The following is a 50,917-nucleotide window of genomic DNA, read 5'->3' as shown; positions in this document are numbered from 1 at the left end:
GTAGATGTACTTAGATCATGTTTGTGTATTTTGGGTGCTGACAATTGTTCAATATATCTCATGCAATCAGTCTCCGTATATGATTTGAGAAGTAACACTTCTAGCTACTTGACACGCTTAATAAAATCGTGTTTCAGAATTTTACATAAAGAACAAACTTTGGTGCATTATTGATGAGCTTTTTGATTTAATTTGTGTCATCATATTAGATTAGATAATTATTTAATCATATTAGTTATAGGATATAACCATTCTGTAAATATTCTCTTAGGCTTTTGTATAATTCATTATAGGTTTGATTGTTTATAAGGAGCTGTAGAAATAGTTTACTCTCAACACTTTTAAATCAATTATCAAGTTAGATTCTATGTTAATTAATGAGGATGCGATCCTAATCCCAATGGAATAGAGAAATAGAAAAAAAAACATTTGATGGTTTATTTATAATGAAAATCAACTTCCTTCCCTTGTTGCATACACGGGCAATTAATTATGAAAAAAAAATCAATTATTTTGAGTAAAAAATGTTAATATTGTTGAAAAACTCGCTTATTGAGTGGGGAAATAAAAAAGATGTAGGAACTATCATTTTTTTTCGAATTTTCTCCTTCTCTTTCCCTTATTTTTACACAATTAATTAATGAGAAAGATTTTCAATCTCCTTTCAATTTTTCCTCTCACCCTTCCCTCTTTCCTCCGTTTTTAAGGTAAGAAATAGAACATATATAACTGTACACTTCTACTAATTTGAGTGTTTACCAATCATTTTCCATTCTAAAGTATGAAGGTTTTAAAAAAGGAACTATGATTTTGCAAAATATATATTTTGCTATTAATTAATCACTTTTGATAATTTGTTAGTATGACGTTACTTCAGTAAACAATCACTAATAGGGCCTTTGAAACTAACAGCATTTGGATTGTGGGGACTTCGGTCCACATCAGAAACCAGAGTCGAAAATTAGATTGTATTGTAAGCAAAAGTTGCTTTTAACCACGTGTTTGCGCTAATTAATTTTTTTTCATAGATCCAAAATCACTGAACCGCTCCAACCTCACAAAACAAAGCCTTGTTAGGAAAAAAGTTTCTATACCTAACTTGTAATTCCAATATGTCATATGTCTCCCCTACCCTGTGTTTTTGGCTTTTTGGGACAGAGCCAGAAACCTACCATTTACGTGGCTAGTTTGCACTTTTAAGAGCAAAAGAAGCTCTCTCTTTCATTAGATTGAAGGGGGGAAACGATTGAGTAAGATGTAAAAAGGTAATTTAGAAAATGTAATAAACTTCTTTCATTTAGTTTCTTAACTAAATCGCTTTATAAAAATAATTTAATTTATGTTATTTAACATTTTTCATCTTAAATATATATATGCTCGACATGGAGAGATTCTTATATGTTTCGGTAGTAAATAATAAAAAAATCTCTACACCGTATCAAAAAATGATTGCCAACCCTCTATATCATAAAAAATATAATTAAAACGAGAGACAATAATTACACAGTGAATTTTACTCCTTACCAAAGTTAAAGGTGGCTTTCCAAAAATGAATTCATCATAGTGATTAGTGAGAACGTGGGCGGTGGGTGAAGTAGAGAAATTAACAAATAACGAAAGCATGTCATGCCTAAAAGCTGCATGGCTAGGCATATATAACTTTTTCACTCTTCCAATTAGGAGTGCAAAATGTTCTTTCAAGTTTCATGACGGCAGAACCAGAGGCTTCATTTGAATCATTAATGAACCCTTTAAGACTCTAATACGCCCTTTAATCTATGTTAACTGTTAATTATCACCCTAAAAAGCGATCATCTAGTTAAACATGGCACCAAGTGGCCCAAAATTTTAATCCATTAAAAGTAGGAGTGTTTATGACCCACCCTGTTTCATTAATTTAGTCCAGCCAAAAAGAATTTTTGATAGGTCTAGAATTAAGAAATTAAATTCAATAAATTTTGAAGAAGAATTTAAGTTATATTTCAAGTCGTTCCAAGTTATATATTCTTCTAAAAATTATGATATTTTAAGCAACCATGTATTAATAATACAATTTTTTGACTTAATAAATTATGTTTTTGTCTAATATTGTATTTCAAGTTCATCGTTCCACAAATACTCCAACTAGAACTTCTAATACTACTAATGCAAGAGAGGCTTACTAATATTGGAAACTAATATCAACCTTTTCCAACTCTAATGATGCGGAACTTGAGACTTCAAAAACGGAAAAACCCAACACGGATGCCATATTATATATTACAGATTAACTGTTATATCTTGATGTCGCACTTATGTGGAACCATGCATGTGCAATATAGTTGCACCAAATGTCTAGGAAATCCTCATCAACAACTATGATCCCCCACACTTAATCTTGTCGAAAATTTGCTCATCTGTCAACTTTCATGTGCAACATCAAATTATAAGATGGGATTTTATACCTAAGTCAACATGATGTACACATTATTATGCAGTGAGTGGTAGTACGGAGTGACAAAAACGCATCAAAATGTCATCTGCCCATGGTTTTTGAATATATTCATATAGTTCACTGAATCTGATACCCTTGGCCCCATCAGGTTATAGAGAAATAAGAACAACCAACTCCGTGCCATGAGTGACAATTGGACGTTTCTTTCATCATTTTACAGTTCAGTTGAATCGCTTCAGGATTTGGAAAAGACTAAAGAGTAATATTGAGAGGCATATCTGTCTAACCTATAATCAATTACATTATAGATTGATCATTGATGGGCCTAGCTATCCCACTATATCTGCTTGTTTCTTTATGATGTTTTTCTCCTAAAAAATTAAACGCAATTCAGACACGCTCTCAAAGATATGTATATATACTTCTATTCGCAGCAAATTTTCTCATTCCATACTATAGGCTTTGTTCAACTCATATTATTGAAAAAAACTTACCTCATATAGCTATATAACTAGAGATAAAGTCAAGGTAGAATATATAAGTGAAGGGTACCCTATGAGTTAGTTTTTAGGGTTGAGTTAGGTTTAAATTTACATTATTCATTCTAAATTGATATCAGAGCTTATCCAAAATTCATTCAAAAGGTCACTCAACATATTATCCACGCATTAAGTCCAAAAATGAGTGAGAGAACATATTGGAAAAAAATTCAAGAGTCTCACACCAACTAGAGATAAAATCAAGATTAGTATATAAGTGAAGGACAAATAAAAGTATACACAAGTTAGAATTTATATAAGTCTTATTTAAGAATTTTTTAAATTTTTATTTGCCTTGTTAACAACTTGTAAAATCATATATAAGAAGTAGGGTTCAGGAAAAGAGTCAATTCTTCACAAATAGTGTGTTTAGAAAAGTAAAAGGTGTGTTTAGTCTTTAACTTATTTGATAAGTTTGATTAACAAAATTCGAATTATTTAGTAAACGAAATTATTTTAGTACCCTGTAACATTTTCTTTTGACCTATTACTATATATAATGCGTGAGGTTATAAACTTCTAGTTTATTTTTTTATTTCTCATTTTCATTTTTACTATCTTGTTAGAATTTCTTCTTTATCTTTCTTATATTTAAAAACCCTTAATACTCTCTTTTACTCTCACTCTCATTAAATATAATTTATTTATAATATAAAATGTCAAAGTTATAATATAATTAAATACTTAATAAAAATATTTAAAAGTACAAATAAACAAAAAATATTTCATAATTTTTAAGATGATAAATTATTTCAAGTAAATAAAAATATGAATAGTGATAAATATTTGAAAATATATATACTTACACTTATTAACTAGTTAGTTGAACAACTAATTTTATTAGAAAAAATTAACGGGTGTTAATATTACAGTCTACAAATTTTTAATATTATTATAATTTTTTAATGTATTTCTTAATAATTCTTTTATTTGATATAAATATATGTTAGTAAATATGTATACAAATATTTAACTAACTTATACAAAAACACTATGGATATTGATATCTATTTAAATAATTTTACATTCAGACATGTCTTATTTCATTATAATTTGTTCCAAAAAACATTTATTTTAATATTCTTTTATTTTTAAAAATTATTTTACTTACACACACATTGAAAGCACACATCACGACTTTTGACATTCGTAAAGGAAACATCTTTGCAAAAGTTATCAAAGTAATTAAGTTATTAGCGTAAGTGAAATCATATTTAATTTCATTAAATAAAATCTCAAAGTTTAAGAGTCTTTAGAAGTAATATAAAAATGTGATCGGGAAGAAATATTCCATGTCATCCTCATTGTTTGGTCTATTTGCCTTCATGCGCCATGAAAAACAGGGAACTAGAGGATGGTCAATCAAAGAAGTTTTTTGTTGAATGCTATTGCTACGTACGTACCCTTTGACCACGTAATAATTATGCACACTAGGTCGTTAGGTCCACCAATGCATTGATAAGATATATAACTACCGATGCAATCCTATCCCGCAAGGGCATTGGATAGAAAAATTTCAAGTAGATTGGGCCAGAGATGCAAAAGAAGGCCCTAGGATTCTTATGAGTCTTAGGGTAAATTTCGGGTCCATGGGTTAAGTACGAGCCCACTTATCTTTGTAAATATTATATTAATGTTTCATTATTTTTGGGCCTTGTATTTAGGGCTCCATAATGTAGGTAGGGTACCCTAGAAATATAGGATTTTTCAGCCCTTGTATTTTTGGGCACCTAGACTAGTTTTTGTATTAGGGGTAGTTTTGTAATTTCACATGCACTAAGTGGATATTTGATGTGTGTGGTTGGAAATAAATTTAATTGAATTGGTAGAAGCCCAATCCAATTAAATTTTAGAGGGGGAGGTGAGTATTTGCTTACTACACCCCATTACCAAATCATATAGTCAAATTTTGTGCATGTCCTTCATGCTTTTCATGCCTCATGACACCTAAGCACACTTAGTGGAGAATCTTGGAATTGATCTTGGATTAGTGGGCTGAACCATAACTAAAATTCATTAATCATAATTAGTGAAATTTTGGCTCCAAAGTTTGGCTCCACAAATTCAATTTCAAATTCAAGTGAAATTTGAATTTCCCTCCAATTTTGTGTGATACTTAGGCTATAAATAGAAGTCATGTGTGTGCATTTTTTTGGAACTTTGATCATTTGAATATTAAACTTCAGATTTCAAAGCTTATTTGGAGCACAAAATTTCATGCTCTTCTCTCCCTCTCCCTTCATTCATCTCCTCCTTCCTCCAAGCTCTTATCCATGGCCTCCTATGGTGGTGAGCTTCTTCTAGACTCATCTTCTCCTTGAAGTGGCGTCTCCTCTCTCTCTTCCTTCTCCATTCCGCTGCCATTCATCTTTCAAGAAGCAAAGGAATCCATTGATGAAGAAGATCCTAGGCCTACAAGCTCCAATAGAGCTTGCATCAACTACTAATATATTTTTACTATTATATGTGTGTAGGATTTAACCTTTTTCAAAATAAGAGCATAGACAATATGAAGGGATAAATAGTAAGAGTACATCAATTTTTACAATAAAAATAAGTTAAGCTTACAAGATATTAAATTTATTATTAATAAATATAATTTATTTTCTCATTTAAAAGAAACTAAATCATGTTTAATTAACTGTTTAAACTTTAAAGCTTATCAAGAGGATGTAATTTAGTTATTTTGCATGAATTGTTGCAAAACTCACATACTTGAGTTCAATTTTTATGAATAAAAAAAATGTTTAAAGCTAATTACACACTTCAACAACAATTATATTTATTGTAATGAGAATGGGACAAATTCAATGAATTATTGTAAATTCATTTTAGAATATTTTCTTAATAATCTTCTAACTTATTAAATTAAGAAATATTCATTGTTTTTATATTTATCAATTTAATAATATGGAATAAATTTAACGAATTATTGTACGAGACAAAAGCTTGCAACTTTTACCTTAGTGATTCATAATTATAATTATTAATGTGTTGATAAGAAAGGTAGGAATATAGGTAAAAATGCACTACAAGATAAAGCATGATGACCAAATTCATATCTAAAAATGGAAGTTTAAATCAAGAAAAAGAAAGGGAGAGGATGAACATTGATAGAAAGTGGGCAACTGAATCATGTGAAGGATTGGTTCTCGGGGTCAAGATGCATGACCATGTGAGCAACTTGACATAAACCTAAAGTTTTCTTCTTCTTCCATGACAACAAAGTCAGGATGAACAAAACCTTATTTATTAAGCTTTCAGGTGAAAGGGACAAATATATATTGAACTGTAAGATTTGGAAGGAAGAAAAGAAAAAGAAAAAATAAAGTGAACACAATCAATCAATGTGCAAGTACAAAAAATTTGATTCATCCACAAGATAACAGACATGGTGTGAGATCATATTATTCTTGAAAGCAAAAGAAGAGAAACAGAGGAAAACAATGAAATGCGAAACGATAGTCTTTATATCTTTTAAAAATATGAACCATCCTAAGCATTATTAGGTAGAATTTGGGCCACCATCCTAGGCCCAGAGCCCAAAGCAAGACTCCGGGCCTCGATGGTTGTTGTGCATCAGGTATGGTCTTCATCAGGATATTTGGATTCTGCACCTTCCCTTTTAAATTCTGCACCTCCCAATTTTCAAAAATCCCCAAACTACCCTGCAAGGCTGTATCCTGTCACTGGTGGCATTTTGCTTCCTCTTCCTGAGCATGCTTCTCCATGAGGTCATGCTTTTTCGTTCCTCTTTGTTATGTGTCATCACTCCCCATTCCTCACCACTTCGTCAAAACCTCATTGAAGTGCAAGAGAATCCATATTAGCCTCTCTTTGTATACCGAAACAATCATTTAGAAAATACATAGTATCCAAAATAGTTATTCCAGAATATATAAACACTTACAAAATAATTATTTCAAAATAAAAGAAATATTTCAAAACAACTATTTCAGAATAGGATTTTTTCTATTATGGAATAGATATTTCATAATTCATATACACTTCTAGAACAACTATTTATTGGTAGAAAAAAATTCTTTCTAAAAAAACTATTCTAAAATAGGATTTTTTTCTATTATGAAATAATTGTTCTGGAAGTATATATGTATTCTAGAATAATCATTCCACAATAGATAAAATTATTTATGGAAAAACTATTTCAAAATAGGATTTTTTTTTTCTGCAATAGTCATCCATAATAGAAAAAATCTTATTTTAAAATAGTTTTTCTAGAAAGAATTTTTATATTCTAGAATATACGTGCACTCTTAGAATAACTATTATGGAATAGTATTTCTCCTATTCTAAAATAAATGATGCAAGAAGCTTCAAACACGAGAAAATTCAAATTTGCCATTTCCTTTCTAGGGTATTTTTGTTCATTCAACTTCCTTCGAAAAATACAATATTCAAAATGGGAGGTGCAGTCTTCATTAGGTATGGTCTTCTTATCTTTCTTGACGACCAAAAATAAAAAGGTAACGACTTTGATATTCCCACCCCAATTTTTTCAACTTAACCCACCAAGTTTATTTAAAAAGCCAATTGACAAAATTGTCCTTGACAAGAAACATGTTTCGGGTGTTATTTGTACGCAACAAAAAGTAGCTTAACACAACGAAAACTTGTTATATTTAAAAGACAAAAACAAAAATTGTGAATGAAGTAAAGAAATAAAATTTTTAAAAACATTTACCCAACAAGAATAATTTTTCATTGTATTTCAGTTGAAATAAACAAAAGAAACTTATTTTTGTTGTGTAGTTAATTATATATAAATTAATTTTTTGAATCATGATACTAATTACATTTTAATTTAAATTGAATTAATTACGATACAAGTTATTCTTTTAATAGTACTCAAATTAATTATTTTAAATAAACATAAAATTTTATCATAGTTGATTTTAATAGAATTAAAAACTTATTCTCATTATTTCCATATTAAAAATTATTTTTTTTTACCAAAGTTTATTTACACTTTTAAAACTTTAAACAAGATACGACCTTCATCCCTATATAGTAGATACAAGACTTTTTTTTAAAAAATTATTTGTATTTTCAATAAAAAAATTAAGTTTTTCCCTACATGCATGATTTTTTGACAAAAATATTCTTAACTACTTTAAAGTTTTTATAGTCAATAAATAGTAAATGTTAGTATAAATTAGTAAGAAAGATTCACTATCACTCTTTTTTCTCGTGATGATCGGAGAAAATGATTAGAGAATTAATTAATTAGGTGAAAATTAATTAGATGGAAAGCATGAGATAATGAGATGACGAGTTAAAAGAAATTATAGAGTAATTTTAGAAAAATAATAAAAATTATTAAAAAATTTAATATTTACTAACTAAAAGTATCTATAATACATAATTACTAAAATAAGTTACTTATATTAAATTTATAGATCTTACAATAGATTAAAAAAACTTTACACAAACTTTACTTTAGTATTAAAGTTGCTAAAGTGAGTATTTAACATAATTTTTCTCTTTTTTTTATTCTTGACTTAAAAATCACTTTATTTATATAAGCAACTGTGTTCTTATAATTACGAAATAAATGCTCAAACAACAATTTTGTTATGCATTACATCTTATTTTTAAGCAACTCACATAAATAATTATCTTTTAGATGGTTTAAATTACCTAACTTTCTCAATGGATATAAATTAATTAAAAGAGACTTAGATTTTTTTAGGATAGAAATACTTTTTTGTTTTATCAGTAAAAGAGACTTATATATAGATATAGTATCTAATCTAATATAAATATAAAATAGAGATTCTCTGTCATTAGAGTTGTGAAAATTAATTATACATAAAAATTAAGGCGATATTTTAATAATATAAATTTTTTAATCTATAAAAATTCAACTTAGTTTAGGCTAATTTATACATATTATTCAATGAATTGAGTAAAATTCTTTTGATATACAAAATATTATTTATCATAAAAAAAAACATTTTAATTTCAAAGGCTTCTTCAAAACTTGTATTTCTTTTCTTCATTCATGATCACAGCTCAAACCAGGACACACACCAAAAAAACAAGATGCTGAGCAGCCGCATATGGCAGAGGAGAGCTTTGATCTCCGCCCGGACCTTATTTTCTGCCTCCGCTTCTCATTCCTCATCATCTTCCCCTGCGATCCCGTTTCGCTTCTCCAAAGCTAATGCTTCTTCTTCTTCACATCTGATTGTGAGTTGTGTCCTCTTTTATTTCGATGCATTTTTTGTTACTAACTATTAATTGATTTAAATTTCATATGTGTTGAAATTTCCGATTTGTTTCTAGTTCAATTTTGCACGTGTGAACATATATTGGTTTTCTACTCAACCCGCCCTTGAGCTTCCCGCAAGCAAGATTGTGGACGTGCCATTGGCACAAACGGGTGAAGGCATCGCAGAATGTGAGCTTCTCAAATGGTATGTCCAAGAGGTGAGTTCATTCATAACCAGCTTGTTTTTCTTCCCCTTCATTCTAATTTCTAAGCTTTTTAATTAAATTGTTGTGTCACACTGACAGGGGGATTATGTTGAAGACTTTCAACCACTTTGCGAAGTTCAAAGTGATAAAGCTACCATAGAAATTACTAGTCGTTACAAAGGAAAAATTTCTAGCTTTCTCTACGTTCCTGGTGATATTGTGAAGGTGAGTTATCAAACCTCATTCTGTTGGATATTTTTCAATAGACCATGCTTATGATTTTATAAATTGTTAGACTACATTGGAGAGAGAAGTGGCAGTGCCACATTATTGAGGCTTTGAAATTTGGGATAGTTATCCACACCCCAAAAAGTAGGAAAAGTTTCCCTGTTATATTAGTTATATAAGTGATGAAAAAGTTTATTATATATTGATGATCTAAATTTTACATTAATGATTTGGTTATGTTATATATGGGGTGGGTCTTCAAAGCAGCATAACTGAGGAAGATAGGAATCTATTGATGATCTGAATTTTACATTAATGATTTGGTTATGTTATATATGGGGCTGCAAATATATTCAAACTTCTGTTGGATAAAATTGCAGGTTGGAGAAACTCTATTAAAGATATTAGTTGACGAGTCTGCATTTCCTTCAGGGACTCCTTGTGATTCTGAAAATGCAAAGTCACCTGATTCTGATCAGACATTAGTAAATGAGTCTGTGCTTACTACTGTAGTTGACGATTCTGACAATGCCAAGTTGATAGATTCTGATCCTGGAAAAGGGAGACAAACTGGAGTTCTATCAACACCTGCTATAAGAAGTCTAGCAAAGCAACATGGTATAGATATAACTGAAGTCTGTGGAACTGGAAAAGATGGAAGGGTTTTGAAAGAAGACGTGCTCAATTTTGCTGTCAAGAAAGGAATCATTAAAAATCCATCTACTGTCTTGCATTCTGATTCTGGAGAACAGCTTCAGGGAGCTGAAGGATACAACTGCAATGTCGCAACTAAATTTTATAGGTCGTCTGAGGACAGGACACTTCCCCTTAGGTAAAGCTGGGTGCAAACATAAATTTAAACCCTTCCCTTTTTTCTTTTTCTTATGAGATGGAGATGGATGTCAATCTGTCAAATTCATAGTTATTTGCGACAAACTATTTATGTCAAATTGTGGAAAACTGTGAATCTGTGAACATCAGTGTTGCAATAGTATGAAGGTGTTTGTTTTCCTTTACTCTGTTCCAGAACTTAATTAGAAAGAATAAATCATTAGAGAAAGTTAATGATATTTTCTTTTCTTTTTGTAGGGGATTCCAAAGAGCAATGGTAAAGTCAATGTCCCTGGCTGCTAAAGTCCCACATTTTCATTATGTGGATGAGATAAATTGTGATGCCCTTGTGGAGCTTAAAACATCTTTTCAGAAAAATAATCCTTATCCAGATGTTAAGTACACTTTCCTTCCAATATTAATCAAATCACTATCAATGGCCCTCAGTAAGTACCCCTTTATGAACAGTTGCTTCAAAGAGGATGCATTGGAGGTTGTCCTCAAAGGTTTGTTTCTCAGACATAATCTGATGAATGATAGATATAATTTTGCTGCCCTTTGTAGCTTGATTGTGTTTAAATTTTTGTAGTGTGAATACAAGGTTTGTATTTTTTTAGTTAAAAGTGTGAGTTCAAGGAAAAAGCAACAGCTATTTAAAAAATGAAAAATATGGTGAGGTGAAGGAGGTTCCCTTCATTAGCCAATTGTCTCTTTGGTTTTATAGCACAGCCTCTTACATGTTCAAAATAACCTTCAAATGGTCTACTGAGTTTGTATGCATATTGGTTTCTGGCATATGATGTAAGTGTTTGAGAAGTTTTCCCTCATCTATTGTATCCGAGTTTGGGACAATGATCATCTTGATTGTTGTATTTTCAAGAATAATGCTTTCATAGTTTCCTTGCATAATATTTTTTAATATTATTTCATATTACTAGAAAGTAAAGTACTTGATGTTAAAACTTTTCCCAGCTTGTGTTGACTGATATCTGCTGGCTGTCAAATGTCAATTTAATGATTTATTCGAGGCAGTAGCTGTCATGCCAAATTTGACACAGGTTTATTTGTTGTAGGTTCACACAACGTTGGAATTGCCATGGCGACACCACATGGTTTAGTTGTGCCAAACATAAAAAATGTTCAGTCTCTTTCCATAATGGAGGTTAGTTTACAATCTTAATGGGAAAAGGCACGGTTGTGGCTGTAGCTATTTGTGCTGTATCCAGCCATTCTTGTGTTGGTTGAAGTGCATGCCCGTGGTTGCTGTTTAGTTTCAGGGTGGTGAAGAAAAAAATGGTTCATTATTTGAATTGCTTGAATAATACAATTTAATTCTTGATGTAAGTTTCTAGCTTGAACTTAATCGTTGGCTTTCTAAAGGCTGCTTCTCATTAGAGAAGAAATTAAGAGGCTATTTTCTCAGACTCCTTTGGTTTTAATAATAATTTCAGATTTGGGGATAAGACAAGGTTGTTGTTGTTTGGTGAAGACCTGTTTGCATAGTGCCCAGCATTTATATGGTGTTAAGTGCATAATGCGTATGATGATGAGAATCATGATATGTCTCACATTTCAATAAGACATTCTTGTGCCTGTTCTTATTAATCTATTTTTCCTTATATATGATTTATGTAGATAACCAAAGATCTGGCAAGGTTACAACAATTGGCTTCAGATAACAAGTTAACTTCTGAGGAAATATATGGTGGTACTATCACTTTGAGCAACATTGGAGCAATTGGTGGAAAGTTTGGTTCCCCACTTATCAATCTGCCTGAAGTCTCTATTATTGCCATTGGTAGAATTCAGATAGTTCCACGGTTTGCTGATAATGGAAATGTGTATCCTGCATCACTCATGAATGTAAGTTTTGCATATTTGCATTGCTAAAGTGTGTGAACAATGAAAACAAATACATTTTTATAGAGAAAACTACAATAATCTCCTACGATTCTTATTCATAGCGTAACATGTCCACTTTATATATTATTACTCTTTAGTTTGTCATTTTGGCTGAAGTGGAAAAAAATGAGACGATAGAGATTACCCTAATTTTGCTATTGAAAAGGATTTCATAGCTCTTCAGCTTTTGTAGTTCGATTGTCTTCATATTTATAGTTAGATAACTTAGATGTATAGGTTGAATTTGCATTGAACAAAGTAGTTCAAAGGTTGATGACAAAGAAAACACAGGTTTGAACTACGAATTCAATTTTTTTTGCAATAAGCTAACGTATATTTATTAGCCAAATGTTGTTATTATTTATCATGATTTTTGCATGGTTAGAAGATGAAATGAACAGCACTTTATGATTTGTTTTTGTGCTTCCAGGTTAATATTGGTGCAGATCACAGAGTCTTGGACGGAGCAACCGTTGCAAGATTTTGCAACGAGTGGAAGCAATTAATTGAAAATCCCGAGCTCCTCACGCTGCATTTGAAATGAAATTTTCGTTACATGAAGGGAGAATTATTGAAATTGTAATTTTAGATGGTTAATCTTTATATTCATTACAATGAGAAATATACGAACCAAAGCATTTAAAACTGATCCAAATGAAGATCTGAAAAATTTATAATAACCATTCTGATAAAGAAAGTTCCCTCGCTATTATCTTCTGGTAAAAGAACGCAATCTAATGAGCTGGCATAATTGCTGGGAAAAGAGATGCCATTAACACATTTTCTGATATGTTCTTTATTATTTAATATGAATCATAAATTCTCATAGGTCTTATTCTTTGAATGAATTTCATAATTTGTAATTTTGAATAAATTTTAATTAATAGTATTTTGTGTTTCAAAATAAATGTTAAAAAATGTATTACCTAACAGGGACGGATCTGTAAATCTATAGAATATATATTTAGCTACATAGGTTTGAAAAAAAAAATGTATTACTACCCCTTAATATTCAATCAATAAAAATCTAAAATCATTTTTATATTTGTCTGCATAAACAACTCAAATCACTTTCCCATCACCTTCTACTAACTAAGTCATTATCAATTCTTAAAAATGCAATTTTAAAAAAATTAAAATCATAAGTATAATATGGTATTTTTGAAAATTATTTATAATAAATTAATATGTATTATCAATATCATAAAATTACAATTGAACATGATTAAAAAATGTTGAATATATTTTTATCAAAATTGAGTGATTATATTAAGGAAATTTAACTTAATTAATTAAATAGTGTATGTAAGTTACTATAAATTTATGATATTAAAATTTGACTCTTCTCTTTGAATAAAAAAATAATTATTTGTATTAGGATAATAACATTTTAAATAAGAGTATAGAAGAAAAACATATTAAATATAATGTTAAAATTTGATTTGATTCAATTTAAAAAAATGAAAACTAAACTATAATAAAAAATACAATTTTTTATTTTCAATTTATTGTTTCAATTTTTTTTTATCGGTTTAACGGTTTTAAATTATCTCGTTTGATTTTTAACCCACTCAACTAATTTCAAAGACCTTTTTTTTTTTCAAAAACTAAAGTAGATCAATTAATTTTCTTCATTGTCTAAATTTTACTTTATTACAACAACAAAAAAAAAATAATTATATTATTTTACTTAAAATTAATCTTTTAAAATTAACATGAGTGAAATTATGTTTCTTTTTATGGGGAGTTAAAGTTATGTTTGAAATGAGATACTCTTGTAAAAAAAATGACATTGTTGAAATACAAAGTTAGGTCTATAAACAACAACAGCTTGGGTTCAGTAGAAAATTGAAAATTCCAATTCTTGGGTTTGAAAACAGAACAGCTAAACTAAATCGAAGCAAACAATAGTGAGTGAGATCGTGAAGAAATTAGTTTGGAAATGGCAGTGGCAGGTTGTCAGAAGCTTCTGGAACTGAGCACCAAGATCGTCGCTGTTGGCAGAAACTACGCTGCTCACGCCAAGGAATTAGGCAACGCCGTTCCCAAGGTTCCTTCCTTCTCTGATTCTGTCTGATAAGTTGTCATCTTAATTGAAGAATCTAAGCTTTTGAATTTTCAGGAGCCGGTGTTGTTTCTGAAACCGACGTCGTCTTACTTGAAAAACGGCGGAACCATCCAAATCCCACACAACGAGGGCTCTCTGCATCACGAGGTTGAGCTCGCTGTGGTCATCGCCAAGAAAGCACGTGACGTCTCCGAATCCTCTGCGATGGATTATGTCGCCGGTATTCACTATTCATTTATCTTATGCCTTATCCTGCTGTTAACCGTGAAAATCGTAAATAGATTTTTTAAATTATTTTTTATTTCTAAGAAGTTAATTTTCACTGATGATTCTATTAAGAGTGAGATATAAAATTCATTTTTGACTGTAAGTTCTTTTAGTCATGAATTACAGTTTTCAACTTTAGAAAATTACCCAAGTATTGATGAAAACAGTGATAATAATCTCAATGGTGACATCCATAGTAAAGGTTTTTATATAAACATTTTCTCTAACAATTCTTATAGCTACCGTTTTTGTTAATAGTGTTTTTTGATAGTAATAGTTTTTGATAAAAATTCTAATCATGCAATCTCTTATGAATTTGATAGTAACAAGCAAAGGGGATTGAATAAAAGTAGAGTTTAGAGAAGAAATGGAGATTGGAAAGAAAAAGGTGAAGAGAAATGCAGAAAAGTATACGAAACATTCAAAGTGGGATGAATACATACACTATGACTTTCGAACCGAGAGTCATTTTTGAGTGCAACATTGTTGGTGTTTGAGGATTTTAGTGATAGTGCTTCGATCCAATAAAAAATAGCTGTCAGGGGTCTTTATTATAGACTTCTAATATCAAAGGTCGAATTATATAATTTTGAATTGTTTACAATAACTTACTAACTTCCTACATCTAATGACTCCAGTTGTTTCGTTTTATCTTCTATGAAAAACTGCTACAACTGCTCCTTTTGAATTCAAATTGGAAATTCTTTCTGATGGTTTCTGAATGCACGTGCAGTGCAGAATTAACTGTCAAAACCAACTTTTATCGAAAAAAAGGCTTATGGGGATAACTATCAAATTTTCAACTCTCTCCTTTTCGACAAAATCCAGACGAAACTAATTTCGTCAAAATTATTAATTTAGACAACTTTATTTTTCGATAAGATCCTTTCCTCATAAGCACTTTTTATCGAAAGAATCTTTTTGTAAGTAAAATTTAATAAAATTTTCTATTATTCATCTTTGACAAACCTCTATCGAAAATATATTTCGATAAACTCCAATCAAAAATGTATTTCGACAAATTTTTATCAAAAATATATTTCGACAAACCTCTATTGAAAGCATATTTCGATAAGATTAATGTAATAGGTGGCTCCCATACTATTTTCAACATGATTCTTTCCGGAAGCTAGCCTTTTCTAAGTGTAGAAGTGTACACTTAGAAAATTTTACTTAACAGAGATGACACCTGCTCTATTCTGCTTTACACTCACTAATTGGATACATTTTTGTACATCAGGTTATGCACTGGCTCTGGATATGACTGCTAGGGACCTTCAAGCTGCTGCTAAGGTATTGTCATACTTAACTCTTACACTCATTTTTTTAAATTATTTGTTTGGGAATTCCCTTTTGCTTTTGCTATGTGTTATATTTTCATTATCTAATTACTGATGTTTTCTTCTTAGTCTGCAGGTCTTCCATGGAGTTTGGCAAAAGGCCAGGACACTTTCACCCCAATTAGTTCTATTGTAAGAAATTGTATGCTGTGATGCTTATTTATGCTGAAACTATTTTATATGTTATGTTAGCGAAATGAGTTCACTCGGTCCTTGATAGTGTTAAGGAGTCAAGAACTACAGAGAATGATAATACAAATGTCAGTCATTGAACACTTTTCCAAGATTTAATAAACATACACTAGCATTACCCTGACACAGATATGGAAGTAATAATATATTGCTTGTAAATTTGTGATGTGGGGCTTTTTGCAATAAAAGAAGAACTTGTACCAGCTTCCTATGCATATAGTACTGTAGTCTGTAATTCAGTTATACCCATTCTTCTAGTTGGAATTTAAAATTCTACAAGTAATGAATGAGTTGTGTTCACCTCTGAACATTATTTTGCTCATCTACTTTTATTATGAGCCATATTCTTCAACTGTACTTTTTTTATGCAGTTGCCAAAGACTGCAGTGCCAAATCCTGATGATCTAGAATTATGGTTAAAGGTTTGAGATACTGTATACTTCTCTCATCCTCACTTGGTTCTAATATAATTGATTGTGCATTGCTTCAATGATGCATTAGAAGCCTAAACTAATTGTTAGAAATGAACTTGCTTTGATGTAGGTAGATGAGGAAATACGGCAAAAGGGCTCAACCAAGGACATGATCTTTAAGATCCCATTTCTAATTAGCTACATTAGCTCTGTCATGACATTGTTTGAAGGGGATGTCATACTAACTGGTATTGCACTAATTCTCCATGTACTTCGTTATATTTATGTGTTAGTTTAAATGATGAAAAAAGATCTTTGGTAATCTTAGCATATTGTCTGTCGACTGTCGTCTAAACTATCATTTGGGCCAATGAGGATTGGTTCAGCTAATAGGATTGAGCATTGTTGATTAAAAGGTCTTGAGTTCATCTATAAGCCTTCCCTGAAACATATGGTATGCTGCCTTATCCTTGAAACGGGGCAGCCTCCCTCTTCTCCAAAACTATAGTATTTTCTAAGAGAAAAAAATCCTTTGGAATGATTTTCATTAAAATAAATAAATAACAATGAAAAGGTTGCCACTTGTGTTGGTGGTAACCTTGGATTGCTTTATTTGCCTCAAGGTCATGCTTATGGATAGGTCTCGAAGTGAGTCAAGCCAGCTTGTTCATGGGCCTAGTCACAGCTTGGATCATTGTTAATTCAACAAGTTGAAAATTTTGGCTTGTTTTTAGAAGATTTGAGCTTGAACCTCTACATATTTGACTCATTATTCATGACATGAGTTGGCTTGATATATGCACATGTACACATTTTTTAATGAACAATGTTTCAATATAATATGTATTAACATTTGTTTTAATTATTAAATTATTATTTAACTGAATATATTTTAAAAATGTAGATTTTGTTAATTAAAATTTTAATCCTATTGAAACTACAATGTTTAATTCTTCAATAACTTGAGAGTTTGAAGTTAAATTTGAGCTAAGAAAATAGGTTCTATTTCTTAATGAAGCCAAAGTTAGAACTAGGCTTAGAAATCGGCTCACTTCCAGCTCTGACCTCTGGTTCCTTTATAAATTTTATACAACGCATCAATTGCAAAATGTTAGAAGCATAAAACAGGGAAATCTTAGACCTATGCCCAGCTAACATACATTATGATGATGTGCAGGTACTCCCCCGGGTGTTGGCCCTGTCAAAGAGGGTCAAACAATTACTGCTGGCGTTACAGGCCTTGTGGACGTACAGTTTAATGTTGAAAAAAGAGCTAGGCCTGTTCTTTCTTGATAAAACCCTCCTCGAAGGTACTACAGTTCTACAGAAAATATCTTGCCAAAAGGAAACCAGGGGACACAATAAAAATTCAGTTATATGGACTTGAGAGTCTACGATATTTAACAGTTTATTTTTTTGTAATGGTCGTCGAATCCGTACTATAGATCTTTTGGAGTGCTATTTTAGACTTTTGTCATGAAAATGATTATGATGATGGGCGACTTTCTATTTATGGTGGATGTGCTTTTTTATACTGTGGACAATAAGGATTATAATGGAGCGCATATGGATTCCTTTTAAAAATTCTCAAGAGGCAACTTGAATGTGATGGTATCATGTCATGGCTAAAACTATAGTACTACTTAAGTTGCAATTTACTGTACATGACAAAATATTCAATTACAACGGTGGGAAAATCTGATATGGTAAAAAAAGAAACAAGTGAGCATTTAATTCTGTTATGGTAGCAACAGCTGAAACAGAGTTGGTGCATGACGAAAATCTTTCCATGTGTTATCATGGGAAGGTATAAACACGTCTTCAATTACCATGTCTCTGGTGTAAAAAAAGATTTTGGAAAATCCTACTGTTAATAGACTCGCCAGATTTATTTTTTCTTTAGTGATGGTATTGTACAACGATTTTTACACACCACTTACTTTTATCTATATAAAACACAAGCATACACACTTTGAGAAAACACAGTCAGCAAGGGTTGTCAACCCAGATCCACTATGAGAATACAGATCCAGCAAGAACTGAAGGACAGGGGTGCAATGAAATCAAGAACAAAGGGTGACAACATATCAGAATTTCTTAAAGAAATCGTAGATGTGCTTGCTGATCTCATCAGGCCTTTCTTGATGGAGAAAGTGACCAGCCCCTTCAAGTACAACTACTTCCTCCAGAAGCGGTACATCTCTTTGTGAATGTAATCCTTGGTGCCTGGTGCATTGTAGGTCAGGTCTAGATCACCCACTATAAACTTAACTGGAACTTTCACTTGAGCACCAGTCCACGGTGCTGTGAGCTCCCAATTCCTACAAATGCAAGTGAAAGCAATAGAGTAAATAAGTTTTTATTGGGAAAGGAAAAGATGAGTATAAACTATAAAATTGTTGCTTACACTAACATGTCCCTCAATAGTCAATAGACATTGATTGTGTGAAATATTTATTTGTTAGTTAACCGGTTAGCATTTTATAGTTAAGAGCTGAAGAAAAACATACAGGTCCAAATTTCTGTAGTAGTTCAATCCCCCTGTGAAGCCAGTCTTTTCATATTTACTGGCTTAGTAGTCACATTCTTCTTCAGATAGCCATGTGGGCAACGCTATGGGAGAATCAGTTGGTTGTGCAAACGCTTTACCCTTAGGTAGATAAAGTGGACCAGGGTTGCGGTATTTGAGGAATTCCTTCAGGACTATTGCAGTGCCAATCTGTGCAAACTCGGATTCTATTTCTCCAGGCTCCTGCAATAATGCAGTTGAGCAACATAACAACTTTGCAAACCATGTTTTTACTTTCCCCCAAGAGAAAAAGCCTCTTTTTTTTTCACTTCTAATTAAACCATGATTTGAGACCTATAAAATAATATTATAGCCATTATTTTTCCAAACATCCATATGTGTAGATGAAATTCAGTTTACATTCTTCAAACTAAAGTTTAAGGTAGACTTCCATTAAAAAAAAACAGGTTCAAGGGAGACATACTATAATATCCAATTCCAAACAAAAGCACCTATTAAGTAAAACCTAGATGAGTATTATAATATTGAATACAAAAGAACTTTATCATATATACAAAGCAAATGTTTAATTTTTATGCACCATTTAAAGATTTTTACATTGTCAAGTGTCAACAGAAAATCACTGCAAATTTTAAAATAGTTAATATCAAAGTATCAACAATATTAATATACTGTACCTCAATTATTGGATGCCAATGTAAAAATCATTTATACTTTACATGAATTTAAGTTAAATCCATAAAAACATAAAACAAACATACTTTAGGTATTAGCATAATTTACTCTACAGTATTTGTTACTAGTATTAGTCACAAAAAACGGGCAGAACAAAACCAGCATTTATAACAGAAAACAGACCCCAAAAAACTTGGAACAAACCTGAAATCTGCAGATATAGTGGTCATTTCCGTACACTGCCCTTAAAGTGTCAAGGGGCTTTCTCTTGGGGTTTCGGGGAGTGAAAACCACGCTCAAGTTAACAAGAGCCTTGATTCGTTCAGAGCGATAGAGGGAAAGAGACCATGCAGTCATGGCACCCCAGTCATGACCCACCACAAACACTTTCTCCTCGTCGCCGGCGACCACGTCGAGAAGCTCGGTGAGGTCGCCAACGACGTGGAGGCTGGTGTAGGCGGTGGGGGTGGCCGGCAAGTCAGTGTCGCCGTACCCACGAAGGTCCGGAGCCACGCAGCGGTAACCTAGGGAGGCTAGGGCTGCGATCTGGTGGCGCCAGGAGTACCATAGGTCGGGGAAGCCATGGATGAAGAGGATCAATGGGCCTTCACCCTTCTCAGCTATGTGCATGTTTATTCCATTCACGTTCACTCTTCGGTGCTCTATCCCTTCCATCTATAACTCTCTCTGATCGATGGAGTGTGTTATGTAATGTGTATATAGAATTAATGTGCATGAAATATTATGAATGAATATTTGCTTGTTTCTGTGCGTTGGAAAGGAAAGGGTGCAGCATAAAGGCAGAGAGTGTTACTGATTGATTGTTCCCATTCCTTAAGTGTCGCTTCTGCTTTGTGGTTGTGATTCATGCATTAGTCTCTAATCTCCCTGCTGTGTTCGCATACGTGAATCACGCTTACGCCTTTATTTGCCTCTATTCACATTTAACTTTTTCGTTTTTTACTTATGCATATGTTTGGAAATGATTTTTCTAACCTATACACCGATTATATATATGTTTTATAATTAGGAGGTGTAATCCTCCTCCTATGAACCAATCCAATTTTAGAATAAAAGGACATTTTTAGTTGTCATTTTATGTCCAAAATCAAATGTTAAATCTTGATTAAAGAACTTAAGGATCGAATTACTTATATCAATAAATGATTTATTAATTTATAAACTGTTTTTTCTTATTTCTAATTAATTTATTTTCCTCTCTTCTGCTTTATATTTCTTCTGTCAATTTCAGTCATGTCATCTCTCTCGTCGAAATAAGTACGAATATTTACGTTTGTTTAATGATCATCATAGCTTTTAGCCTTTTACCGCAAAGAATTTTAGACGACCATATAAAAAAATCTAAAATCTGAGTAAAAGCTTTTTATTTATTACTTTATGTTTGTTTTACAACTTTCATTCGCATATACGTGTTTTCGTATGTGTGTATATCACGTGTGACTACAGTTTGTACTTTATAAGGCGCAGGATGTACGATTCCATAATGCTCAATGTGTACGTATGATGTGTTGGGGATCATTCAAATTAGAACTTTAATTTGCACGTGGTCGTTCCTTGTGGTTCACTAGCTAGACAATAATTTTTGGTGTCAACGCATCATTGAGCAAGTTTTGAACATCTCACACACACAAAAATAAAAAGAACCCTTTGAGGAAAGGAAGAATAGGAATAAAGTAGAGGAGAGAAAGATACAGCTGAAATTGAGAGGGAAAAGAAAAAAAAAAGTGATAATAGGTAAAGTTCAGTAATTGCTTGGAAAAATAAACTAAAGTAGCAAGTGAAAATTGTAGTCTGACTTATTTATGTTGTCTAGAATTCTTTGTTGTAAAAATTATGGTGTATATCATTGAGTAAGCTTAAACATACCTAAATGCCATCGTTTGAGGGGAGATGGAAAAATTAGTGAAATTGAGAGAAAAAAAAATAGAGGAGTAAAATAAACTAATTTGGAGTGCGTGAATTTTTATTTTTTGCTTCGTGGGAGTGCGAGAAAATATAGGACTAGGAAATCCTATTTACTTAAATTAGACCTATAATACATTGGTTTAACCAATACACACTAGCAACATGGATTTTAGAAACCGAACCAACTCGACAAGTTTAATTGAGTCTCGTTTTGGGCATCTAAAAGGAATAGTGTAAAAAAATTGGTTAGCAACTGATTTGAACTAGTTTATTTAACTCGAATTAGTAAAAATGGGTAAGAGTCGAGGTAAGAAAAATTATTTAAATTACAATTTTCAAAAAATAAAACAGAATTTTCTTAGTATTTTTATAATGTGAATTTTAATATACATTTTAAATTAGGACGTGTATGAGATTTACATGTAGATTTCTGTTTTATTTAGCTTGTAAAATGTGTAGTATAATCTTTAACTTAATTTTTTTAGTTTATATTAGTTTACTATTTGATATATTATAAAATATTAGAGATATATAATTAATTATTACTAATTCGATCTCTAGTCTTAACTACAATTAAACCGACTATGCGTAGCGGTGCAAAGCAAGCTAATCCATACACCCACCTCTACATTGAACATTAGCAATATGGGCTTGTTGATGAGACATCATAAAACTATTATCTCAAATCTCAAATATGTAATCAATAAGCTGGTATATGACATCACATTCAATCCAATCACCAAGTGTGATCGATGCATGACCAGTCGATGCCAAGTCTACTAATCAAATGCATAAATCAAAACTGAGAATCATCTTGCATTTTTCATGTTCCTGAAACCGATAAAAGGGGAAAAAGTAAACAAAGCACCACAAAAAGATATAAGATTTATAACCAACATCGGTAACATAACTGAAAATGCATAATCAAACACAAATATAGACCAGCAGGAAGCATTGCCATTTACACTAGTAGTTATAACTTATAAATTCACCCCTGAAAATTCTTCCTGGATACTTCAATCAAATAATAATATGATTTTTTCTACACTGTCATTTTCATTAAAAATAAAAATTTACAGAGCTGAAATATCATTTATCAATTGCGGCAAATAGAAGTACATTGTGATTGACCAGCATTTAGAGAACTGTCAATGCCAAAACAACCTAGTTGCGGTGTGTTTATACTGTTATGGCCACAGTAGCCAAGTATAGCATGATCAAACCACAAAGCATCCTTAGAGATTAAAATCACTGTTTCCACTTTCTTTTTGAATTAATGTTGTGTTTTATGCTCGCTTAAACAAACAAAATCTCTATTTGCCCACACAAACTCATCTGCTTCCATCGATTGAGTTCTTTGTTTTTCATGACTTGATGCACATGCCATGGGGAAACTAATTTTCAAAGTTAGCAGCCCTATTTCTCACCAGACTGCAATGTAAAAGCTCAGGAACTTCAAGCTAGCCCATCATCGTTCCTTAACCCATTGCATACAATTTGATGCATTTTTATCTAGTTATTTGTATTGTCGCAAAATTACACACAGAACACCTGCTTGCTAGCCTCAGTTCTGCTGCCCGCCCATTTTCTAACCAAGCCCACCCCTTTTAGCAGGCTTCAGTTGGCACCTGAGTTGTAGGTCTTCCACACCCAGCCTTTGTTATTTTTCTAATTGTTATTAGTTAAGCCTTGTATTAATGATGATTGTGTCTATAAGATGTGACTTTTGAGAAGTAATGATGAATATATGAAGCTTTTTTAGTATTTTTTGAGTATTTTGTATTGGGAATTATATGATTTCTATCTGCTATCGTTATGTAGCAGCTTTTTACAGTCCACTAAACTGCTAGCATTATTGGGGTTTGCCACTCAACATCGCTACCCAAGATTAACCATTTCACTACTAGTTACAAGTTAATGAAGTTACGCAGTACCGTGCTCACAATTTCCTTGGAAATACTTGGTACTTGGCAGTAATGTGGAGTATACTTTTAATTTAAAAGCTTGAGGTATAAAATACCTGTGTATGATGATTTTACTTCTCAGAGATTCAAATAGTTTTGGTTGAAGGCTCAGTCTTGAGGTTTCATGGCAGGGAAGAGAAGAACCTCCCGTCACCAAAAAGACAGAAGATGGTAAGAAATTTCAAAAACAAAGTAATTATGCAGATATAGAAAAAGCAAAAACCTTAATATTCTGTGAATCAGTCAGTAACATGGTGAACCGATCAATGCCCAAACCCCAACCACCAGTAGGTGGTAAACCATACTCTAGAGCCGTACAAAATGTTTCATCTAAGGCCATTGCTTCATCATCGCCAGATTGCCGATCCTGACATGTGAAACAAATAACAAACAGTTGCAACTAATATTTCCTATTAAGAAAAAGCTCAACAATTAGAGCACAGTACATAGTACTGTTGTGTCAAATTCCATTACCTTGAGTTGTTCAGCAAATCTCTGTCGTTGTACTACAGGGTCATTCAATTCAGTATATGCATAGCAAAGCTGAAAAGTAACAGTGGTCAGAAGCATGATTCCATTTTATTTTATTTGAAATAATAATCACCTAAATGTGATGATCTTACTTCACGTTTATTAACAAACAATTGAAAACGTTCAGTCAGGCCTGGTTTGGATCTGTGCCACTTTGCTAGAGGACTCATGATCTCAGGTGGTTTATGATGAATGTAGGATTTACACAGGTTTCTTCCAAAAAGTGACCCACAAGCTGCAATATGAAAAGAATATAATTATATTTCCTGCAGACACCTCACAAGAAGCTCAACATAAGGAATAAAAATACATGAACAAAGTGTAATAATTAGTATTGTGCAAATGTAAAACTGAAATTGTCTATAATTAAGTAACAACTAGAGTAAAATATAAAGCCGGAAAAATAATAGTAAAACTGAAATTATGCCTATGTAATAGTTACCGCCAGAAGGACACCCATGTTGTACTATCTTACCCTTGGAAAATTTCTTGCTCTCCCTCAACAGAAGGACACCCATGATGTAAGTAAAAGCTAAAACCTTTGACGTTGTTTAAAAAAAAGTGGCTGGCTGATGGGTGGGGTGGGCTAGGACAGCCCATTAAATAGGTGCACTTCCTCTAACTTTAATTTTTCAATAAAATTTGGCAGATTGGACCTAGCCACAAGGCCATATTGCCTTTTGATTTTGTGGGCCTTTTGGCCATGGCCCATGTTAATGTTTCTTAGTGTGAAGAATACAACTAACATTTTTTGGGACCAGTATTTTTTGTGAAAAGTGTGTATGAGTGTGAGAGTTCTTAAGGATATATCTTCAAGGAGATTCAACTTTTTTATTCTGAATATCTGCTATTTACCGATCTGGGAAACTGCCTTACTGAAATTTCTATCATTAAATATTAATCAATTAACATACTTGAATATTTTATTTATTTATTCCATTTTCATTTATTTATGGCATATGATTGTTTTACTGTACAGTTTTTTCATATTCTTATATGGTTCTCTTGGTTGTTCTACATTTTGTATTAAGCTGAATCTTAGACAGCTTCATCTTTGCCACAACCATAACCTTAGCCTCCAGTTGACATGAGTATATTTCTTTGAAGGTTTCTGGGTTTAAGTTTGTCCAAAAAAACCGGGTCGGACTGAACCGGATTTATCAATCTAAAAATTTTGAAAACCAATTCAAAACCAGTTCAGCTCTTAGAACAGTTTTAAACTAGTTTGAAACTAGTTCAGAACCAGTTCAAAACTGGTTTTTTAAAACCAGTTTGAAAACCAGTTCGCAGATTTGGGTTAAAAACCAAACTGGTTTAAACCAGTTTGAAAACCACTTCGGTTCGATTTTTTTCCAAACCGGTTTTTGCACAGCCCTAACCAATACCATGTAATAGAAATATATGATCAGTTATAAAATATACGGAATGAAAACAAACCAATATGTATGCTCATCAATTATGTGCAGCAGAAACTAAAACTGAGCTACAAAGAAACAAAAGAAGAACAATTAGAAAAATTGAAGGTGATGGAACCGGGGGAATTTCTTCTAAAATACAAGATGTTATATAACATTTCAAACTTGAGCTTTTTCTTTATCCATAACCATTATATAAAGCTTTTGGAATATGTATAATCATAATTCAAAGTTACCTAGAAGCTAGAAATTGCCTCTGCCAAAATATTGAGATACATACAACATATGTTACAAACAATATTTAGCCCCAATTTCCCAGCAATTTATGAGCATATTTCTGAACACTTCCATTCAAGGCTCAAACCTGCTCATTCAATGTCAAGTAGTGATCAATGACTTCAGAGTATACTTTTGAGTCCAAAACATCTTAAGCTACATTGCCAAGTCACAACAAATTTTCATCAAAGTATTGCTGTACTTCTCACTTAGTATTATCATTTGTCATGCTACATACCTGCTTTAATACTTGGGAGTTGGGAGTCTTGAATCATATCATGACTTTTTCCCTTGTTTCAAAATCTTTTAGAAAGGATACAGAGTGCATATTACATTGCTAGAACCCTTCCTTTTGGAAACAGTAAGCGTGCAGCAGATTAGCATTTGATTGAGACTTTACCAATTGTCATTGCAAGAGCACTTCCCACCAAAGAAATGATGAAACCTGTTCGAATCTCTCATAATGATTGGTCGTGATATAGTAATAGATGCAAACTTCATAAACACATGGCAGTCATCACAGACTCGTATATTCTTTATGATCCGTATTGGTGCAACTCCATTGGGCTTTCTAATTAAGGCAAATGCAAGAGCAAGTTTCTCACTGTGGTAAGAAATGGATCTAAACTTTTCTTCCTCACCCACATTGTGTAGGACAATGTTTGTATCTGGATTATACCCAATTTGTTGCAATATTGAGATCAATCTGTTCAATTCACCATAGATTTTCCCCACTTCTGGATGATAGTGATCTTCTGAAACAAATCTGTGGACTTTGTTCCCAACCTCAACCCAACTGTAAGCAGCAAACTTCTTTGCATTCTTTTCCTTCATGAGAGATCTTACAACAGCTACATCTTTCCATCTCCCACAAGCAGCATACAAGTTGGAAAGCATGATATAAGGTCCAGCATTACGTGGATCCAACTCAAAGAGATGACTAGCTGCCAATTCTGCATTCTTTAGGTCACCTTTGGCACAAACAGATAGTAAGGTGGACCAGATACGGTAATTTGGTTCATGAGGCATACCTTGGATTAGATCCACTGCTTTATCAACACTACCTGACCGACCAAGGAGAGTGATCATACATGCATAGTGATCCAATGTGGGTGCGATTCCATGTTCACTGATTGAATCAAAATACTTCTGTCCTTCTTTTACCATATCAGCATTGATACAAGCAGATAAGACACCCACAAAAGTAATATTATCAGGTTTGAAATTTTCTTGTTGCATTCTTTCATACAGAGTCAAGGCCTCTAGAACTTGTCCATTTTGTGCATACCCCAGAATCATGGCATTCCAAGTGATCACATTCCGAATAGGCATAGTTTCAAAAATGACCCGAGCATCCAAAGTGACTCCACACTTGCAGTACATATCAACAAGAGCACTTGACACGAGCATGCTATTATCAATACCCATTACAACTACTTTTCCATGGACAACTTGACCATGATACAAGGAAGCTAGCTTGGCACAAGAGCTAACCATGCTAGAAATGGTGTAACTGTCAGGTTTAACATTTCTACGTAGCATGTCACCAAACAACATCCAAGCATCCTCCTCTCTACCATTTTGTGCATAACCAACTATCATTGTTGTCCAACAAATTTCATCCTTTTTTGGTAATTTGATAAATAAATTCCTTGCATCATCTACACGTCCACATCGAAAGTAAGCATTGAGAACATTTGAAACAGTAACTAGGTCAGGCTTCAAACCTGACAACTGCATTTCATTAAACAAATGAATGCACTCATTAGGATTCCCCATTTTTACATACCCAGAGATCATAAGATTCCATGAAACAACATTTTTATCAATCATTCCATCAAACAACAACCGTGCCTTATCTATATCACCACATTTGGCATACATATCAGTCATAGCATTCCTTACAAAAGTATTTTCCCCCAAATCAGCAACAACAATCCTCCCATGAATCTGTTTCCCATGCCTCAAATCCAAAAGCTGAGAACATGCTTGCAATGCATTCACATGGGAATACTGGGTAGGCTGAAACCCATCTTCCTGCATTCTCACAAGAACTTTCAATGCTTTGCCTGAATGCCCATTACTTGCAAAACATGCAATCAATGTGTTATATGAAACAGAATCGCGATAAGGCATTTGATCAAAGACAACATGCAAATTCTCAACCATACCCATCTTTGCATAAGCAGAAAGCAAGGTATTCCAAGAATAAACATCTCGCTTAGTCATGTTATCAAACACATTTTGAGCATCTGAGAGCTTGCCAAATTTGGCATACAAATGAAGGAGTTGGTTGTGGATGAAGGAATCTTTGGGTTGAAAAAGGTTAAGTTCCATGTGAGACTGCAGTCTCTTTGCTTGAATGAAGTCATTGGCCCGAGCACAATGAAGCACAAGACGAGTGTAATCATCAAAAGAAGCAAGTCCATGAGAGTACAACAGATCTATGGCTTGGTGAAGCTTTTGCTTGACCTTCATTTTTGGTTTGGTTAACTCAGCCTCTCCCACCACCACCACCACCACCAGTTGGGGTTCAATCAAACTTCATTCCATGCCTCACTCAGTTCTATGTTCTTGTCCTCATACCCAGCACTTTAACTTTAACCAAATAACATAATTCTTATGTCTATATGGGCAAAAAGCATATGCACTCCTACACTAGTCAACAAATAAAATCAACAATTAAATCATTAAACAATGTATATTATAGTTGTTGGAAATAATAGTAAATGTCCTGAGGAAATAGTATATTCATGTATCTCATGTTAAGATGCACTTAGTCCCCCATCCCCAGTTGTCTAAAGTTAACATAGCAATCAAGTTTTATATTTAAACGTGATATGCACATGAGCATTTATTTTTTATTTTTATAATATGAGCACAATTTTTTTTTATTAATCTAATTATTTTAAAAAGAAAGAAAATTCAATGCACAAACTTAAACCCAGAAACCTTCTAAGAAATATACTCATGTCAACTGGAGGCTAAGGTTATGGTTGTGGCAAAGATGAAGCTGTCTAAGATTCAGCTTAATACAAAATGTAGAACAACCAAGAGAACCATTTAAGAATATGAAAAAACTATACAGTAAAACAATCAAAACAAATGAAAATGGAAAAAATTACAAGTATGTTATTTTATTAATATTTAATGATAGAAATTTGAGTAAGGCAGTTTCCAGATCGGTAAATAGCAGATATTCAGAATAAAAAAGTTGAATCTCCTTGAAGATATCCTTAAGAACTCTCACACTCACACTTTTCACAAAAAATACTGGTCCCAAAAAATGTTAGTTGTATTCTTCACACCAAGAAACATTAACATGGGCCAGGGCCAAAAGGCAATATGGCCTTGTGGCTAGGTCCAATCAGCCAAATTTTATAGAAAAATTAAAGTTAGAGGAAGTGCACCTATTTAATGGGCTGTCCTAGCCCACCCCACCCATCAGCCAGCCACTTTTTTTAAAACAACATTCAAGTTCAGGTATTTACCAACTCTCCTATGAAACCGATTTGTTTTTGTTGGCAACCCAGCTATTTAGTATTAATTGCCAATTTTTCATGAAAATGCTTGCTAGCATTTTCATAGGATTGATAATATTAATACCACACAACCTAGCTAGTTGGTAATTAAGTTCAAAGGGAATGTCCATTAAATTGTTAATTGCTGGCTTAATTAGGTTGCTCTGACAATAGGGAAGGTTCCACATGACAGTGCTGCATAAAGTGCATGCATGCAACAATCCAGATATTCATAATTGACTGAATTGACATTGAGTTGAAAAACAAATGCTACTATGAGTATCCAGTGAAAGTGTTAGGGTTCTATGTTACTCTAATCTGGCTGATAATGCAAGGATCCAGTTTGCTTGCTGAACATGATCAGATAGATTATAGTGGCAAAATAAAGTTAGCATACCGAGAATGATTCGTTGTGCTTTTCTATAGTAAGTACTGTGTAGAGTCCTGAACCTTTCCTGCCCAGCTGCAACAGATTTGAACGTATATGGTTGCTGTCCTGACTCCTGATTGTTTTACAGTGTACACAAATGTCAGAATCAGATAACAAAGGGGAGATGGAAGTTTTAATAACAATAACACCAACTTCTTCCTTGAAGATTTATAATATAGATGATTTTTCATATGCATTTTTAACTGTATTACACTATTAACTTTAGTAAAAGTGCAGCAAAATTCTTCAAAGTTGGACTCTAGCATATGGTCAAATGATTTTCAAAAGTCGATTCTTCCATGCAGATCCTCATCCAGGAAATATCCTGATTTGTAAAGGATCAGAGGCAAGTCATCAACTATATTGGTTTTCTAATATCTCCTTAACTGTGATTTCATCTCTAGGTGAGTATCCTATAGTTATTGTAGAGTTGTTTTAATCAAGATGAATTACATATGGAAATGACCATAATAGTGGGTAGAATATTGAGAATTAGTTCTACACATCAGGGTCTTATTTGTTGTAATTTATTTTTTTTAACTCTCAACTATCATAATGTACTAACTTCCCTCAATTCAGGTTGCCTTGCTAGACTATGGACAGGTGAAGGATCTCCCAGATCAGTTGAGGCTTGCCTATGCTAATCTAGTTCTTGCGATTGGTAATGGTGACCCATTAAGAGCTGCAGAGAGCTATATGTACTGAAACATGCATTTAAGTCTTATCTGTATAATGCTATCTTGTTTGTTGAGAATAAGAACATAAATAGATATCTTTGCTAATACCAAGTTACAAACTGAACTAGTAGTGCTGCTGGGAATAGATAATGAAAGCAAGGATTAACTGATGCAGAATATAATATGACTTTGCTGAATGTATATGAAATATAGTAAACATTAATCACAAAATGCCCATATACCTTGGTATCCTTTCCTAAAGTTGATTTTTTTCTTATTTTATGTTTCACTAGTAAGTTTTTTTTATTGCAGAAGTCAGAGAAAATAGATAATAAAAAGACAAGATACATACATTCTTACAGATTAAAAAACATAATGGTTTATTCAGGTACAATACAAAAAAAAAGGATATATGCACTGGTTAGAAAATGAAGCATTTGTAATTTCAACAGAAACAATCATCCAACTTGTAATGCCTGATATTAAGAGGGGAAAATTATGAATGCAACAACAGCAAACCATCCCCTCAGGTCCATGAGGTGTTACTTCAAAGTTCAAATGTTTGGTTTCTTTCTTAAGGCTGTGTAATTGGGTTTAAGAGTAAGTTCTTGGAAGTCCTATAGCATGACAACATCATCATTGCTTGAAATAAGCTATCTTTTATTTAGGTATCCATACAAGACAAGCTGATAACCGATAATTATATTTGGCTGTATTACATTGTTAGTAGTAATGCAGCAAAACAGTCCTGAAACCTTTATTGAATGCATCTATCTGCAGAATAAAATGTTTTGAGAAATCTGGTATTGTGAAAGTAGATGTCTAGTCATGTCTTCCCTGGGACGAATTCATAAATTATTATACGGGTTGCTGATAGAAAATAAGTCTTAATTATAGACATTAAATAAAAGTGTAAGTCAGAAAAGTTAAATATATCATAGACTATTAGTTATATACATTGAGAACAAAATCAAAAAATAATTAAAATTAAAAGTACTTAATGGAATTTATTTATGATATAACAACTACAATATTGTTTTAAAAAATTAAATATAATAAAACAATGAAATACTATTCTAGAAGTGGTGGGGATTATACATATGCCGTTGAACAATTACTTTGTAAGCTACTGAACATTGACTGCTATAGTTTAGCAACCAATCTCTTGCACTTTCTCATTTAAAATATAGTTTTTTTTTGGGAAAGCAAAACTATAATATATTAATTAAATTAGTACCAGAGGTACTACAAAATACATAAATAGAGTCCTGTGAATCATGAGAAAAACCGCCCTACACAAACAGCACCCTACTAGGTGTCACACTAGCTAAAAGCTATAGACATTCCTGAAGACCAGCAGTGGAAAGGGGTCTTGAAGTCTTTTTCCCAGCCCCTCAGCCAAGTCCATAAAAGAAATAAGATGCTATCTGTCAACTTAGAGATGTCAAAGGATTGATTATGGAAAATCATATCATTCCTGAGTCTCCAAATTGAGTATGTAGCTGCTACCCACCATATTTTCCACCTCATTTAAAATATAGTTGTGGCCCCAGAGTTGTAGACAAAAAAGATATGGTGGAAGCTTTAGTGGCAGGAAATAATCTCTGTGCTTATGTGCAATCTTCAATAGAGGCAATAATCTTGTGTAGTTCTCAAACATCTTAGAGCAGGACACAAAGTGACACAGGTGAAACTTCTTTAAGAAGCTGTAGCTGAATCCAATATTTTATTACTTGAACAAGTTTGATAAGTGAGCTACTGGGATTTGTAAACAGAAGCATGCCCTCTACTTGTTTATCACTTTACATGCGTAAGCTCTAAAATGAATCTCATAAAGAACCAGCAACAATATTAGAGATCAAGAACCAGAATCAAGGTTGTAGAGAGAGCATCAATGGTGAGGAAGCAAAAGAAACAAAGAACAAGAGTTGTCATTTAGCAAATGAGGTGATCGAGAATACGAGAAACCTTAGTATGAGTATGGAGGAGGAACATGTGACAGATAGGAAAAGTTTGGTTTCAAGAATTCCAATCAACCTACTGCTGATTGGATCCTCCCAAAACAGATTTGACCCACAATGCAGGTGGGGGTCATAAGCTATGGAGGAGCTTAGGCTCTAATGCATAAGGTCAAGCCACCGCATCTGGAATCACTGGGCTCAATCTTCAATGAGGAGGTTGGGTCATGATGCTGGGACATGCAACCCAGCTTCCATCACCAGAATTGCAAATGATACTGATTTATGATCCTTGTATGGTGGCTGAGATAGAGGCAGAAATAGTTAGTCTCGCATATCCAAACCATTGATGTGTGGAGAATTTCAGGGATAGGAATAGGAGAATTTCTGCCCCTCAAGAGGAAAGGAAGAGTCTTCTTGGTATTTGTGCACATTCACTGATGAAATCCAGCCAAAGTTGCTCATTCTTGGTTTTGGTAACTGATATTATAAAGCATGTTTGCTGGTTCCAAGGCTATTCCATCTGAATTTAATGAATGACAGCACTGCACTTGTTCCCATACACCAAGTTTTCTGAATTACAGTAATCAACTTGGATCTCTCTCCAAATCTGCATTACATTCCTCATCTAATATTTTCCAATTTCCAACTATCTTGACTTGTGTGCATTCATGTTTAATACTACTTTGCTCCGAAATCAAGGTTCTGTTTCATGTACATGTGTTTGTGTTTGGCCTTTTCTGTCAGTACTTATTCACATAAGAATCTTAATCTACGACAATTTCTGCAAATTGTTTTGCCTTTTTGGACACGTCTAACGTTTGAGTTGTACAATTACATTACTTAAATAGATCATTGCCTGGTCACCAACCAATCGTACGTTTCACACATCTACTAAAGATGTCAGAGGTTTGGAATTAGATAACCACAAACTTACCAAGATATCTTGTGTATAAGAGGATGCTTATGGGCAATTTTTTAGATCACAGACATTCAAGTTGACCCATGTGTTGATATCCTTAAATGGCCAAAAAGAAGAGCTGGTTTAGTCTGCTGAAGAGGCTCTTTATATGGGGGACACATTCCACACAAGATAAGGTGAGTCTTTAACTCTTGAGCCTTTTCAAATTAAGTCTTTAACTTGGATTCTGTTTCTCATGACACAGAAAACTTTTTTATTCAGAAGGAGAAAAGAAGGAAATGGATATTTGGAAGGCTAAAGAGTAAGAGATTGCCTTCAATTAAAGCTCCACTACCCTCAAAAGGAACAACACTAAGTGAGGCAGAGAAAGAACAGAGCAAGCATGCTTTAACAGTGGCCATTGCCTCAGCAGCAGTTGCTGAAGCTGCTGTTACTGCTGCTCATGTTGCTGCTGAGGTTGTTTGCCTCACTGGGCAATGCAAGGAAAACTCAGAAGAATCTCAACCTGTTCAAACTGCATTTCGGGGTTACCTGGTGAGTTTGTCCAACCCATTCTCTTTGATTTGTGTCACCTTAAGACCGCTTTCCATAAACTTTACATTCACTGCTAAATTCCTCACTTGTGGATTTCTTACAGCATTTAGTGATTTCTAAAATTCAACTCAAAGCGAGTAAAAGAAATAACGAAAATTGGCAAAAAAAAAAAAAAAACAGAGAGAGAGAGAGCAAGTACTAATAGTAATAGAAATTAGTAAGTGGAAGAAAAAACCAAAGTCAACTTACTCTATTCTTTGTCATTGTTTTCTCTTGATCACTGACTGATATAAGACATTACAGGCAAGGAAGGCTTTGAGGCTCACCCAAAAAGGAGTGGCGGCTGATATAATGCTAGATACAACGATGAGAGGATATATATGGAGCATACAGGATGAAGACTTTTCTGCACTAAGCTTCGAAACGATGAAAAAAAGCCCTAGAAGAGGAGCTAAGGTGGAACTACTGATTTGTACAAGAGATGCTAGGTTTGTATAATCCAAAAAGGGATTTCTACTTACAACTAAGTAAATTTAGGGTTTAAACAAACAGAAACTCACAGTGTCAACAAATTGATATTATCATAAACACCACGCATGCATCAATGAAACCTATTTTATTGAGGACAACACGAACAACAAACTTGCGGCTGAAAACAATATTGGTACTTACCGCACAACGGTCGGAGTGAAGGTTAATGTTGTAGTAACATTTATTTTAAATATAACAAACTATATTGAATTTGACATTCTGGAATTCTGAATTAAATGTTATTGAAATTAAGGTTTTGTCAGGGATGCTAAAACTGAACCAAATTGTGTGAGAATTAAACAGAACTGGAAAAACGATTCTCTCAAGCTAAATTAAACTAAATAACATTCTAGGGCAACTAAATTGCTTTTTTAATTTGGTGAATTGCATTTAAAAGTTAAAACCAAACTATTTTTGTGGTTTGAACCCAACCATTTTGGTGGATCGAACTATTAAAAAATGGTTTTAAAATTTCAAACAGTGTTTATACCAATAAATTTTATCACAACTCATGGACCCTCGCAACTAGCTAAATCAGGCTAGCAGCACCATTCGTGTTGCACTTTATACCAGCGCATCTGCTTAATTGTTGGAGCTTTGCTAAAATTGTATTTAAAATCATTTTAGATTTTTTTTTCTTAATAATTAATCATACATTGTTCAAAATTGTTTTGTTTACAATTCAAACAATGACAATTTTATCAGTATGCTGTTGGTCTTGGTCAGAATGCAACTGACATCAATTTTTAAATAAATTTTCAATTCAAATTCTGTAAATAAAAAAATGCATTAAAAATGATAAACCAAAATTTTGAGAATGACCTATTAAAAAACTGACAATTTTTGAGGAAAATGTAAAAGAAAGAAGCAGTCAAAAGGCCAAGTAGTGATTGCCAGCAATGCACGAGTTTTGATAAAAGTGTGCAACAAACACCGAAAGGAAGATCCAGCCTCTCCTCCAATGGATCAGTGGGTGTATGAGGGGGACAGAAAGAGATCAAATGAACCAAGTTCATTGGCGAGGCTGAGTCTAATACCACTTTATTGTGTTTTTTATGAGTAGTAATATTGAGATTTGCTAGCTGTTGTGGCTGTACTGCGTCTGCTAGAAAACAAGGATCACACTTTCACAGTCTAAGGTTCCAAAGTTTCGACATCCACACTATGTGGCGGACCTACACGCAAGCAAGGGTCTACAAATGCAATTCTAACTTTTCTAACTTTCATAAAATTATAAATAAATGCCTTATTTTTTGTATTTTGTTCTTTCTACTTTTAACCCAAGTTTCTAATTCTCTTTATAATTTTTTTATTACAGAATTTGAAAGTTAAATTATATCTTCTTTGATATGTATGATATATTAAAATTTTATATTTTTATCTTTATGATAATAATAAATTATGATTTTATAAAATTATTGTATATATGAGCATACGAGATTACTAGGTTGTCTGTTTTGACTTTTGACACCCTTGAACTCAAATTCAAGACGTAGGCCACTCTTTTCTAACTTTAAACAATAGTATTTTGAAATAAAATGCCTATTATATAAGAATCATTAATATTTTCTTCATTTAGTAATCCCATTTACTGAAAAATATTAAATACTTTATAAAATTCTACGATACCAAATACTTTTATTTAGTACATGTTTTAATTTTTTTACTGTAATTCCTTAATAACAAATACCATACTGCAATTGTTAGCAAAAATCATCATATTTAAATAAAATTGGTGCATCCAAATCAAGTTTTTTAGGAAAATAAAGTATTCGTAACTCAAATTTAAACATGATAATTAATATTTAATTAACTGCGATAAGAAAACCACTAATTAAAAATCTATGAACAACTTAGAGTATGTTTGTAAAGCACAAAAAGAGTTGCTTAGAGCAACTTTAATGCATTACTCCGCATACATTTAAGTTCCTTAAGTAACGTTGCCTAATAAGTATTTTTTACTGCACACACATTAGTTACTTTTCTCTTTACTTAGCACGGTGCTATTTGTTTTTAAGATATTAAAAAAAATAAACAAATAATTATAAAAGTAAAAGTGACCGTTACATATAGTTTTTTGTGGAATTCATTGGAAGCACTCAAAGAGAGTTGCTCCATTTTGAGAATTAAATGCTCAAAGATACGTATTGGAAAGTGAGTAATGTGTACTTGTGGGTTCCATTTTAAGCATCCCAAGTGAGTTGCTGGCTTGGAGATGTTCTTATAGTAAGTTTTTACATTGAAAATTGTGAATATATCCGTTTAATAAGCTTTAAATGAGAATTCAAACATATAAAAAAAATTCGTTAAGCATTGCCTATATTTTCCAAGTCTCCTGGGAATTCAAACACATGAAGAAGTTTAGGTAAAAATTTCTTCTGTTTTGATAAGTACTGTAATCCACAGGCATTGCATATACTTTTCAATAAGGTATAAGGTATGAGCATGTTTTGGCAACGATTGCAAAAAATCTTGGGAAATTACATTTGCGAATGTAAAAGATTGAGCAAAATCATGTAAAGAAATATGACAATTGTTAATTAATAAACAGGGGAAGGATTGTGATATTCAGAGTCCAATGCATTAATTCAAATTTTAAACGTATAAACTGGGATATCATTAATTTGTGTTAAGTAAACAAGCATTGACCAATACCAATGCCTTAGTCACGACACAATTCAGCAGTTCCATCCTACAAGGAAATTTCTGCTAGCTGTATCTAACTGCAGTGCCAGTTTTAACACCACAGCCAATTGAAACAGTGGGAATTAACCACAATTTCCTTTTACTTAACGAGCTAGAGAAAAGGGCATATACGTCATTTCCACAAAACCGCGTCAACTGCACCAAGTAATCACAATCACAAGTAACAGCAACAACCATTGAAGATAAATAAACGTTACTTGCACAACCAACTAACTCCAGCAATAACAATCAGAGAAAAGAAACCTTCAATTCTCACACACACAACAATAACATGGAAATGGAATCGAAAGACTATGCCTTCAGCGGCAAGATAATGCTAATCGCCATTGTGGTTCTCTTCATCGTTATCGTCATAATGCTTTGCCTCCACGTCTACGTCCGCTGGCGACTCGTAAACGCTCGCCGCCGGCAACATCTCCGCCGCAGTAACCGCCCGCGGTTCGTGTTCTACATGGACCCCGCAGCCCGCATTGCCCTCACCAGGCGGGGGCTCCACCCCTCCGTGATCTCCACGCTCCCGGTGTTCACCTTCTCCGCCGCGAACAACCCAACGGAATGCGCGGTTTGTTTATCGGAGTTCGAGAACGGGGAAACGGGTCGGGTCTTGCCCAAATGCAATCACAGTTTCCATACTGAGTGCATCGATGTGTGGTTTCAGTCTCATGCCACGTGTCCGCTTTGCAGGGAAACCGTGGAGGCTATGCCCGAGCGAGAAACCCGATCCGAGGTGGCTGTTATTGTGTGCGAGACCGAACCGGTTCGAGAAGAGGTGAACCGGTCTGGACCGGTGGGTGCTTCTTCTTCTGCTGCTGCTACTTCGTTGCATATCGAGAACTTGGGGTGCGAGGATGGGTGTGAATCGGAGTCATCGTTTCGTTCGCCGGTGAGTCGTATATTGTCGTTCAAGAGGATTCTGAGTAGAGAGAAGAAAGGAAGCGTTGTAGGAGTGTGCAGCTCCATGACCGAGTTAGACGTAGAACAACGTGGAGAGTGTGACTCGGTGAGTTGATGGCAGCGACAACGTGAAATCGAAATTGGAATGAGTCTGAGATTGAGGAGGAATTTACGCTGCGGCAGAGTTTGCAGAGGTGACATGACACACAACACTGTCGAGTGTCGACGTAATATCTGATATGTACCATACCTTGTACAGTCAAAAGAGAATGACAGGTTAAAAGATTCTTTTATTTTATTTAATTTTAAAGTTTGTGTTTTTGCCATTTTCTTTAAATTTAATAGAAGAAAATGAATTTTTGTTTTTTTTTTTTTTCATTTTGTTCGTCTAAATATAACATTGATAATTTAACTACGACTCCTATTTTAGTCCGAGTAGTTTACAAATCAAATGCAATATGATAATTTTATGATTATAATTAAGGGTCGGGTTGGTCTTAGTTTCGATAAATTCATTTTCTTATTTGACTAAAATTTTGAATTGAATTAAATTGAGTTTGTATAATTTGATTGACAAATCAATATGATCACAATCAGAATAAGTGGGATAACAATTTAATTAATAAAATTGTGACCATCAAGCACGTGGAGGATATTTATGATTTAGACAAAAAAAATAATTTTTAATTTTTGTCTAAAGCTTTATAAATATATAATAATAAATTTTAATTAATTTTTACTTTTTTATTAACTTAAAAACTTGTTTAATTATCTTTTAGTGTTTGTACAAACACGGCTTGAAATAATATTTTTTAAAATATTAACTTTTAGTTTTTTATATTTTCTCATTTTTATATTTAATAAATTTATTTAATTTTTTAGTTATTCTTTTTAAATAAATTTTAATTTTATTATTTTATTATCAATAACTACTTTGATTGAATACTTATAATTTAATAAACTAATTTTTCAACTATTTAAATAACTACTTTGATTGAATACTTATAATTTAATAAACTAATTTTTCAACTTCTAACTTTCAACTACTAGTTAGCTTTATATAATAAATACTTTCAATGTTAGCACAATATTTTTTATTTATTTTAGATTAAAAAAATATTATATTAGTATAAAAAAAAATAAACAAAAATCCTGAAAGAAATAAAAACAACTATACAAAGAAAAAAAAAAACACAACTGATTTAGTCTAATGATTTACTAGACTATGTTAGCATAAATTTGTATGGTTTTATATTTAATAAACATATTACTAATGAATCATAAATTATCTTGTGGTCTATGATTGGTGATGGATAAGATTTTGAAATGAACGTCATGTGATTTATCATTTGTGAAGTGGAAAATATAAAAAAAAATCATGAAAAAAATAAAAATTATGAGTGATTTAATTTAATAATTTTATAAACTATATTACTATCAAACTCATTATATAAATATATTTTTGTTGTCTTTTCATATATTTGGCATTTGTGGAAGCATATATAGTGAGAGCGTAAGGGTGAGAAGAGTCATAATCTTAAATACGCAACCATACTCAAATGATTAAGATTGTTTTATTCAGTTTTAATCATAAAAACTATTTTAATTATATATGATTGGGAATTGGTAGTGCAAATTGCATTTTAATTAAATTCATCACATTAATTATTATTTGTACAAATATTTCGTACAATGTAATAATATTTTTCTTAAATTAAGTCAATTTTTAAATTATAGTAAACTGAATTATATTAATGAAACAAATTTAAATTACTAAAATATCATAATTAATTTAAGTAAATAAGTAAAAAATATATAAATGTCTCAATTTGAACAGAGAAAAAATAAATTTTAAAAACATTAATGCAAAATAATTGTTTTTTCTAAGTTGCGATTGAATTAGAGCTTATTTTTAATAATAATAATAATAATTTTTAAAAATACTAAATAATCATGCGTTTTTTTTTTTTTTAAAAGAAACCAACAAAAGAATATTCTCACTTTCTACACTATCATTACGATCAAAGACTTTCGTACCTAGCTCCAGCCTCCAATTAATCATTCTTCGTTCAATGATTGTTAATTTGTGCCTCCCACCATAGTCCATGGTGATGGTTCATGGTGGGTGTTTTCTCGGAGTTTAAGTTCAGTGACTTGACTTCAGAAAACTGGTCATTTGGTCGATTTTCCTTTGACGTACCGGATCTGACCAATCTTCGGATCTAATATTAAAAACTATATACTCTAGAGTGACAATTATTATATGAGTGGATGATTATTTATTGTTGTTGTGCATGATGTTTGGTCACATTATAACCTGAAGCCATGCACCGAGGAAGACAACGAAGACGTACATATAGTACAAGTACAAAAAAAAGCGTGTGGGGAACATATATGATATATTGCGTGAGGCTGGGTTTAATAACGTGGCTAGTGATTAGGTTTGATAACCGAACCAGACACGGGTAGGTTTAATTTGCTCACTTCCTCCCGACTCTCCAAGTTTTCTATGCTCTCTTCTCGATTTTTGCTGGGATCCAAAAATTAGATTGAATTTTCTTGTCCCACCCCGTTTTGAATCTTATCTTATTTTTTTATTTATAAAAATGAAGGAAATATAACAATTTTTTTTTTTTATAATTAGACTGAATCAATTATAGCTAAATTGAAATTTCAAAAAATTGTTTGATCACATATATTTTTGGATAGGTTAAAAAAATAATGATGATGATATCTTATTTATTAAGGTTAAAATTCAAGTGTTTAACAACAGTTTAAATAAAAATTATTTGATCTCATTTACTTTTTGAGCTCTAACATGAAATGAAGAAAAAATTATACACAATTATAAGAAAAATAATAATTTAAAATATTTGTTATATCAAAATAGTAATGAGGTGGGAGCGAAAGCATAGACCAGCATATCAGATCAGATTTCCAAATCCAACTCTCTCAATCGAAGAAAATCAGATCTTGTCCCCGATCTTGATCAACTTTTTTTTTTACATCAAATTTGTTGGCATGTGACTCTTGTCCTTCCGAGGGTGGTGGCTGAAGATGAATGAGATTGGGTATGTGTGGTGCGTTTGCTTGCTAGTTGTAAAGTTAGAACAGGAGAAAGCCTGTCGAGAAATAGAAGCTCTAAAAACGGAATCTGGATCTTCACTGCCTACAAGTTGGGTGGGACACACTTCGCACTATATCATAATCGGATCAATTTATAATCGTTGACACATTCAAATCTCCAGCTAATGATAAGTTGTTATTAACTTCGCTGTGGACGCAACCATTTCTTTTTTCTTAAAAAGAATTCTCCAGAAGCAAGCAAATTGAAGCACCTACATCCACTCTAAAATCTGAATTCATATTTGGGTTAAATTAGTTTTTACTTAATCTTTTTTTATTGAGTTTTTATTTAATCTTTATTAAATCTTTAAAACAGATATTTGCAATAAGATTTTATTATGAATTATTTGATATAAAATATGCTAATTTAAATTTCAATAAAATAAATTTGCAAGCAAACAACGTTGTTGACATATGGCAAAAAATTTAAGGACATCATAGATTTTTTTTTTTTTATATTCACCTTTTCTTATATAGTTTTTTAATTTCTTTTTTTAACTTTTTATCTTTCCTTTTTCTTATTATTCCGCACCTACAAGTGTCAGTCCATTTGATGGGGTCGATAATCCCATGACAATTGACAAACCAAAAAGATTCTTTTTCAAAAATAAAATAAAATTGTGATGCAGCAGAGGATAAACGGGTGCAGATTAAAATCTAGACATAATTCCAAGATCTTCTAAAGTAAATTGAAGAATCGGTCAAATTCTAAAGTTTTGATATATATAACAATCAAATTTAACCCAATAAAACAAATTCACCAAACAAATAAATTATGTCATAAAATATTTGAAGTATCATTAATCTATCATCATCTTCGTTGTCATAATCATTGTTATTGTCATTGTGTCACCATCATTGCCGACGTGATGATAGTGACAACGACGACGATTATAACTTAGAGATGGTGACAATTGATGACGGGTGAAAATAACAATCATATTAGTGATGTTCATACTGGTGACAAAAAAGACAACAAAGATCATGATGGTGGTGCAGCAATGATCATGATGATTGCAATGATAATTATAGTGATGATTTAATTAATATATTTTAGGAAGTGATAATTAAAATCTTTATAAACTTATTTGTCGTTTGATTAATTTTTTAGAAATTTGATGATATATTATATTTTAATTTAAAATTTTAAATATTTTAATCTCAATCATCTATTATTTTTAAAATCTTGATTTTATGATTATTATTAATTTTCACATAAAAATAAATACATCATTATTGGTTGTTCTGAATTGCATTGAAGGAAGCATACCTAGTTGAATCTACTTCAATCAATAATGTAACGCTCAAATATTCACTTGAAATAAATGTGTCATATTCACTACAGAAGATCCAATTATAAGGTGAATTGACTACAACTAGTATAAAGGATCACACATAAATCAAGAATAATTACACAACATGGAAATTTTTGAATGTGGCTTAAAGATGGTTTTGACTATAGCATTATGGAATGAGCAGTGCTACATGGTACGAATAACATTTGCACGAAGACGGTATGGAAACATGTGGTTAAATGCTATTGGCTGAATTCAAAATTAAAAACAGAGTTTAATCTATCTTTGATGGAAATTAAGGGATGAATGAATTGTGACAATTTTTTCGTACATGAACAAATTGGTAATATCCCAATCATTTTTGCCACCAACCTTCGTCGTGCCAAGAGAGATGATATGAGACACGTTAATCTAGTTCACATATAAATCTTGTACTATATAGTTCAGCTAACATACTAACACGCAATCTTGAAAGGAATATGTTAAGTCACTTAATTGACTTAACAAGTGCCAAGCTCTCTCTCGTCTAGAATTGTTAAGTACCTAATCATGCACGCGCTTCCCTCCCAAACCGCAAAGCGGGGGTACATTGAGAACCCCTTAAACCAGCTTCAAGAGAAGTCTATAATTTCATATTAGATCAACCATACATAAACAAAATATATTCATGCGAATCCCTTTATTAGTCTTGTTTCGAGATGTTTTGAAAAAAAAATCCCGTGTTCCCTTCAAAGACTTTGAGAAAAGCTAATTTAATAATTTAAAAATTCAAAAACAGTTAAAATAAAACTAAGTTCACAAAAAAATATATATATGAAGCTAAGTTACCTAACAGCTTGAAGTTTTTTTTTTTATTGCAAAACTTGAAGGTTTTATGATATATATATAGTATAATTTTGCGCGTTTATCCTGTATATTTTGGATGGAATTTATTATGATTTTAACCATTTAATCCTTAATTTTCATCCAAATTGTACATGTATGATAAAATAGTGATGAATTCTTGCAAAATCATGATTTCAAACAAAAAAAAAATACTTTTCTAAACATCTTAACTTAGGCACCTAGTCCATGGGATAGAAAATTCACAATAATTTGTTTCTGAATTTAAAAATCACCATTGCACCGTGCTGTGTAAAATAACAGGCGATCTTATCAGCTATCAACTATGTCAATTTATTGTTACCGGTCCGCGTGATTGAGTATGTAGGGGTGTTTATGGATATGGGTCATATGTGAATTCAAATTAACCTAAACTAATCCGAATAGTTTGAGTTAGGTCATTTATGTATTTGAGTCAAAAATCAAATCGAACTGATCAAAATTATTTATGTACGAGTTGGATCACGGTTTAAATTTATAGATCCGTTGATTCGACCCGTGAATCCATAATTAAAATATAAATTATATATATAAAGACAATGATTGGGATGATGAATTTAGAATGAAAATGAAAAAAAAATAGGGTGAGGTGCAAAAAAATGAGTTAAATAGGTATTTGGAGGATGATGTTGAAGATGACCATCCTAAGTTTGACATTTTCAATTGGTGGAAATTCAAAGCATCTAAATATTATATTTTTTCTTGCATGAATAGATATATATTTGTCATTCATGTATCATATATTGTATCATCTGAGTTTGTATTTAGTATAAGGGATAGAATTTTAGATTCATTTCGTAGTTTCTTGAGTCCCACTATTATTGATGCTCTCATTTGTGCCCAAAATTGACTTAAATATACTAAGAAAAATGTTAATGACTTGCAAGTTAAAATAGATGAAGTGAAAAGATTGAATCAGGTATGTAATCTCTTATTTCATTTTTCATATTTGTATAAAATATCAATTAATTTTTGTGCTAATGGGGTTGTGTTTAAATTTTTAGAGTTGTTTAATTTGATTTTAAATATTGTTAATACTTGGACTCCATGTATTGGAACTGCAAGTGTTAAAACTTATGTACATGGTTATTTGTTTCACATTTTTTTATATTTATTTTTTTCTGTCATATTTATAATATTAATGAATCATATTTTGTTCATTTGTTCCAGCGAGTCTGATTGCAGCAAAACTTATTGTGAGAAATTAATTTGTAGGAAATAGTTGTAATTGAGACCATTATAGTCATTGAAGAATATTTTATTTTAATTTGTATTAGTCTATTTTAGAATATTATGTTAATGGTATTAAATGAACCGATTTTACTATTTTCAGATATTTGATAATATTTGTGTTATTATATTGGATATATGGATGAATTATGATATAAAATAGTAATTCTAAGAAAAAAATCAAATTTAAATGAATAACACATTGGTCCGAGCTGAACCGAACCAAATCAATCCAATTTAATTGAGTTGGATCCTGAATTTAATCAAAATCAGTTTGAATCACCCATGAACACCCCTAAGTGTGTTTGGCTTATGATTTTGCACAAATTCAAAACTCCATTAAACGAAGAAATATGTGTTATCTAAATGAAAAACGAAACCAAACACATTATCCGTCATCAGAACATTATTTTGATAACATCGAATCGAATGATTAATAAATTGACATTTTTAGGCTTGATCCCATCTTCAATTGAAGTTTCCCAATCCCATGAATGAAAGCATGGGGTAAAGAAAAGTATTAGTAATAATTTTTTCACATGTGATCGATTAAAATTTATTGAAAATTATAAAATTAAGATTCATTAAATTAAAAGTAAAAATCACTAAAATTTATGTTTTTATTAAAATTTCAGCTGATAATAAAAAATGTGTTAAAAAAGTATCTTGCTGACATTTCTTTTCTTCTCGTAGATTAAGAAGGAACAAGCAGCAGTAGCCTAGCTAGCCAAGAGTGAAATTAAACCGGTGAGAATTGAAATTGAGATCAAATTCCCAAGGAATCGGTAATTTAGCTAGAATAAGTCTGCTGCAATTACTAGCCAGCATGGGGAAACTAACAAGTGCGTGAAGAAAAGGAAAACTGAATTAACAAATGAGTACCACTGCATCATCACTTTTCCTTTCCTTAAACACTGCCAGACATATATATAACATGTCAAAAAGGCTCTGAGATGATGACGGAGCGAGCATGCAGGGATATATGGCTACATAGTCTATTAGTTAAGGACTTATAAAAAAAGACCATGAAATGAAATCAGATGAATTAAGCTGTTGGGAATGGCAGCGCAATAAGTGGGCCAAGGGAATAGGGCACCCCAGACCCTAGGATCCAAGAATCACGCTCAGTCGAATTAGCGATCTGAAAGAATTTGCCTGGGTAGTATTCAACAGCCTCAATAGGATTAAGAACCTTAAAACCAGGCCAGGTGATTCTACCAATAGTGTTAGCACCAGGACCCCTGTTGTTGAACTCGTAGTAGGTGCTTGTGTCCTTGAAAGCACTTCCCATCCACGCCATGTACCCTTCGGGAACAAAGATGTCGTCGATTTGGGAGTCCATGATGACAACCTTGGCGTAAAGCCTCCATGGTCTTCCCAAGTAAGCAATCTTGGGGGTCAAGGCAAGCACGTTGGGTTCGCCGGTGAATACGCAGCTCTGGAAGACGAGTGCGCTGGGGCTATCGATCTTGGACCTTCCACCGGCGGTGACCAGGCATTGCTGGTTTTCCAGGGGCATCCTCACGATGAACTTGCAGTTCTGGAACACCGCCACGGCGTCGCCGAACACGAAGTCGATGGTGCCCGTCACGGTACAGTCGCGGTAGAACTGACGCTGGGATTGCGTGTAGAGGGTGTCCTGGAACCCGTCCATGTTGCAGTTGTAGAACACTGCCTTGTCTGCTGTTACCCTCAGGGCCACGGCTTGGTGCTTCTCAGCTCCAGCTGTGTTCTCGAACCCAATGTTCTTCGCCATGAAGTTAGCAGCGTTCACACCTGCATGCGAACCCACCGTTAATCTTAATTACAAGTGATTTTACATGTAAGGAAACAACATATATACTGCACACACAATTACTTATTAAGTACTGCCACTTTTGTTGCTATTCTTTCGTTTGGTTTGAAATTTCATCTTAATAATTTATACTGTTTTTTTTTTTTTCAAACCAAAGGTAGTTTTTGCGAGGGTTAGAGACTAATCCTTCAGTTATTAAGATTTATATTTAAAGAAGAATTATGAGATGATTTTAAATGTCAAGCAAAAATTAATTAGAATTATAATAGTGTATATGTACGTTTTTTAGTACATGTTAATAATATTATATATCATACTACGTACATTACTAGTACATTTTATGATGTGTGCGTGTGCATTATGTAAGTTCTATCAATTATTGGCATGTGTGGCTTACCGAAGGTTGCGGTGTTGTAAGTTTGGACGCCATCGACGTAGTTTTTGCTGCCGGTGATTCTGGTCTTGGTGGGGCCATCTCCGATCATGGTGACATAGGTCAAGTGCTTGTTCATGATAATATACTCATTGTAGATACCGGCCTTGATGTAAATCACAAAAGGCTTCTTGTTCTTCTTAGGAACCAATTTAAGAGCCTCGTGGATTGTCTTCACCTGTCCACTCCCATCCTGAGCCACAACCACGTCGGGTTTGGGGTCCACAGCCTGAAGAAGCCTCCTCTGTCCTTCACTCACCCACGTAGGGAACCCATCCACCAAAGCCGTTTCCTCCGAGAGAAGCTTCCTGTTGCTGTTGACGCTGAAGGAACTCAAGTTAAGACCCTTGAAGAGACTCGAAACACCGTTGACTATGTCCAACGCGTTGTTGCTGAGCTCCAAAGACGCGTTCAGAACCTTAGCCATGGTCTTTCCAGCCTCGCTGCTCGTGTTCTCGAACCCATCCAAACATGTCTGCTGGTGAGCTAGAGTACCCGCGATCCAGACCTTGAGGTCATAGGCGTAATCGTTCAACTTGTTTAGGTCGAACTTTTCCAACGTGTGAACGGATCGGCGAATGTCGTCGACAGCGTAACCTAGTACCTCCTTGCAGATGTCCGTGGCCTGTTTTGTCATGTGGTCGGTGGCGAGTTCATGGTAGAGCGTCGAGTTTTTGATTTGGTTCGCGATCTCTTCGGCCGTGGCGTTGAACGCGGTTATGATGAGCTCCTTCAGATCGCTGGTTCCGGAGGCTTTGGCCAGACTCTTGTGGCATGTTTCTTTGTATTCCGCGGATTCGCATATCACTTGCTGGTTCCTTTGAGATTTCGCGATCGTGTCGCCACCTTCCTCGACCACTTCGGCGCCGTCTCTTATGCCGACGGCCGCCGCAACCACCATCGCCACCAGGAGGATGGAAGACACGCTCAGAACGGCAATCTTCTTCTTCTTCTCATGGGCGGTGTCGAATCCAGTCGCCATGCCTAACAGCTTATGATTATGATGAAACCTTTTTTTCTTTTCTTGTTTTCTTCCCTGTGTTAGGTAATTGGCCTTCGGGCAATGTTGTTTTCTCAAAGCCCTAGGGCACTGCTGCTATTGGGAGCATTGGGGTGAGGACGCGTATTTATACGCTTGGGTTGGGAATCGAAAGGCGCGAAATGAATCCATTATTAATCGGATTGTACGTGCATTGTTTGTGTTGTTGTCCAACGGATGTGGAGGACCATGCATGCACGCAGGCACTACTCCTAATTGCTAAACTTGGCATGCCACGTAGTTAACCGAAATTAATGTGGTCGTTCTTCATTAATTTTGATCCGTTTAATTGTTTAACAAACGATGGTAAAATTTGGAGGAGCTCCTTGAATGGTGGACTAGTGAAGCGCCAATTCAAGATGGTGAAATTGAAGCTCGTGGGCTTGTCTTTGTTTCAATTCTACGTTAATTAATAAATGATGTCCCAATATATATACACTAAGACTGTCATTGTTCCCATAAATCTTTATATCTTAAGTAATCGTGTTTTATTAACTTTAATTTTCTTATAAATTGGAAAGGACGGTTATATGTTACCTGAGATATAGTCAAAACTCAAAATGATAGACTCTAATATTTTCTTGGGGGTTGTTTCGGGAAAGGGGAGAGAAATTTGTGTGGTGGGGGATTGATGTAGATTTTTCGAATAATGCAGATGCATATCAATGAAAATCAGCTTCCATATCATAAAAATAATGCTTTATATTATTTCTAACGTTAGTGAAATTCAATTTATTCAAATAATAAGAATCATTTCGGCATTTCCTTTTTGTCAATAGAGGAATCATATTCGCGGTCCCTCTAAGACCCTTTTCCTTCTTTCCTAAATACTGCTAGTCTAATCTGAGTTAAAAAGCAAGGCAGGCCCAGATCACATGCACCATTTTCTTTTTCTTTATTCTGGAATGATAGATAGAACCATCGTTTTCTGTGATTAAAGAAACTCGATCTGGACCCTATTATTTATATTTCTTACTCTAGGTTTCATTGCTACAATTTAATTTAGGTGATAAATATGAACATATTTCATACTAATCAAACCCAAACATTGAGCCATTAATTTATGATTTATATTGAGCCCGAGAGTAAAATTCCTCTAAAAAGTGTTATATTTTGTACTTCTGTTTATTAAAAAAAAACCATTTTCTAATAAAATTTTAAAAACATGTTTAACCTGACTTAAAATAGTAATATTTTTTTTTAATTCAATTTAAACTTAAAAATACTTATCAGCAGGCATGAAATTTGATATTTATGAAAGAAATATTCTGTGGTAACACGGCACATGGCGCTAAATAAAGAACGACTATTGCCACCTTATTTAAGGGGGGGACACAGGGCATTGTTTGAAGTAACTAGAAAACACAAAGCATCTCTAGCTAATTACTAGTCGTTGAATCCATGGCTCCCCCAGCAGCAAAGCTAAGAGAGATTGGTTTGGAAGGCTTTGCTCTATGGTGCAGAGGCAGAAGGGCCAGTAGCAATAATGGGGTATTTCCTGCATCACAAGGACGTTGGGTGGTTCAAGTGCCCAATGATGAGATGGAAGAGCTTGCCTTGAATAGCAACCAGGTAGCTGCTCGCTTTGGTGGGATAATGCTTCTCAATTGCTTCAAAGGAACACAACATAGTCGTTGTGGTACACCAATTCGTACTTGAAGTCTCATATGTTATTAGCTTCAAATGCGTGCCTCTATATATGACTATATAGGCAAACTGCAAATTCTGCTGTGACTGTGGGACTACATTTTTAAGTCCTGTTAGTTTGAGGTAAAATCTAAACTTGAGTATAAGAAGTCATAAAAGTATCTCTTCTACTGTGAGTTTTTTTTTTTTTTTTCCTAATGTCAATCTACCTGTGAGTTTGATCTTTCATGTTATGTAAATGTGTGCATATAAAATAATAAATAACTTAATTATTAGTATTTGTTTCGTATATTATCTATGAGCTACTTGCTAACTGCAACATATTATTAATTTTTTTTTACAGTAACGGCAATAAAAATAGAACCTAGCTAAGATCTGATTTTTATTTGTGGTGAAAACCTATCCAAGATCTCAAGATACTACTCAAATCCCCCTTATTTGACATACTCTAGTAGGTTATTAACTGTTTCTGATTAATTTTTTTAACGTGTTGTGTCGTTTCATTGTTAGTCGTGTACAATAATAATACATTGAAGATTTTAGCATCATAACCAAATTATAACCAAAGAAAATAACTTTTAGATCTCTATGTTTTATTATGGTCAAAGAAAATTAAAATCATAGGATTAAATAATTTTTTTTAAAACTTTCTATTACACATAACTATTTTCGTTATACCATTTGAGTATTTTTATTTGAGTGGAAGGAGATGAAATTCTCATACAATTCTAGGAGTTTCCGTTGGTTTATCTATCTGTCTACTAAATTTCATTCTAGAAGTATTTGGGCCGAATATTTTCGAAGATAATAATTGAGAGCATGGAGGAATCACCCCATTATAATAGGATCATCTTTGATAAACTCTTGTAACTTTATTTTTTGCAAGGCAATAAACTCTTGTAACTGATGAGTATTTTTTTTTTGGTAAAAATCAGCATAAGCATTTGGGATAAAAATTTCATTAAAAATGACCTAATTGATTGGGAATTTATAGCTGACATGAAAAAAAAGTTGTATTTATAGACTAACATTATTCTCATTTCTATTTTTATAATGAAAAATTTAAATATTCAAATTGACATGAGATTGTTTTAACTTTAATTCTTAGAAAGAATTTTATCATCTATAAATCATATTCAATTTAGACAAAATTACCTTTAGTGGATGATATATGGGGTCTAAACAAAAAATTACTTAATGTTTTATTTATTTTATTTTTTGTTAATAGAAGTTAATATTTAATAAATTTATTTAAAGCCTAAAATTAAAAAAACAAAACAGGAAAAAAATTGAAATGAACCAACGAAGCCCAATACAAAAAATACATA

The 50,917-nt window shown here is 32.9% G+C and overlaps 7 protein-coding genes across 17 annotated transcripts; 4 read left to right on the top strand and 3 right to left on the bottom strand.

Annotated features, from left to right (window-relative positions):
- The first annotated feature begins 8,980 nt into the window (after nucleotides 1-8,980).
- Nucleotides 8,981-13,052, top strand: LOC100776242 (lipoamide acyltransferase component of branched-chain alpha-keto acid dehydrogenase complex, mitochondrial). The gene is made up of 8 exons (XM_003529511.5): nucleotides 8,981-9,183; nucleotides 9,280-9,423; nucleotides 9,511-9,636; nucleotides 10,020-10,471; nucleotides 10,729-10,976; nucleotides 11,544-11,632; nucleotides 12,106-12,333; nucleotides 12,803-13,052. Exons 1-8 carry the CDS (start codon nucleotides 9,037-9,039, stop codon nucleotides 12,914-12,916), a joined length of 1,548 nt encoding a protein of 515 aa, XP_003529559.1. The 5' UTR covers nucleotides 8,981-9,036; the 3' UTR covers nucleotides 12,917-13,052.
- Nucleotides 13,053-14,136: 1,084 nt separating this feature from the next.
- On the top strand, nucleotides 14,137-18,165 carry LOC100775700 (probable acylpyruvase FAHD1, mitochondrial). The gene is made up of 7 exons (XM_003529510.5): nucleotides 14,137-14,422; nucleotides 14,495-14,660; nucleotides 15,948-16,000; nucleotides 16,117-16,179; nucleotides 16,611-16,661; nucleotides 16,783-16,900; nucleotides 17,830-18,165. Exons 1-7 carry the CDS (start codon nucleotides 14,315-14,317, stop codon nucleotides 17,943-17,945), a joined length of 675 nt encoding a protein of 224 aa, XP_003529558.1. The 5' UTR covers nucleotides 14,137-14,314; the 3' UTR covers nucleotides 17,946-18,165.
- A 141-nt stretch (nucleotides 18,166-18,306) lies between these two features.
- Nucleotides 18,307-20,752, bottom strand: LOC100820598 (epoxide hydrolase A). Of its 3 annotated transcripts, none has more exons than XM_041017432.1 (3): nucleotides 20,062-20,752; nucleotides 19,163-19,404; nucleotides 18,307-18,973 (listed from the first exon to the last, which is right to left on the bottom strand). In XM_041017432.1, the coding sequence occupies exons 1-2, from the start codon at nucleotides 20,530-20,532 to the stop codon at nucleotides 19,225-19,227; spliced, it is 651 nt and encodes a 216-aa protein (XP_040873366.1). In that variant the 5' UTR covers nucleotides 20,533-20,752; the 3' UTR covers nucleotides 18,307-18,973; nucleotides 19,163-19,224. The 3 variants fall into 3 exon arrangements, with proteins under 3 accessions (XP_040873366.1, XP_040873364.1, XP_040873365.1); XM_041017430.1 differs by having other exon boundaries at nucleotides 19,163-19,515; nucleotides 20,062-20,739; XM_041017431.1 differs by having other exon boundaries at nucleotides 18,307-19,515; nucleotides 20,062-20,739.
- Nucleotides 20,753-22,390: 1,638 nt separating this feature from the next.
- On the bottom strand, nucleotides 22,391-35,079 carry LOC100801400 (lysine--tRNA ligase). 9 transcript variants are annotated; one of them, XM_026129348.2, is made up of 7 exons: nucleotides 34,261-34,677; nucleotides 29,888-29,993; nucleotides 24,371-24,513; nucleotides 24,222-24,290; nucleotides 23,971-24,114; nucleotides 23,804-23,891; nucleotides 22,391-22,614 (listed from the first exon to the last, which is right to left on the bottom strand). In XM_026129348.2, exons 1-6 carry the CDS (start codon nucleotides 34,273-34,275, stop codon nucleotides 23,856-23,858), a joined length of 513 nt encoding a protein of 170 aa, XP_025985133.1. In that variant the 5' UTR covers nucleotides 34,276-34,677; the 3' UTR covers nucleotides 22,391-22,614; nucleotides 23,804-23,855. The 9 variants fall into 9 exon arrangements, with proteins under 9 accessions (XP_025985133.1, XP_025985130.1, XP_025985134.1 ...); XM_026129345.2 differs by lacking the exon at nucleotides 23,804-23,891 and having other exon boundaries at nucleotides 34,261-34,695; XM_026129349.2 differs by lacking the exon at nucleotides 22,391-22,614 and having other exon boundaries at nucleotides 22,875-23,891.
- Nucleotides 35,080-37,437: 2,358 nt separating this feature from the next.
- On the top strand, nucleotides 37,438-38,507 carry LOC100800859 (RING-H2 finger protein ATL2). Its single transcript, XM_003528583.5, has one exon. It carries the CDS (start codon nucleotides 37,520-37,522, stop codon nucleotides 38,255-38,257), a length of 738 nt encoding a protein of 245 aa, XP_003528631.1. The 5' UTR covers nucleotides 37,438-37,519; the 3' UTR covers nucleotides 38,258-38,507.
- Nucleotides 38,508-45,312: 6,805 nt separating this feature from the next.
- LOC100820068 (pectinesterase/pectinesterase inhibitor) lies at nucleotides 45,313-47,990 on the bottom strand. Its single transcript, XM_003529508.4, has 2 exons — nucleotides 46,868-47,990; nucleotides 45,313-46,451 (listed from the first exon to the last, which is right to left on the bottom strand). Exons 1-2 carry the CDS (start codon nucleotides 47,883-47,885, stop codon nucleotides 45,721-45,723), a joined length of 1,749 nt encoding a protein of 582 aa, XP_003529556.1. The 5' UTR covers nucleotides 47,886-47,990; the 3' UTR covers nucleotides 45,313-45,720.
- Nucleotides 47,991-49,290: 1,300 nt separating this feature from the next.
- Nucleotides 49,291-49,867, top strand: LOC100818994 (uncharacterized). Its single transcript, NM_001364462.2, has one exon. It carries the CDS (start codon nucleotides 49,344-49,346, stop codon nucleotides 49,599-49,601), a length of 258 nt encoding a protein of 85 aa, NP_001351391.1. The 5' UTR covers nucleotides 49,291-49,343; the 3' UTR covers nucleotides 49,602-49,867.
- The last annotated feature ends 1,050 nt before the right edge of the window (nucleotides 49,868-50,917 follow it).

This window comes from Glycine max, chromosome 7 (genome assembly GCF_000004515.6).
Source record: "Glycine max cultivar Williams 82 chromosome 7, Glycine_max_v4.0, whole genome shotgun sequence".
Taxonomy (NCBI): Eukaryota; Viridiplantae; Streptophyta; class Magnoliopsida; order Fabales; family Fabaceae; genus Glycine; species Glycine max.
This window is presented reverse-complemented; position numbering and strand designations above follow the sequence as displayed.

Bases quoted from the DNA above. Each gene is read 5' to 3' on its own strand.
- LOC100776242 (XM_003529511.5), top strand. From the start codon at position 9,037: ATGCTGAGCAGCCGCATATGGCAGAGGAGAGCTTTGATCTCCGCCCGG. The intron at 9,184-9,279 runs GTGAGTTGTGTC...ATTTGTTTCTAG, and splicing joins CTTCTTCTTCACATCTGATT to TTCAATTTTGCACGTGTGAA. The intron at 9,637-10,019 runs GTGAGTTATCAA...ATAAAATTGCAG, and splicing joins TTCCTGGTGATATTGTGAAG to GTTGGAGAAACTCTATTAAA.
- LOC100775700 (XM_003529510.5), top strand. From the start codon at position 14,315: ATGGCAGTGGCAGGTTGTCAGAAGCTTCTGGAACTGAGCACCAAGATC. The intron at 14,661-15,947 runs GTATTCACTATT...TTTGTACATCAG, and splicing joins TGCGATGGATTATGTCGCCG to GTTATGCACTGGCTCTGGAT. The intron at 16,662-16,782 runs GTTTGAGATACT...GCTTTGATGTAG, and splicing joins ATCTAGAATTATGGTTAAAG to GTAGATGAGGAAATACGGCA.
- LOC100820598 (XM_041017431.1), bottom strand. From the start codon at position 20,532: ATGGAAGGGATAGAGCACCGAAGAGTGAACGTGAATGGAATAAACATG. The intron at 19,516-20,061 runs GTTTGTTCCAAG...ATTATTTTATAG, and splicing joins ACTATATCTGCAGATTTCAG to GTCTCAAATCATGGTTTAAT.
- LOC100801400 (XM_006583956.4), bottom strand. From the start codon at position 28,447: ATGAAGGTCAAGCAAAAGCTTCACCAAGCCATAGATCTGTTGTACTCT.
- LOC100800859 (XM_003528583.5), top strand. From the start codon at position 37,520: ATGGAAATGGAATCGAAAGACTATGCCTTCAGCGGCAAGATAATGCTA.
- LOC100820068 (XM_003529508.4), bottom strand. From the start codon at position 47,885: ATGGCGACTGGATTCGACACCGCCCATGAGAAGAAGAAGAAGATTGCC. The intron at 46,452-46,867 runs GTAAGCCACACA...GTTCGCATGCAG, and splicing joins TTACAACACCGCAACCTTCG to GTGTGAACGCTGCTAACTTC.
- LOC100818994 (NM_001364462.2), top strand. From the start codon at position 49,344: ATGGCTCCCCCAGCAGCAAAGCTAAGAGAGATTGGTTTGGAAGGCTTT.